Here is a 72089-nt window from a genome sequence, read left to right as displayed (position 1 = left end):
TATAAAGCACAGTGTTGTACATTGTATAGCTGCTGTGCTTATTACGGCTCATCCCCATCCACTTGATTGAGGCTGACCTGCGCCTAGGCCATGTGACCGATGAACATGTCATCACTGGCTTAGGAGAAGCTGCAAGAAGACTGCAGCACTTCTGCGAGTGCTGCTGCCTTCTCAAAAACCTGATCAGCAGGGTTCCCTGGTGTCGGACCCCCACTGATCCGATACTGATGACCTGATTGGGCATCAGTATTAACATCTCAGAAAACCGCTTTATGCATCCACGAATGGGGGTGAAGTGCTTTTCTTTATACACTTCAACAATGGGGCAGGCCCCAACGTCAGTCTAAGCGGTGTACTTTTTTTTTCCTGGTTGCTGTGGACTACGGTTTTTCCTATAGGGGATGTAGGTCCTTTTCTATAACTATTTCTAGCAAGCTTGTTTATAAAGTATGCCTGGTAGCCTGAGGCTTATTTCTCCTAGACATGTGGCTATGGAGCCTCAAAGGTTCTATTTAGATAGCTCTTCTCCAAAGAACTTCTACTTGCACCTCCTGTTATACCTCTGGCATACTCCTTAGTATATTATTGTTCCTTTTCTCTGCTTGTTTGCAGCTTTGCTCATCTGTGGCTGACTTAATCCAGAGTAGGGTTCAGCTATGTCTGCTTTTCTGACTGTCTTACTCTAGGCTACATTTGTTCTAGCCCGCTGCAATCAAACCCATGATGCGTTTCTCCTTTCTCTGCAACACATCTGGCACCATCCCTAACAACACTCACCTAGTTTATAGCCCCTTCCACCCAGCCAGTTACATAGACGCTACCCCATAAACATAGAAACATAGAAACATAGAATGTGTCGGCAGATAAGAACCATTTGGCCCATCTAGTCTGCCCAATATATCTGAATCCTATGAATAGCCCCGGCCCTATCTTATATGAAGGATGGCCTTATGCCTATCCCATGCATGCTTAAACTCCTTCACTGTATTTGCAGCTACCACTTCTGCAGGAAGGCTATTCCATGCATCCACTACCCTCTCAGTAAAGTAATACTTCCTTATATTACTTTTAAACCTTTGCCCCTCTAATTTAAAACTGTGTCCTCTTGTGGTAGTTTTTCTTCTTTTAAATATGCTCTCCTCCTTTACCGAGTTGATTCCCTTTATGTATTTAAAAGTTTCTATCATATCCCCTCGGTCTCTTCTTTCTTCCAAGCTATACATATTAAGGTCTTTTAACCTTTCCTGGTAAGTTTTATCCTGCAATCCATGGACCAGTTTAGTAGCTCTTCTCTGAACTCTCTCTAGAGTATCTATATCCTTCTGGAGATATGGCCTCCAGTACTGCGCACAATACTCCAAGTGAGGTCTCACTAGTGATCTGTACAGCGGCATAAGCACTTCACTCTTTCTACTGCTTATACCTCTCCCTATACATCCAAGCATTCTGCTTGCATTTCGTGCTGCTTTATTACATTGTCTTCCCACCTTTAAGTCTTCTGAAATAATTACTCCTAAATCCCTTTCCTCAGATACTGAGGTCAGGACTGTGTCGAATATTCTATATTCTGCCCTTGGGTTTTTACGCCCCAGGTGCATTATCTTGCACTTATCCACATTAAATTTCAGTTGCCAGAGTTCTGACCATTCTTCTAGTTTTCCTAAGTCCTTTTCCATCCAACATCACAGGCAAAAAGAAAAAGAGCTGCATGGACTTGGTCAGGTGACCACAGCTCTGAACGGAAGATAGGAGTCATAAAAGAAAAATTACAAAACCACAGCTACGTTCATAAATGAGTATTTTAAACAATGTTAATGCAAAACGGGAAAACCCCTTATACATACCATTTTTGTGCTTAATGGTAAGGAAAAGCAAAGCATAATTATTCTCTTCTCAGAGCTGCATTATGTTCTGAAGAGTGGCCACCCCGTTGGAAGGTAGTAATTTATTATGTTGTTTACACAATATTTTAAGCTGTTGTACTGAAGAAGCTGTCATTGTATTTGGAACGAGAGAAGAAGGAATCGCTCTCTAATAATAGCTTTGGTTGTTTCCAAATGAATTTTGCTATAAAGTATGCCAATCATATTCCATCCCATATTTTTAAATAATTTGGCTGAGAGATATCTTTCCCAACTCCCCAATACACATGCATGCTTGGCCAGGCATACATGTGTGCTAAATAGGGGAGAAAGGAGAAAGCCTCTGCAGGATACCTGTTGAAAGCCAACAGTCCAATCCATCTCTCTCCCGAATCTGCCAATGTGGAGAGCCACGTGGCACCAATACACATTACATGGTTGGCAAATCACTCCAAAACCAGTGATTTCAACCAACGTGAATCTAGTCTGTATGGATAACTTTACTCTAACAAACCATTTCTTATTTTCATTTGAATGTTTTGCTAGAGATTTTTGTTATTGTTGCTTGGACTTTCTGAGGTTACTGTGGTTTTTAACAGGTATGCTCATATAGTTGGTTACCTCGTGTACATCTTACCCAAATATTTTTCAATTTGAACTCTCCTGACTTGTTTTTACCATGTATATAAATCCCTCTGGTTAGTTTGTATGTAGCGATTCCTGTTGCTGTATCCAACCAAACCCATAATGCATTTCTCCCTCCTCTGCTACAACTCCAGCACCGTCCCTAAAATCATCCACCTAGTTTGTAGCTCCTCCCACATAACATCACAGGAAATAACAAAGAGCTGCATGGACATGGTCATGTGTCTACAGCCCAGATCAGAACATAGGAGCAGGAAAGGTAAAATAACTACATTACATAATTACAGCTACCTACATAAATGATTGTTTTAAAGAATGTTCATGTTTTTTTCAGGACCATGTTAAGTTATCATTAACCCATTATTTATATTTGATGGGCAAAATCTGTGGGCCACTGATGGAAGATAAGATATAATAAGATCTCAAAGCACGTTTTTTTTAACCCCTTACTGCTTTCTTACATACATGTATGTCAGGGAATGTAGTCTGTTGCTGGATCCCCAAATATTTGTACGACACAGTGATCGAGCGGGCACAGAAGCTGTGCTTACTTGATCACTGGCAGAAAATTGGCTTTTACTTTAAAACAAGTTTTAAAGGGGAAAAAAAACACCCCTTTCCCCTCATCAAACCATTTATGAATCCAAAAAATAGGAAAAAAAAGATATATTAGGTATCATCGCCATGTCCATAATACCCGGCTCTATAAAAATATCACAATTGAGCACCATAAAAATAAAAACTATACCAGAATGATAAAAAAGTCGCATATACCCCAAAATGGTACCAGTGAAAATGTCACCTCAACCCACAACAAATGAGCCATGATAGGACCATCACCAGAATATACAAATATTTGCACTTTCCCCTGCTCTGCAAAATATCTATACTGTGAAAAAAAGGTCACTTTACCCCTTGATAAATAACTTGAGGAGTGTAGCTTCCAAAATGGGGACACTAATTAGGGGTTTGCACTGTACAGGTACCTCAGGGTCTCTGCAAATGTAATGTAATGTGCACAAACCATTCCAGCAAAATCCATGCTCCAAAAACCAAATGGTGCTCCTTCTGAGCAGGCTCCAGCTATATACTTGGAGAAGTGGCTGTCTCCATTAGTCAGGCACTTCTAATTAACCTGTCTCTCCCACAGCCTGATTTTAATAATGCAAGTATAAAGCTGTAGCCTGCGCTCCCTGTATTCAATGAAGGCCATTTGGAACCAGGTAAAATATAGGGAGATAATTGCCCATAGCAACGAATCGGATTCCACCTTTCATTTTTCACAGCTCCTTTGCAAAATGAAAGGTGGAATCTGATTGGTTGCTATGGGTAACTAGGCCATTTCTGTCTTTACACCAGTTTGATAAATCTCTCTCATAGTGTGGGCTCAGCATACATGTAGAGGTAGCATGCACCAAAAGAGGTAGCATTTAGCATAGGTTCCTGTCCTAAAGTGATCACCTTGCCAAGGCGGACAGGCACAAATGATTTTGTACAAAATGTATTTGCCAAGGATCTTACATTTACATAATGAGAATAGCATTAGCACTATTGTATTTTTTATAGTGAATATAGCATTGTTTTAGATATTTTGGTATTTCTGTTTGCAGAGTCCTGTTGCATTTTGTTTGCTTTTGCCTAGCGATATGCCAACAATGCCTAGGATGAGGCAACGTCTTTAAGATGGACATTTATCAAAACTGGTGCAAAGGAAAACTGGCTTAGTTGGCTATAGCAACTAATCAGCTTCTACTTTTCATTTTTCAGAGCTCATTTGGAAAGTTAAAGGATCGATCTGATTGGTTGCTATGTGCAACTACACCAGTTTTCCTTTGCACCTGTTTTGATAAATCTCCCTTTAAATATTTAGATGTACCAAATGTGTCATACAGCCTGAGTCTCTGAAAAATCTGGTGCATCTTTAGACTGCATTGTCTCCATTTACACTGTCTAAGTATTAGAAAGCACATTATTCCACATAATATTCAGCTGGAATTCAGCTGAGATATGGATGCTCGTCCAATGATACCAGGGCTCAATTTTTAACTCATTAGTCTTGGGCTGCTCACTACATTATCATCTGTAGTGCCTTCATGGCATCCCTGACAGATATGGAAATATATATGAATTTTCATCAATATATTTCAAAAATGTAATTCTTGTTATATTTGGTACCAGTTCTGATATTATTGAAACTACTAACTCAGGATTGCATATTTGGTAAATAGTATGGTTTCAATATAATGAACACGCTAAATAAATATATGGCTTCATGCGTTATAGTCAAACAGAGGGGAAATGAGCATTCATATATATGTTAGTGTAAAAAGTAATGTACTGTATATTTGATTTCCAGTGTAATGTTTTCGGTCCATTGCACACCACAATCATATGGGTTCATTGAAAGGCTATGTGCAATTTTGCAACAAAGGGAGCTGCATACCCAAATATCTTTAACTAAGACTATTTGCAAAATTGCTTCATTTTTACTATTTTAGAAGAATCTGAATAACTCTGTGTTTGCAGAAAGTGCATTCCCTTTAAAAATTGAAAAGGAAATTATCATGAGTTCAGTATTTTTACATTTATTTATATAATGAAATAACCATAGGTCAGTTTTTTACACTAAGTACAGTGCCAGGCTGTTATGGCCTGGGAGAAATGGCAGCGAGTCATACACATATGAAGTGTCCCGCTAGACACTGCTAGCGGCTGGAATGCAGGGGCTCACGGCCGTAGACCCTACAGGGGGTCAGAGGACCTGGCCAAACCCTCTTCATGAGTACATTAATTAATTAATGCTGGGAACATCATGTACTGGCCAACGGCTACAGGTGCCCTCCTGAACTCAACTGTATCACAATCCTGAGGATGGTGATACAGTTGAATACTGTGGCAAGGATGACAATATTTTGTTCTTCACTGTGGTATTTGGTTCTGCTGGGGCAGTATTTTGTGGTGCAGTATAGTATTGTAGGCCCTGCCTACCTGTGTTGCCCCATCTTCTGTCAATTTGGAACCGCATACTGTACAACATAGATCCACTTTTACTTTTTTTTTCCAGGGCAACTTTAATTTCCCAGTCTGCCCAGCTGGAAAGTGGATATTGGATCGGGATTTGTGTGCCTTAGCCTATTTCTGATGTTTCTGACCTGTTTTATAGTGTTTTGCACTTATTTATGCCAATGGTATGGAAAATATTGGCCTAGATTTACTAATCCTGTAGAGGACATACGCTTAGACTATACCTGTGCTGGATTTATCACAGTGGCTCAGGCTGCATGATCTATACCAATGTCATGTCCAGTAGAGGGAAGCGCAACATTGCCCCTCCTAAATGGCGGCCCCAAACTGGATGGTGTTTCCTTTTTAAGTGAAGCGGACCTAAGTACTCTTAACTAAATTAAGAATATGCAGCAAAATAAATAACAAAAGTCCCAAGCGACAAGCCAAGGTCACACACAGAGACAAAATCAGAAACAAGGGATGTAGTCACAATACCAAACCAGAAGTTAAATATCAGGAGGTCAAAGTCCTAAAACGTCAGAGTATCCAAAGTCCAGAATAGCAATAAGAGGCTAGTGTGGCACAGAAGACCAAATCATATGCAACAAACAAATGGGCCGCTGCATAGGCTTGAGACACCGGCACAGAGATGCATTGTCCGGGTATGTCACACGTACGGAAGAGACCTCAGCACACATGGGACGCCGACGCTGAAGCTGATTGGCTGGCAGCACCTGATAAGCCCGTCCCGGCTGCCATGACAATACAACACTGGAGCTGTTGCTAGGAGGACATTGGGACCAACATATGAGCACGGACAGATGAGTATGTGATAACTACTGGTTGGCTTATTCTGAGGCAGATTTTTAGACTATAATTGTGATGCAATTTTGACACAAAATGGCATATCTTAGGTCCATACCCTTTCCTATTAAGCCACACCCCTTGTGGAACATGTAAGAAAAGTGTAGAAACCCTAGATGTGCCAAATTACACCACTTTCAAGGCACATTTTTTGCGCAGACACATTAATAAATATGCCCCACTTTGTTGTAGCCTAAAATATAAGCTAATGGCTAAACCATTGATTGATCTAAGATGGTTTCTAGAAGGAAGGCAGAGTTTAGAACCTAGGCATGCCTCTCCTTGATCACTAGTTCAGTGAGTGTGTTGAACCTAGGCTTCTGAAGGAGCAACTATGAGTCCTGTCAGTTAGCATCAGTCAGGGTACTGTAGTGAACTCCTAAGGCCTCTTTCACACAAGCATGACGGATTGGCTCCGGATGTGTTCAGGGTGCATTCAGTGAAACTCCCACCGTTTTGCAAGCAAGTTCAGTCATTTTTGTCTGCGATTGCGTTCAGTTGTTCAGTTTTTTTCGCGTGAGTCCAATGCGTTTTGATGCGTTTTTCACGCGCGTAATAAAAAATTAAAGGTTTACAAACAACATCTCTTAGCAACCATCAATGAAAAAAATACATTGCATCCGCACTTGCTTGCGAATGCAATGCGTTTTTCACTGAAGCCCCATTCACTTCTATGGGGCCAGGGCCGCGTGAAAAATTCAGAATATAGAACATGCTGCGTTTTTCACACAACGCAGAACTCATGTACACAGACAACTTGAAATGAATGGGTCAGGATTCAGTGCGGGTGCTATGCGTTCACGTCACGCATTGCACCTGTGCGGAAAACTAGCTCGTGTGAAAGGGGCCTAAGACTTTACAGCTGAAAAAGGAAATGCAGGATTTTCCTCTGTGGGGTAGTGCATCAGTTTCTAGACCAAGCTGTTTGCAGCTTGCCTCCCTGCATTGTGGAATCTGCACCTCACACTGATGACACTGTCTGTGAGCAGTGGCGTACCTACCATATAGGCAGACCACGCAGCTGCTATGGGGCCCGTGAGGAAGAGGGGCCCGCAGTGGAGGAGAGGCCCCGCCCCCGTCTATCTTCCTGTCTCCCGTCCGCTAGCCCCGCCTCCTAGCCCCGCCTCCCGTCGGCTAGCTCCGCCTCCCGCCTGTTAGCTCCATTATGCCTGATTCCTCTCTGGATTGCCACTACCCCACCAGTAATGAAGTAAGTGACCACTCAGCTTTCCCAGGCTATTCCTCTGCACATATGTCATTCAGAACAGGAGGAAAGCTGGGTGCTATTATGTAATGTTCAGCTTTCCTGATGTCCTGCATGGCACAAGTGCAGAGGCATGAGAAGATATGGGGGTAGGTGGGAGTTGTGTCACCCAGCTTTCTCAGACTATTCTCATGTCTCTCCACATGTGCCTTGCAGGACAGCAGAAAAGCTGGATGCTATTACATCATGCAATGTCCCTCAGATTTCCTGCTATCCTGCAAGGCATAAATGCAGATAAGAACACGGAAAGGCAGGGGGGAGGGGTTCACCCAGCTTTCCCAGAGACTCCTGTCTGCACATGTGTCCTGCAGGATAGCGAGTAATGACAGTGTCTCCCAGCTGTCCTGCATGACACAGAGGATATGGGAAGGGGGGCACTCACTTCCTCAAACTTTTCTCATGTCTATGCGCATGTGCATGTGCCATGCTGGACAGCAGGAAAGTTGGGTGGTATTACATCATGTAACGCCCCAGATTCTTGTCAATATATGCTGAACACCTGACCTATCAGATCCCATTCTCTATAAGGCGACTTTCACACTTGCGGCAGGACGGATCCGACAGGCTGTTCACCATGTCGGATCCGTCCTGTGGCTATTTCGCGCGACCGCCGCTCCGTCCCCATTGACTATAACGGGGGCGGAGGTCTGGCGCAGCATGGCGGTGCACGCGAAACCCGCCGGACTAAAAGGTACTGCATGTCTGACTTTTTAGTCCGGCGACTTTCGCCGTGCACCATATAGTCAATGGGGACGGAGCGGCGGGACTACCGTAGGAACGGGCATGGGGGCCCAATCTAAATTCTTGCTATGGGGCCCAATGATTTCTGTGTACGCCCCTGTCTGTGAGGAATTGCTATGTAAGGAATATGACCTTAGAGAAGTGTGGACGTAACCTATACTTCAGCTACAGCTTTGTTGGAACTGAGCCTCCATCTTGTTTGGAAGTGTTTTCTTATCCTTGCTCAACTGCATTCTGGTCTCCTGTCCATCATTTTGCACCTCATCAAGAGCACCCCACCTTCCATCTGCTAGGAGACCACATTTCCTTGGAGGAAACTACTACTACTACTCCTAACATACTTCAGCTCCCCTCATCACTGTGACAGTCCTGGGAGTGAGGGAGAAGAATTGGACACCGTTAGTACCTTAGTTATTACTACCAATACCCCTAATACATTTCTGCGCACCTCCCCCTGTGTTGCTACACGTAAAAGGCTTCAATGCATGTAGGGTTGTGGTCCTGGTCAAGACAATCTCCTGAAACTGAATGTCAGAATGGGAAAGAAAGGTGGGCTACAACAGCAGAAGACCCCACCGGGTACCACTTATCTCCACTACAAATAGGAAAAAGAGGCTACAATTTGCACGAGCTCACCAAAATTGGACTGTTGAAGACTGGAAAAATGTTGCCTGGTCTGATGAGTCTCAATTTCTGTTGAGACATTCAAATGGTAGTGTCATAATTTGGAGTAAACAGAATGAGAACATGTATCCATCATGCCTTGTTACCACTGTGCAGGCTGGTGGTGGTGGTGTAATGGTGTGGGGGATGTTTTCTGGGCACACTTTAGGCCCCTTAGTGCCAATTGGCCATTGTTTAAATGCCACGGGCTACTTGAGCATTGTTTCTGACCATGTCCATCCCTTCATGACCACCATGTACCCATCCTCTGATGGCTACTTCCAGCAAGATAATGCACCATGTCACAAAGCTTGAATCATTTCAAATTGGTTTCTTGAACATGACAATGAGTTCACTGTACTAAAATGGCCCCCACAGTCACCAGATCGCAACCCAATAGAGCATCTTTGGGATGTGGTGGAACGGGGAGCTTCGTGCCCTGGATGTGCATCCCTCAAATCTCCATCAACTACAAGATGCTATCCTATCAATATGGGCCAACATTTCTAAAGAATGCTATCAGCACCTTGTTGAATCAATGCCACGTAGAATTAAGGCAGTTCTAAAGGCAAAAGGAGGTTCAACACCGTATTAGTATGGTGTTCCTAATAATTCTTTAGGTGAGTGTAGATGTCCATATTCCCTTACAGGGTACATGACCTTAGGCTAAGGGTGCACTCACACAATGTGTGTATTTTGCTGTCCACGAAATAGAAATCTGCAAAAGAAAAATACAGATGATGTCTGTGTTGCATCCGTTTTTTGTTTTTTTTTGTAACAATGCCTATACTTGTCTGAAAAAATATGACATGTTCTATGCTTTTTGTGGGACTGTGGAACGGATTTACAGATGCGCAGAGATGCTTAGGGCCCAAATTTAATGGTGTTAGAAAGTTAAGCAGTTTATATTTTAATAGAATATTTTAAGAGTCAGAACATGGGTATAGTTATGGATAGACTTGCTACAACACACAATGGTAATAACAATAAAGCTCCTTTTACTCAGACTGATGATTGGCTGATCAAACGTTTATACAAACCTTTGTACCATATTATATCCCAGTGCAAATTAATGTTTGTCGTTGAACACATTATTTATGGGGGCATAAAAATCATCATCTGTCTGCAGCATATACAGTATTCCCGTGTTCACAGGCACGGGGATGAACGATCATAGTAACGAGCATCCGTTCCCATACAGTGCAATGATTGCTCCATTTAATTGAAGTGATCGACATGCTGTATTGGCAATTGATGCTCCTTGTAGGCAGATTATCTGTAGAACTTTTAATTACCTGAGCTTGTACTAGGAAAGATAGTTTCTGGTATTAGTAGTGTCATCCATAGATATCTCACAAATTGTTCATTTCCCAACTCAGCACTTTGCTTTCATTGCTCTTTAGAACGGCAATAAAACATGGCTTGTGAACATCTGCACTGGTGCACGCTGTCAGTAGAGTGGAGGCAATTAAGCATTATTAGGAAGAATGAAAATAAGTTGCTTCAAAAAAACAAGAACAATCTGTCCTTGCTGGTTTCTATGATGGGTGGTTTAATGGAAACCCATATGGAGAAGAAACATACACTACAGATGGGTCCAGCCTTAAATGATCTTCAATATTTCCTTACAAATGTATACAGACCACTTAAAGTTTAACCACCTTTGCTTTAAAATGCAACAAACTATTTCTGATATGAATAAAGTGTAACACAATTCTGGTCAGCTGCAGAGTGAAATAGAGGTCTTTTAGAAAATGACATCCCTGGAGATTATTTTCAATATCCTCTAAAACATCTGGCCTCCCAAGATGTCTGTCTAGTTTTATAAATACTAAGATACCATATCTATACTAGATCTACACGTTAGCAGTTATTTTTTATTTTGTGTTTTATTTATTACACTTGTAACACAGAAACCTCCAAAAGCTGAAACCCATCTCATATTCACTTCAATGTTACTGAGCTGCACCTAGAACCATGTGTCCGATGAACATGACATCACATGGCCTAGGCAAAGCTGCGAGAAGGCTGTGGCGCTACTGTGAGCGCCGATGCCTTCTCAAGCAGCTGATCAGATACTGATGACCTACCGTGTCCAGAGGATAGATCATCAGTTAAAATATCTCAGAGAAGTCCTTAAAAGAGCCTTGAATCATTACTAGAGATATTACCTATGCTTCAAGCCTCTTTTATCCTTAAAGTGAATGTTTAGAATTTTTGGTGAAGTTTATGGCCAGTTTTCAATTTTGTGTTTGTTTTTTTCTCCAGACCTTCCAAGTGAGCTATAACTTTTATTTTTTATTTTTTTACATTTTCCCTTAACATAGCCATATGAGGGCCTATTTTTATGGGACTAGTTGTGTTTTTTTTAATTGTGCCATTTAGTTTACCATGGTTTGTATCAGAAAATTGTGAAAAACAATTTGTGGGATGAAATAAAAAAAAATTGTGCTTTGTGTTTACGGCATTCACAGTGCGCTAAAAATGACATGATGATCTTATGATGCAGGTCCGTATGATTACGGTAATACCATATGTATATAATTTCTATTATTTTTACTAATTAAAAAAATGAAAACAATTTTTTTTTTCCCATCACCATATTCTGACAGCCATAACTTTTAAATTTTTCCATCTCCAGTTTTTGCAGGACAAGCTCAAGACTTAATTGGTACAATTTTGGGGTACATACAACTTTTTGACCACTTTATTAAAAAAAATTTAGTGTTCAGTTCACACGATAAATATTATATTTTAATAGTTTTGACATTTTCTCATGCAACAATAACTATTATGTTTATGTTTTGTATTTTTATATGTAAAATTGGAAAAGGGGGGTGATTAGAATAATTTTTATTTTTGCTTTTTATTTTTTTAACTTAAATTTTTTTTGTACTTTTTAGTTTCCTTAGGGGACTTCAACATTGCTTGTCCCATAGACTGCAATAGAATGCTATTGCAGCTTAAGGGATTTTCACTAGCTGCCTCAGGCATGGCTTGTCAGGCAGGCAGCCCGCTCTACAAGGGCCCAGGTTGTCACAGCAACCGACCGAAAACCCTTTATTCCCCCTCTTACTAGAGCCACCTCCCTCTATCTAACCCCACAGATGCCACAGTTTCTTGGTTAATTTATGGGACCATGAAATCTCTTTCACTGCCGGCGGGTGCCTACTGTATTATACGTATGTATGGAGCGAGCTCTGCATGTGATCCTGCTGTATACAACCCCTTAACCCTATTGTTACATGGGTATGACATGGTAGGTGAAAGGGTAACTTTTTCTTGTTACCATCTATATTTAAAAAAAATACCTAAAATCATGCAGTTTTCACAATTCCCATCAGGCCAATATGTTGAGATTTCCTGTTCTGTATAAGTAATTTTTCAGCAGCCATTGCATTATCTTCATAGGCAGAATTAGGCTACATGCACACAACATTTTTTGAACGGCCATCACATGTCTGTTTTAAGACTAATGGCAGTCTATGGGGTTGACAGTTTTTCTGACTGTCAGTGAAAATCCGGCGTAAAAAAAAATAGAACATGTTCTATCTTGTCCGTTTTTCACTGCCAGACTGCCCCATACAATTAAATGGGTCAATTTTTACGTCCGTTTCTTAGAAAGGCATCAGTGAAATAAACATCCATTAAAAATGTAGCTTTACAGTGACAGATATAACCTTTGTATAAGATAAATAATTACAACACAATAAACATCTCTTAAAACAGTAAAATATTAAAAACAGTCATTAGAGCCACAAGTTTGGTAATATTCCCCACTCCCACACATCAGACACCTTCCTGTATACAGTAAAAACACAACAACCTAGTATAAAAAGTACGGTAATAACCACAGGCAAAAAGGACTTCCTATAGCGATCAGTGCCGCACCTCATCTGGAGATATCTAGCACTAAAGTTACCCGATGTCTCTCCATTAACACATTTAGACAACTCAAGATCCACTATTCACAATAGGTGATATCACAGCCTATCTACCCTTTCCTTACCTCTGCATAGTTCAGAGGTCAGTGTGAAAACAATGATTTTGGGATTTAAAAAATAAAATAAAATAAAATAGATAGGGACAAAGAAAATCTAATAAAACATCGCCACAAATTTAAAAAAATCAATGTTTAGCATACAAATTTGATTTAGTAGTTCATTTTCCTATGACACATTCCCTCTAAGGATGCAGCCTAGTTTTGGCCTTCAGGACACAGCTCCATATTTCAAATCTGACACGTTACTTTATGTGCTAATAACTTTGGAATACTTTTACTTACCAGTAAAAAAAATTTTGATTTTTTTTTGTGACACACTGTAATTTATGTTAGTGGTAAATTTGGTCAATAAGTTTTGATAAACTTTCACATTTTTTTATTTCAATATCTATTATATGTCTACTATGGTTTGGCATAATTTTTCAATGTCCCTTTATTTTTTGGGATGCTAGAAACCCCAGTAAGTTTAGCAGGAATTTTTTAAATGTTCAAGAAAATTACAGATACTAAATTAGTTCTAGTGTGGCATTAAGGTACCTGTATACAGTGTCAGACTGGAATGCCTAGGGCTCACTAGTAAAATTTATTTTGGGGGCCAACCGTACAAATACATTCAAATATAATAAATAATCTAACAAGTTTTTTTATATGAACATAGGCTGGCTGAAGTGCTGTACATTAAATATATATATTTAGTGCAGTAAATCTACTATGTTATGTGCCACTTGTGCAGGGGGTGGGACACTAGGGGCCCACCTTGCTTAGGGGCCCACCAGGGGGATTCCCCTGTACCCCTGTGGGCCAGTCCGAGCCTGCCTGTATATTAGAAAACCTTAGTAAATCTTAAATAATCTTAAAAACTACACCACTCAAAGTATTCAACATTTTTTTTTTTCTGCAGAATTTCAACTGTTACGGTACAGTTTCACTGCGACACTGTCTTACCTTGTTATAATTAAGTTGCTACTGGCAGGTGTGTATGCAGATCTTATAGAGCCCCATAACAAACGTTAGTATTGGACACCCCCCGCTCAACCCATAATCCCAGGCACCTTGTCATGCGAAGTGACATTCCCCAGATTGGTGGAAGAAATAGTTTAGTAAAAAAAAAAAAAAAAAAAAAAAAAAAAGCTGAAATACAAAAGTTGCCCTCCGTCTCGCTCTATTTTTTATGTTGGAAAAAGTAGAACAGGTCCTTCATACATATGGTGTTCAAATGCATCGATAAATTGTCTGCTTCCCTTCACACAGTATATTATAAAATTGTCTGCCAGCAGCCACCACTAGGGGGAGCTCAGTGGATAGGAATTTATACAGATCCCGTTTGATTTCAATGGAAGACAAAACTCTTTGCACTGTGCTCCCCCTAGTGGCAGCTTGTAGAAAATGCAGAGAATATATGTCAGAAACAAGAGAAGCAGTTCAGCACCAGGCCCCACTCCCCCTTCGTTCCAGGCGCCATAGCAGTTCCTTTGTCTGCCTCTATGGTCGGTATGCCACTGGCTATTGGCAGTAATACATTTTCAATTCTGCTGGCCTTCCAAGTACAGTAAATACAATTCATATTTTGTTCATTTAGGAAAAGTTGACAGAGAAACAGAAAGACAAGTAGTGGTTTTCATTTTACTGTTACTCTCACATAATAATGATAATTTCTGCTGGTGAGTATACAGATGTCTTTTTATTGCCCCAATAGACATAGTCAATCCAATCTGCAATTCTCATGTACTGTATACGGGATTCAGAGATACAGATTTTTAATCAGTAACATCCGTATTTTGAAAGTACAAAAAGACTTATAACCGTATTTTCAAGTTGATCCTAAATTTCGATTTTCAAATATTTCACATTACCGTGTTAAACAGAAATGATTTTTTAGTGTCTTTTTAAAACCAGGTTAGTTTATGAGCATGTCCTTTTGAAATTTATTGTCTACCAGCTGTTGGCTGCACAAACATTTTATTACACACTTTATAATGCTCACAAAACACAAAATAAAAAAAAAAACGGAAAAAAATACTTAACAATTATTGCTGCTTAAATGTACAGTATATTTATGGGCCATTATTTGGTGGGACAGCGCCATCTGCTGTCCATTGACTAAACTTGCCAGGAATCTTGTTGCATTAAAAATGTTGCTCGTACTAAAATCCGTGGAATTTGGAGAGTTTTTCTGAGGCTTCATGCATGCTGCTGTTTAATGGGACCATTTTGCATAACTCTATATTAGGGTATGTTCATCCTATGTTTTGCTGTGGAATTTTGGTGCGGACACACAGCGGTGGCTTAAAGAAAATAAATATGGTGTGCGCCAATGCATGCAATTCTACTGAGAAATTCACAGAAACACTCTATAGAATACCTGGCATATGGAATACCTGTGCAGAGGTGGACTGGCCATAGACCCTACAGGGAAATTTCCTGGTGGGCTGATGCCCAGGGGGGCACCTGAGCCCTTCTCGCAGCCACTGGCCAGGTACATAATGATCTGATGCTCACAGCATTAATGAATCATAGGAGCATCAGATACTTATGCATCTGGCCATCAGCCAGGTGCCCTCCTGAATTCAACTGTATCACAGTATGGTGATAAGGCGGTATTTTATTCAGCACTGTGGTATTTGGTTTTGCTGGGGCGGTATTTTGTGCTTCACTACAGTATTTCTAGCGTCACCTACTTCTGTTGTGGCTTGTATTGGTCCTGCCTACTTGTTTTGCCCCGCCTTCTTTCAGTCTGGACTTGCCTACAACATGGGGCCACTTTTTTTTTTTTTTCAGGACCACCATAGGTTTTCAGTCATCCCCTGTCTGTATAACTCTGTGTACCACCGTACAAGCAGCAATGCACCTTGATACCTGGTATGATAGTGAAGCACTGCATCTTTTATCCTCATGGAGAACTGTAATTACATTTACATTCCTTCCTGACAAGCACCTGCTCGTCAGTGGAGGAGACCGCTGAATTTATATGTAGCGATCTTCTCCATAGTACGGGGAGGAACGATCACTAATGCCATCGTTCATCCCCATACAGACTCGTTGTTTGCTGGCAGCAGAGTGCTGTTCAGACACCACGATCTGCTGCAGACAAATGGTGACTTAGATGCCTACACAAACGATTACATTAAATGCCGAACAAGCGTTTTGCTTGTTCATCGGGTGGTCGGCGGCACCTTTACACTGCCAGATAATGCTAACGAGGCAGATAATCTGCTATCTGGTAGATTCTCAGCCTGTGTAAAGGGGCCATAAAAGGGTTTACTGATCAGTAAGGGTCCGACACCCAGGACCCCCCACTGATCAGCTGTTTGTGAAGGCACCAGGGCTCCTGCGAGCCTGCGGCCTTATCTCAGCTTACAGAGTACAGTGCCATACATTGTATAGCGGCTGTGCTTGGTATCGTGCTCAGCCCCATTAATTTCTATTGGCTTTAGCTGCGTCTAGGCCACGTGACCGATGAACATGTCGTCACTGCGAGCGCCGCTGACTTTTCTGAGCGCTGGTCGGTGGGGGGTCCCGGGTGTCAGACCCCCAATGATCAGGTACTGAGGACATATTCAGAGGGTAGGTTGTCAGTTATAGGGGTTGTCTCACTTCAGCAAGTGGCATCATGAAGAGAAAGGTAATACAATGCACTTACTAATGTATTGTGATTGTCCATATTGCCTCGTTTGCTGGCTTGATTAATTTTTCCATCACACTATACACTGCTTGTTTCCATGGTTATGACCACCCTGGAATTCAGCACGATGGTCGTGCTTGCACACTACAATAAATGTGCTGGACTATGGGCACTCTCTCAGTCCCGACCACCAGAGAGACCTGAGCTTTTTCCTATAGTGTGCCAGCACGGCCACCGCGGCTGGATTGCAGGGTGCTCGTAACCATGGAAACGAGCAGTGTATAATGTGATGGAAAAATTAGTCTAGCCAGCAAAGTACCTTAGTAAGTGCCTAGTATGAACGTTCTCTACATTATAATTGTGGTAGGGGCTGAGGTGTATATTGGCGTGGAGTCAGGAGGGATGCCTATCACCCTCCAAGAACTATCTGGCTGAACTGTGCCTGGAGCCAGTGCGGGGTAGGCCTGGATAAGTGGGCCACCCAAGAGAGTGGAATGAAAGAAAGAAGGGTCGGGAGGGTGGGGCATGAAGCAGACGTCCTCCAGGTGAGGACGCGTGGGGAACATATAGTCAGCAGCCCCTCCCACAAATGCAGGCTGTAACCAGCCTTAATACTTGTGGTAGGGGCTGAGGTGTATATTGGCGTGGAGTCAGGAGGGATGCCTATCACCCTCCAAGAACTATCTGGCTGAACTGTGCCTGGAGCCAGTGCGGGGTAGGCCTGGATAAGTGGGCAAGAAGACTACCCCCGCTGTAGGAGGGAAATAGTTAATTGAACCGACCGCCACGGGAGGTAACAAGGGCACGAGTGATTCAGGCCGGAGCTGGGTTGTTAAATGACCTGAGTGAACCGGGAAGGCAGTGGGTAGTTAGTGACGTGACGGTCCAGGTGACGGCAGAAGAGTAAGCTGGGCGATCCAGGATGTGAGAGGCAACATGGGCCTGGGCGACCCAGGATGAGAGAGGCAACGTGGGCCTGGGCGACCCAGGAAGACCGAGGTAGAGCGGGCCTGGGTGATCCAGAATGACAGAGACAGAGCGAGCCTGGGCGATCCAGCATGACCGAGGTAGGGCGAGCCTGGGGGAGCAGAGCGAGCCTGGGCGATCCAGGGAGACCGGAGCAGAGCGAACCTGGGCGGCCCAGGACGACAGGAGCAGAGCGCGCCTGGGCGATCCAGGACGACAGGAGCAGAGCGAGCCTGGGCGATCCAGGACGACAGGAGCAGAGCGAGCCTGGGCGATCCAGGATGACAGGAGCGGAGCGAGCCTGGGCGATCCAGGATGACAGGAGCGGAGCGAGCCTGGGCGATCCAGGATGACAGGAGCGGAGCGAGCCTGGGCGATCCAGGACGACAGGAGCAGAGCGAGCCTGGGCGATCCAGGACGACAGGAGCAGAGCGAGCCTGGGCGATCCAGGACGACAGGAGCAGAGCGAGCCTGGGCGACCCAGGACGACAGGAGCAGAGCGAGCCTGGGCGATCCAGGACGACAGGAGCAGAGCGAGCCTGGGCGATCCAGGACGACAGGAGCAGAGCGAGCCTGGGCGATCCAGAACGACCGGAGCAGAGCGAGCCTGGGCGATCCAGGACGACAGGAGCAGAGCGAGCCTGGGCGATCCAGGACGACAGGAGCAGAGCGAGCCTGGGCGATCCAGGACGACAGGAGCAGAGCGAGCCTGGGCGATCCAGGACGACAGGAGCAAAGAGGGCCTGGGCGACCCAGGACGACAGGAGCAGAGCGAGCCTGGGCGATCCAGGACGACCGGAGCAGAGCGAGCCTGGGCGATCCAGGACGACAGGAGCAGAGCGAGCCTGGGCGATCCGGGACAACAGGAGCAGAGCGAGCCTGGGCGATCCGGGACAACAGGAGCAGAGCGAGCCTGGGCGATCCGGGACAACAGGAGCAGAGCGAGCCTGGGCGATCCGGGACAACAGGAGCAGAGCGAGCCTGGGCGATCCAGGACGACAGGAGCAGAGCGAGCCTGGGCGATCCAGGACGATAGGAGCAGAGCGAGCCTGGGCGATCCAGGACGACAGGAGCAGAGCGAGCCTGGGCGATCCAGGACGACAGGAGCAGAGAGAGCCTGGGTGATCCAGGACGACAGGGAAGACAGACAAAAGGCGTATACCTGATACCTGAAGAATTCGGGAAGCTGATGAGCCGCTACTTCAGATCGGGAGGGCTGAATAAACGACAGCACCGCAGCCCTGTTTGTTATAGAAAAGATTGCCCAAAAATGGTACATTAGGAAACCGGAAAAATGGCACAGTAACAGAAACCCCACGACTAAAATGACGTCCATGGAGTTAGCTACCCCGGAGGGGATAACCTGTGTTACATCTGGTAGCAGCGGTGGAAGGTGCAGTTTCTGGTTCCAGTCGAGGAGGCAGAGAGCGATTGTGCCGCGACTAAGGGGCAGTTGTGGGAATGGGGGTCCACTGGAGGTTCGAACTTACTTAACCTGGGCCAGCGGTAGCCTGGACGATGGGAACCAGAATCGCAGTTCCAGAGCCCTGCAGCAGCGTCCGCAAGGCAGCACCTTAATGATCACACCGGCGTCTGGTCTCTCCGCTGTGTTCCTGAAGCTTCTTTTCTCTTTTTTTTTTTTTTTTTTTATCGAAATGGAGAAACAGGCCGGCCAGCCCCGTGCCTGCTAACCACGGCTTCTCGGCTAGGATGTACTGCAAAATAAATGAAAAAATAGAAACAATACATGCAATTGTACCTGATCACATTTGTAGATACCCCCAAGTCCGTTGTACTAAAGAAGAACTTGTACCAGTTGGCTTTGATATTATCATTATTCTTAGACATCGCTTTGGAGAGCAGGGAAGAGAAAGAGGATGCGGGACCGGAGAACCGGATGGGGAGCAAAGGAGGATGGCAGAGGCAGTGTGGGCCTGGGTGATCCAGGATGACCGAGACAGGAACGAGCCTGGATGATCCAGGATGACAGAGACAGGAACGAGCCCGGGCGAACCAGGATGACAGGGGCGAAACGAGCCAGGGCGAACCAGGAAGACTACGGATGATGTGTGCGAGCGAGATAAGAAGCAAGGAAAACAGAGCCCAGGGATAGACAACAAGCAATAATCAGCACCTAGGTGTAACACGGCGGTGCCACACGCAAGCGCCCAGGAGGGCCGCACGGGACAGCCGTGCCAAACCTGAGCATGCAAGGACGGCACTACAATGGTGCCCGATGCATGCGCCCAGGAGGGCGGCAGACACGGCACTAGATACGCACAGGACTCGCACGCTGCCCTAGCTGTGATCACAGGAGAGGATACGTGGCATTGCAGGCTCCGCCAGCATTGTCTGTAAAGGACCGGCAATCGGCTGCTAGAAGTAACATCACATGTGATCGAACAGTGTTTCCAAATTACTATTTAAGTGAAAAATACTAAACACCCCTAAGAGTATGATCACACGCACGGTCACCCGGCGCCCGCGACTCCGCCACGCCGTGGCCGAGCAAACTGCCACACGGGCCGCAGCAGGCCCCAATAAAACCAATGAGACCACACTGTTCCGCACTATCAACAAGCCGCGCAGTATTGACGGTGCCACGCGGCCACTAACAATACGGATCCGCTGGACAGTGAGGCCTCATTAGCCCGAGAACCCGCTATGTCCCGCACGACTGCATGATGCCCAAACACAGCGCAGCCGCATCGAAAGCACCACACGACCCCACCGTGCAGTCATACCCATGTGGCTATACAAGTAGAACAGCATAAAACACATGGGCTAAGTTGTCAAGGCAGAAAGATCCAAATCCACTATGAAGAGAATGCACACACCAAACAGAGGATATCCCCCAAAAAAATAAGTCAATAGGAATATCTTGCATGTTTTTTTTTTTTTTTAAAAATGCATACCAGGCAAATCAAGCATTTTCTATTAATAAGGCAAATAATGTCTCCCTGTACCAGCAACAATATGTAAGAAAGATGAAAACAGAGGACGGAGGTGAGGAAAGAGGGTAGGTTAGGCCCAGTTCACGCCGCGGGCCCGGGCCCGGCCGGATTCCGGCGTGCGCTCCAAGCTGGAACGCACGCTGATCACGTGACCGGAAGCCCAGGCCCGGCCGAGAAGCTCCGGCGCGCGCCCCCCGCCGGAGCGCACGCCGGCCTGGGACGGCGCCCAAGCCAGAGGATGGGAGAGACCCCGAGGAGGGGGTAGCCCGCAGGCCGGACCCTACCCATCCCGCCGACGCGTGGGGGAGACGAAGCGCTTGGGTCCAGAGCGCAAGGAGGACGTGACCGCCGCTCGGAGGAGCCCCGGAAGAGACGCGCTGCGACCGGAAGTGACGGGACGGATCGAGGAAGCTGCATGAAGCAGACGTCCTCCAGGTGAGGACGCGTGGGGAACATATAGTCAGCAGCCCCTCCCACAAATGCAGGCTGTAACCAGCCTTAATACATGCCATTTGCTGAAGTGAGACAACCCCGCTAAGAAGACTTGATAAGTGCCTGTTCTTTTATGCTACATTTGCTGGTGCCAGATCAGACTCAATGAACAGATGAACAACGCAAAAATGGAGACATAGCTTTGCTTGACACCAAGGCATAATCAGTTTGTGATGAAATAGAACTGATTCACAAGATGTGAGATTCTTTTTATTTGTAGGAACAGTTTAAAGATTTTCCTAACTATACACACCTATTACCCAGCTTGAGATTTTCTGTGAATCACAGGGATTTACAGCTTAGAGAATTATTCACCTCTAATGTAGAAAGCAGCAATAGTGGCCTGGGGGATAAGTCAATGTGTAGTCCTAATAACGGATGGTATAGACAGCCTCCATGTCTCATAATCAGAGGTACAGGTACTGTGTGGCTCAGGTTACATTGGCTAACAATTCCTGGTGGTCCAGTGACCTTTTATCCCTGGTGATCTGGGGCCCGCTGTGACCTTTCACCTGGTAAGCTGTTTCCAAAATACGTAAATCATTATAAATCATGAAATTAACTGTAAAACCTTCTTTGAAAAAGGGTGGAATGTTTTTTTTTTTTTTTTTTTTAAAAAGCATTACTCACTGTCCCCGTACCATTGCTTTTCCAGCGCCTCACAGGGCCCCCACTGGTCTTTGCTTTTTGGTCCAGTCCTGACACACGAAAAATAGCGAAAAGATAGTGTTCAGCCAATCACTGGCTGAGGCGGGTCACGGTCGTAGGCATTTCCTACCATTTTCTGTGATGGAAGTTGAGACCAGTGGAGACCCGGTAAGTGTTGGAATGACTTATGAGGTGAGTAAAGCCTTTTTTTAAACTTATTCTGCCCTTTTTCTACTAATTTTATCCCACCAGAAAACCCATTTGATTACAGAGAGAGAGGGAGCGGGAGAGAGACAAAGATAGACAGTCAGGGCTTTGGGTTACCCCAAGGGTGTTATTCCAGTGCTCCCCTGTTAGTCACCCTTTGACCCCTATGCAGGGATCGGGGCATTTCTGCAAGGAAACAACTGGACAGCTACCTCATGGGATAGTCCCAGTGTAATTTGCAACTGACCCATTGAGGTCAGAGATTCTGCTGCAAGCACCAGAAGCTCAAGGTACAGGGAACACATCAAAAATGCAAGAAAACTGCAGGTATAGTCTGAACAGTCAACAAGACTAGAACGCTAGAGATCCACGCGGCCTCCACTGACATTGTGATGCAGCCCTCTCCGCCTGGGGCCAATGAAAGAACACATCAGAGCATTAGGGCGTCAGCTCATTCACTCACAGCCCCGTCCAACATGTAGGGAAACCAGCTGGAGATCATTCCCTGCTGTCCCTATAAGTCTGGCTCATGTGGATGCAGGTGCCAGTGAATTTCTGTTCCTCTGGCTCCCCCTGCTGTTCCTTGGAGGTGTTGTGTTTACTTTGGCTGTGACTTCTGGATCTGGTTTTGTGACTACGTTTCTGGCTTCTGGGGATTTGGTCTTGTATTGCTCTCCTGGTTTCTGGTGTGTCTTGCTCTCTCGTTTGCTTCTCGCGTTCTTGGCACTCTTATTGTGTCTGTTTTTTCCCTATTTGTTTGTCACTCCCTCACATACTTAGTATAGGGACGGTTGACCAGTTGAGGGGTCACCATATAGGGGGACCGTGCAAGTCGGCAGGGATAGTGGGTCTGGGGAGTTTTAGTGCTACACTATCACTGTGTGTGCAGGCTACATTGCCGTCATATCTTGACATCCAGGCAACGAACAGTTATTGAAGACAAGGGAAAGACTAGTGGGTGCAGTAGTGATGAGGCAAACACAAGGCAGGCAGGCTTGAGCACAGACAGGGTAGACAAAATGAGTTAACTTAAACTCAAACAGAACTGAACTTGGACTTGACAGTGCAGGGGCACACAGGCAAGAAGGAGCACACTTGAAAATGGCAGGAATACAGACAGGAGATAATGCAGGATAAACTCAATAGCACTAGACTATCAAACATCTTTGCTGGTCTTCAGGGAACCTAAAGCTGAGAGACACTCCTGATGGAGAGGGTGCCTTAAATACCCAAGGACAATCTGGATAAGAATTTAGGAACATGCAAACTGGCCCTTTAAGAGGCTAAAGATGACTGCGCAAGTGCCCTAAGGGACTATTGGGCAGCAGAATAGTGAGGACATTAGCGACCAGGACGCTGAATGGCATGGTAAGTGGTGCTGCATCCACGCCCACAGTGGACAGCAGGAGGTCAGTGGGCTTAGACCGCAGACCTAACTATAGATAGATATAAATGCCACAGGAAACTAGATAGATAGATATAGATGCCTCAGGGGAGATTTTTAATAAGTAGTCTGAAGTTCCACTATTCTACAATAAGAATTACAAAGCTCAGTCTGTGCTCTGCTCTTCAAAATAAAGGTGAGATGGAAATTCAGTCTTCTAGTTTATTTCTCCCCGGTCAAGTCACAAAACAAATAAAGGCAGGGTCTTCACAATCAAGCTGACAGCCAACTATCGATTTTCACAGCAGGGTGAAGTGGGGCTGAGGCAGGAGTAGAGATCAAGAGAAGAAGAGAGATCCTCAAGAAACTAATTACCACTAGATAATACTGTGGCAACATCTAAAACCTAACTAGGGCACAAATAAACCACAAGCATTACATTCTAAAAAAAGACATAGAACATGAAGGTAAAACTGATAAAGAGAATTAGGATTTTCTTAAAAACAAAGCAAAAAAAACACACACCTAAAATACATATCTATAATGAATGAAGTAACTGTTTACTGTCATTTTTTGCTATGCACGTATTATGTCATGTCCACAATAATTCCAGTTTTAACATTTCATTTTAAATCTACTTAAAGGGGTTCTCTGGGCTTTTAATATTGATGACCTATCCTCAGGATAGGTCATCAACATCAGATCGGCGGGGGTCTGACACCCAGAAACCCCACTGATAATCTGTATGAAGGGAAGGCGCATGCAGTGTGCATATGCCGTCTCCCTTCTCTCTTTCTGCCCTCTTCTGCTTTGCCATAGACATAGCAGCAGGAAGAGAGACGGGAAACGGAGTCCAGATCCGACACCTGGCAACCCCGCTGATCTGATATTGATGACCTATCCTGAGCATTTGTACCTATGAAACTGTCTGACTTGTTGTATGTGCACTTGGCAGCTGAAGGCATCTGTGTTGGTCGCATGTTCATATGTGCCTCATTGCTGAGAAAAATTAAGTTTTAATATATGCAAATGAACCTCTACTAGCAATGGGGGGGGGGGGGGGGGGCTTACCATTGCACCTAGAGGCTCAGCTCTCTCCGCAGCTGCTGTGCCCTCTGCACTTTGAGTGACAGGGCCAGGTGTGATGATGTTTTCACTGCCTGGTCCTGTTAATCAAAGTGCAGAGAGTGCAGCAGTTACAGAGAGAACAGAGCCTCTAGGTGTAATGGCAAAGCCCCCGTTGCTCCTAGAGGCTCATTTTGCATGTATTAAAACATAATTTTTCTTAGCAATGGGACCAACACAGGTGCCTTCAGCTGCCAAGTGCACATGTAACAGGTCTGCCAGTTTCAAAGGGACAAATCTGACAGAGGGCATTTCAAAATTTGATTTAAAAGGGGTTTTCCAAGGTTCCCTGACACCTGTTGATCAGCTGCTTTAAGAAGGCTCCGGCTCTCGCAGTAGTGCTGCAGCGTTCTCTCAGTTCACCAAGCACAGCGCTGTACATTGTATAGTGGCTGTAATTGGTGTCAATCGGGTCCCCGCACTGCTGTGACGGGGACCCGATGGCAGGGAAGGCAGCCTGATGCCTTCCTTAGGCATCGTGGCTGCCATCCCTGTGAGCCTGTGAGATTCAGCCCCCTGGATCTCACAGGTAGGAAGCTGTAAATGTATCACACACAAACAGATGTATTGTAATGCACTGTACAGGGGATCAGAACCCCAAAAGTTGAAGTCTGAGAATGGGACAAAAAATTAAAGTAAAAAAAAGCAAAAAAAAAAGGCTTTACAAAATAAAACAAAATTGTTTCCACAAAAAAGCGTCCTTTTCCCCCAAAAAAGTAAAAAAAATTAAAAAAATAGGGAGAAAGAGAAAAGTTGACATATTAGGTATATCTGTGTCCGTATCTATCGGCTCTATAACAATATTACATGATCCACCCCCAAAAAAGTAAAAAAAATTAAAAAAATAGGGAGAAAGAGAAAAGTTGACATATTAGGTATATCTGTGTCCGTATCTATCGGCTCTATAACAATATTACATGATCCACCCCATCAGGTGAACGCCGTAAAAAAAAAAGAAATAAAAAAGGCGTATTTAGCCCAAAATGGTACCAATCAAACCGTCATCTCATCCCGCAAAAAATGAGACCCTACCTAAGACAATTGAACAATAATTAAAAAAAACTATGGCTCTCAGAAAATGGCAGCACAAAAACAAGATTTTATTCTGTTCAAAAAGGCTTTCACTGCTTAAAAAACAAAAATAAAAATGATAGATATATTATGTATTGCCACGTCTGTAACAACCTGCTCTATAAAAATATCACAATATATGCCCCGTCAGGTGAATGCTGTAAAAAAAAATGAAAAAGAAAAACTATGCGAAAACAGCTATTTTTTTACCTTGCCTCACAAAAAGTGTAATACCAAGTGATCAAAAAGCCTTATGTACCCCAAAATAGTACCAATGAAAACTTCACCTCATCCTACAAAAAGCCCCCATATAAAACAATCACTTATAAAAATAAAAACCAATGGCACCCGTAAGCCAATCCATCTAAATCTGCGCTGCAAATGCCATAATGCGCTCCTTCCGTTCTGAATCGTGCCATGTGCCCCCACAGCAGTTTACCATCACATATGGGGTGTTGCCGTATTCAGGAGAAAGTGGGTAACAAATTATGGGGTGCTTTTTCTCCTGTTACCCCTTGTGAAAATGAAAACATTGGTGCTAAAGTAACATTTTATTGGAAGAAATGAAACTTTTCATTTTCACAGCCAAGTGTTTCCAAATTCCGTAAAATGCTTAGGTGGTCAAAGTGCTCAGTACCCCCCTTAATATATTCTTTAAGGGGTGTAGTTTCCAAAATGGGGTACATTTTTGAGGGTTTCCACTGTAGGGGTACATTTCTTTAAATACAAAATTGTGCCTAAAAACCATTCTAGCAAAATCTGCCTCCAAAATCCATATGGTGCTCTGTTCCTTCTGACCACTGCCACATGCCCATAGAGCAGTTTAATGCCATAAATGGGGTATTTCTGTAAACTGCAGAATCAGAGTAATACATATTGAGGTTTATTTTAACCCTTGCTGTGTTGCAAGAAAAAATTAGTTAACATAAAAAAGCTACCAAAAAAGTAACATTTTGAAATTTCATCTCCATTTTCCTTTAATTCTTGTGGATCACCTCAAGGGTTAACCAAGTTTGTAACATCAGTTTTAAATAATTTGATGGGTGTCGTTTCTAAAATGTGGTCATTTATGGGTGGTTTGCATTACGTAAGCCCAGCAAAATCACCCTATAACTGAATTGGTGCTTAACCACTTCATCCCCGCTAGCTGAAACCCCCTTAATGACCAGGCCACTTTTTACACTTCTGCACTACACTACTTTCACCGTTTATCGCTCGGTCATGCAACTTACCACCCAAAGGAATTTTACCTCCTTTTCTTCTCACTAATAGAGCTTTCATTTGGTGGTATTTCATTGCTGCTGACATTTTTATTTTTTTAGTTATTAATCGAAATGTAACGATTTTTTTGCAAAAAAATGCCATTTTTCACTTTCAGCTGTAAAATTTTGCAAAAAAAACGACATCCATATATACATTTTTCACTAAATTTATTGTTCTACATGTCTTTGATAAAAAAAAAATGTTTGGGCAAAAAAAAAAATGGTTTGGGTAAAAGTTATAGCGTTTACAAACTATGGTACAAAAATGTGAATTTCCGCTTTTTGAAGCAGCTCTGACTTTCTGAGCACCTGCCATGTTTCCTGAGGTTCTACAATGCCCAAACAGTAGAAAACCCCCACAAATGACCCCATTTCGGAAAGTAGACACCCTAAGGTATTCGCTGATGGGCATAGTGAGTTCATCGAACTTTTTATTTTTTGTCACAAGTTAGCGGAAAATGATGATTTTTTTTTTTTTCTTACAAAGTCTCATATTCCACTAACTTGCGACAAAAAATAAAAAATTCTAGTAACTCGCCATGCCCCTCACGGAATACCTTGGGGTGTCTTCTTTCCAAAATGGGGTCACTTGTGGCGTAGTTATACTGCCCTGGCAATTTAGGGGCCCAAATGTGTGAGAAGTACTTTGCAATCAAAATGTGTAAAAAATGGCCTGCGAAATCCGAAAGGTGCACTTTGGAATATGTGCCCCTTTGCCCACCTTGGCTGCAAAAAAGTGTCACACATCTGGTATCGCCGTACTCAGGAGAAGTTGGGGAATGTGTTTTGGGGTGTCATTTTACATATACCCATGCTGGGTGAGAGAAATATCTTGGCAACTTTTCCAATTTTTTTATACAAAGTTGGCATTTGACCAAGATATTTATCTCACCCAGCATGGGTATATGTAAAATGACACCCCAAAACACATTCCCCAGCTTCTCCTGAGTACGGCAATACCACATGTGTGACACTTTTTTGCAGCCAAGGTGGGCAAAGGGGCACATATTCCAAAGTGCACCTTTCGGATTTCGCAGCCCATTTTTTACACATTTTGATTGCAAAGTACTTTTCACACATTTGGGCCCCTAAATTGCCAGGGCAGTATAACTACGCCACAAGTGACCCCATTTTGGAAAGAAGACACCCCAAGTTATTCCGTGAGGGGCATGGGGAGTTCCTAGAATTTTTTTATTTTTTGTCACAAGTTAGTGGAATATGAGACTTTGTAAGAAAAAAAAAATAAAGAAAAAAATCATCATTTTCCGCTAACTTGTGACAGAAAATAAAAAATTCTAGGAACTCGCCATGCCCCTCACGGAATACCTTGGAGTGTCTTCTTTCCAAAATGGGGTCACTTGTGGGGTAGTTATACTGCCCTGGCATTCTAGGGGCCCTAATGTGTGGTAAGTAGTTTGAAATCAAAATGTGTAAAAAATGACCTGTGAAATCCTAAAGGTGCTCTTTGGAATGTGTGCCCCTTTGCCCACCTAGGCGGCAAAAAAGTGTCACACATCTGGTATCGCCGCACTCAGGAGAAGTTGGGCAATGTGTTTTGGGGTGTCATTTTACATATACCCATGCTGTGTGAGATAAATATCTTGGTCAAATGCCAACTTTGTATAAAAAAATGGGAAAAGTTGTCTTTTGCCAAGATATTTCTCTCACCCAGCATGGGTATATGTAAAATGACACCCCAAAACACATTCCCCAACTTCTCCTGAGTACGGCGATACCAGATGTGTGACACTTTTTTGTCGCCTAGGTGGGCAAAGGGGCACACATTCCAAAGAGCACCTTTAGGATTTCACAGGTCATTTTTTACACATTTTGATTTCAAACTACTTACCACACATTAGGGCCCCTAGAATGCCAGGGCAGTATAACTACCCCACAAGTGACCCCATTTTGGAAAGAAGACACCCCAAGGTATTCCGTGAGGGGCATGGCGAGTTCCTAGAATTTTTTATTTTCTGTCACAAGTTAGCGGAAAATGATGATTTTTTTAAAATATTTTTTTCCTTACAAAGTCTCATATTCCACTAACTTGTGACAAAAAATAAAAAATTCTAGGAACTCGCCGTGCCCCTCACGGAATACCTTGGGGTATCTTCTTTCCAAAATGGGGTCACTTGTGGGGTAGTTATACTGCCCTGGCAATTTAGGGGCCCAAATGTGTGAGAAGTACTTTGCAATCAAAATGTGTAAAAAATGGCCTGCAAAATCCGAAAGGTGCACTTTGGAATATGTGCCCCTTTGCCCACCTTGGCAGCAAAAAAGTGTCACACATCTGGTATCGCCGTACTCAGGAGAAGTTGGGGAATGTGTTTTGGGGTGTCATTTTACATATACCCATGCTGGGTGAGAGAAATATCTTGGCAAAAGACAACTTTTCCCATTTTTTTATACAAAGTTGGCATTTGACCAAGATATTTATCTCACCCAGCATGGGTATATGTAAAATGACACCCCAAAACACATTGCCCAACTTCTCCTGAGTACGGCGATACCAGATGTGTGACACTTTTTTGCAGCCTAGATGTGCAAAGCGGCCCAAATTCCTTTTAAGAGGTCATTTTTAGACATTTGGATCCCAGACTTCTTCTCACGCTTTTGGGCCCCTAAAAAGCCAGGGCAGTATAAATACCCCACATGTGACCCCATTTTGGAAAGAAGACACCCCAAGGTATTCAATGAGGGGCATGGCGAGTTCATAGAATTTTTTTTTTTTGGCACAAGTTAGTGGAAATTGATTTATTTATTTTTCTCACAAAGTCTCCCTTTCCGCTAACTTGGGACAAAAATTTAAATCTTTCATGGACTCAATATGCCCCTCACGGAATACCTTGGGGTTTCTTCTTTCCGAAATGGGGTCACATGTGGGGTATTTATACTGCCCTGGCATTTTAGGGGCCCTAAAGCGTGATAAGAAGTCTGGAATATAAATGTCTAAAAAATTTTACGCATTTGGATTCTGTGAGGGGTATGGTGAGTTCATGTGAGATTTCATTTTTTGACACAAGTTAGTGGAATATGAGACTTAGTAAGAAAAAAAAAAAAATGTCTGAATGGAGCCTTACAGGGGGGTGATCAATGACAGGGGGGTGATCAGTGAGTCTATATGGGGTGATCACCACCCTGTCATTGATCACCCCCCTGTAAGGCTCCATTCAGACGTCTGTATGATTTTTACGGATCCACGGATACATGGATCGGATCCGCAAAACGCATACGGACGTCTGAATGGAGCCTTACAGGGGGTGATCAATGACAGGGGGGGTGATCAATGACAGGGGGGTGATCAGGAAGTCTATATGCGTGATCACCTCCTTGTCATTGATCACCCCCCTGTAAGGCTCCATTCAGACGTCCGTATGTGTTTTGCGGATCCGATCCATGTATCCGTGGATCTGTAAAAATCATACGGACATCTGAATGGAGCCTTACAGGGGGGTGATCAATGACAGGGGGGTGATCAATGACAGGGGGTGATCAGGGAATCTATATGGGTGATCACCCGCCTGTCATTGATCACCCCCCTGTAAGGCTCCATTCATACGTCCGTATGTGTTTTGTGGATCCGATCCATGTATCCGTGGATCCGTAAAAATCATACGGACACCTGAATGGAGCCTTACAGGGGGGTGATCAATGACAGGGGGGTGATCAATGACAGGGGGTGATCAGGGAATCTATATGGGTGATCACCCGCCTGTCATTGATCACCCCCCTGTAAGGCTCCATTCAGACGTCCGTATGCGTTTTGCGGATCCGATCCATGTATCCGTAGATCCGTAAAAATCATACGGACGTCTGAACGGAGCCTGACAGGGGGGTGATCAATGACAGGGGGGTGATCAGGGAGTCTATATGGGGTGATCATGGGTAATCAGGGGTTCATAAGGGGTTAATAAGTGACAGGGGGGGGTGTAGTGTAGTGTTTTGTGGTACTTTACACAGCTACCTGTGTCCTCTGGTGGTCGATCCAAACAAAAGGGACTACCAGAGGACCAGGTAGCAGGTATATTATACGCTGTTATCAAAACAGCGTCTAATATACCTGTTAGGGGTTAAAAAAAATCACATCTCCAGCCTGCCAGCGAGCGATCGCCGCTGGCAGGCTGGAGATCCACTCGCTTACCTTCCGTTCCTGTGAGCGCGCGCGCCTGTGTCCCTGCGCTTGGCAGACGCTCCCTCACTCAGCAGACTGGGACAATGCAGAGTTGAAGCAGCGCAGAGCAGGGAAGGGAGATCTGCCGTCTGCTCAGTGTATAAATGAAAGCAACATGTGGTAAGAGGACCCCTTTGTGCTGCAGGAGATTAACCCTTTAGGGGGAGGGCTGTGGTTACTGACACTTTTGGGGGGCTATTGTTACTGGCTAGTGAGGGCAGGCGGGTTTAGCCTCAGGGTGAGGGCAGTGGCGGCCATCTTAACTGAATAGTGAAATTGCTGTTTTATGCAGACTGGTTGCTAAGGGCTGAATATTATTAAATATGGGGTAAGTCAGTCTAATAGTAACTGATTCTAGAATATCATGTTATTAGTAACTACATATATGAAAATTAAAATTAGGGTCGAAGTGTGACAGTTATCCTTTAAGTAATAAATATTTTATGAGGTATCACTTTCTGTTTTAAAAGCAGAGAAATTACGAATTTTTCAAAATGCTTGGTAAATTTAGGATTTTTTCATAAATAAAGGCAAACTATATTGACTAAAATTTATGACTGTCATGAAGTACATTGTGTCATGAGAAAACAGTCTCAGAATGGCTTGGATAAGTAAAAGCGTTTCCAAAGTTATTACCACATAAAGTGACACATGTCAGATTTGCAAAAATCGGCCTGGGAGTTAAGGTGAAAAGTGGCTCGGTACTGAAGGGGTTAATGACAGTGTCCCTACTCATCTGACAATGGGGAAGGTAACACTCAGTCTCCAATTCATTCATGCATTTATTCATTACCAGAAGGAATAACTGAGGGATGGCACAATGCAAACTTCTAAGAAAAGATGATGTAGAATTGCAATTTCATGTGGAGTTCCCATATTTATTACGACAGACGTGTCAGGAGAGCTTTTGTGTCTAAAAGTAGATATAGTATATATATCACTATGATAGAACTCTTTTAATTAGTGCATCATGGTGACAGTGGTGTAACTCCTCATGCACATAAACGTATTTTCTTTCCTTGTCCGTTCCGTTTTTTTTTTGCAGACCGTATGCGTAACCATTCACTTTAATGGGTCTGCAAAAAACGGAAGCTACTGCGTGTGCATTCCGTTTCTGTATGTCCGTATTTCCGTTCCGCAAAAAAATAGAACATGTCCTATTATTGTCTGCATTACGGACAAAGATAGTACAGTTCTATAAAGGGCCAGCTCTTCTGTTCCGCAAAATACGGAATGCACACGGATGTCATCCGTATTTTTTGCGGATATGTTTTTTTCAGACCGCAAAATACATACGGTCGTGTGCATGAGCCCTAATACTGAGTGTTAGGACAAAATGCCCAAGGGGCAGACTTTACCACCATTCCAACCAGGCAAATGCTTGAGTCCCCAGAGATCAGAGGGCTCCCTGCTGGACACAACTAAACACTGACAAACCAGTGGTGGACATGCCACCCGCCCGCCAGTTCAGCTGCACATGGACCCAGTAGGGTAGGCCTTCCCAGCTGTAGAGCAGTAGCAGAAGTGACCAGGCGGCACTGCTAACATGAAAGAGGGGCTTAGCAGAGGGGTAGAGTTTTTGGGGCGACAGGGTGGAGCTTAGCACGTGACAGCAGACCTCAGATATATTGCTTGGGGACCCAGAAAGGCCATATTTTCCCCTGACAACCTGGCTGATTTCTTCTAAAATCGATGCCACACCTGTCCACAGGTTGTGTGTGGTATTATGGCTCAGCCCCATTCACTATAATGACCAAGATGTGGTGATGTTTCTAGAAGACTGCAGCCATGTTTTTCTAATTCTGTACAACTCTGTTAAAAGAAGCAGCCCTCAAAGTGCCAAATACAAGAGGTTAAAAGGAATCCCAAAAGAATGTCCTGGTTCTGTGGAGTCACATGGTGTGTCACATGATCCCTCTCACCCAGTTATCAGAAAAGGGTCATGTGACACTTTACAGCTCCACAGAAACAGGATTCCACCTCACGCTGCCAGAACCAGGCCTAGCTTTCCCTTCAGTCCACGGTTTGGCACTCTGAGGTCTGTTTGGTGGGTGTCATTGTGTCCACAAGTATAACTATTAGGGTACAATGCCATCATGTTCTTATAGTAACACATCTGTCACTGTGAGCGGGTCTCTCATTAAAGGCATTGTCTGAGACCTAGAAAACAACAGGGGGCATAAAGGATGAAAAAGACCCACCTGTCAGAACATCCCACTTTCAAAGTTAAAGGGGTTGGCCACTTTATTTTTACTGTTGACCAATGTGTTTGTAAGATGATTATATGGTACTTAATATAGCCTTTGTTAAAATTCTGCGCCATTTTCTATATTTTATAAGATATGTCCCCTTGTTTGCCAAGTCATTTGTGCTGTCCACACATATGTCTTACCCATAAAATGGCTGCGGATCGGGGTGGTGGTGGGGGACGGGGACGTGAGGGGTGTCATGTGGCCAGGCAAATTGTCTTCATGTGATGTCTCCTCGGTTGAAATACACTGCACCTGCCCTCTGTTCTTAAAATGGTGGGAGTTTAGTGCAGGTGCAGTGTGCTTACATAGAGAAAACATCACATGGAGGTGATTTCCCTGGTCACATGACTCTTCATCAGCAGCCATCTTAAGGACAGGACCTCTATGTGGACAGCACATAGCAAATGGCACTGAATATAAGCAATGGCTATATTAGCAATTGCACTATAGGAAAAAAATAACACATATATTATTTGTCTTCTTCAGGCGTTACAGCACGAATTATTAGTTATAAGTACCCAAAAACTGGCCAACACCTTTAAATTCTGTCTGATGGATCCCATTATAAGGGCTCATGAACTCGACCATATGTATTTTGCGGTCTGCAAAACATGGATCCACAAAAAATACGGAGCTGCAAAAAATATGGAGCAGGGATACTGAGAAGTCTGGACATTTGCCTGTTTCCTGTATGCAAATTTATAAACGTCCTACTTTATTTCACTTTAAAGGGTTAACTTGCAATGACTTATACAGTTTTAGGGCTCGTTCACACAAACGTTTTTTGCATTCCGTATAAAAAAAACGGAATGTACTCCGGATGCATTTCCGTTTTTCCGTTCGATTCAAAGATAGAACATGTCCTATTATTAGCCGCAAATCACGTTCTGTGGCTCCATTCAAGCCAATGGGTCCGCAAAAAAAAAAGGAACACATACGGAATGTACTCCGTATGTCTTCCGTATCCGTTCCGTTTTTGCGCAACCATCTATTGAAAATGTTATGCCCAGACCAATTTTTTCTATGTAATTACTGTATACTATATATGCCATATGGAAAAACAGAACGGAACTGGAAACATTACTGAAACAAAAAACAGAAAAACGGATCCATTAAAAACGGCCCACAAAACACTGAAAAAGTCATACGGTCGCGTGAACGAGCCCTAATACTGCGTAACTGCATTTGATATGTTTGTTGGGATATACAGTATGCCCTGTTCATTTGCACAGCACTGTGGAAAGGGTTACTGGACATTGAGAGACTTTTGGGGCTGGTCATTTTCCACAGCTGCCATAAGTTTTCTCTTTTGGAGAGAAAAAGCCATACTTTGATAACCACCAAAACCAGTCAGCCTGACCTTTTGAATGCCAGATGCTGCCATGTCTGAAAACCTGTTTTTGTCTGAAAAATCTGCTGTGTTATTGCCATTGGGTATAATTGAAACTCTAATGTAAGTCTATGACAGACGGGAGTTGCAAGATTGTATTTGTTGTGCTGAGCTTCTCCACTCCACTCCTCCCACTAGAAGGGTCTAGTTCAGCTAGAAATTGTATATAAGGAGAGGAGTAAGAGCCTCTAGTGTTCTGCAATAGGGAACAGTGCTTGGAGGGGGATACTCTGTCAGTCTACCTGAGTGTCACGATAGGTAAGATAAGGGAAGAAAACATGGCAAAGCAAACAAAACAACTGACTAGGCCCCAAATGCAAGGGAACAAAGGGGCCACCTCCTAGCAATCCCTAAAACACTTTCCCTAAGCTGCTATGCCCATGTGCATATCTCAATGGTAGATATGCACATGCCCACGTACCTAAGACTAAAACACACTGAACCGAACCCTCAGCTGTAGGGAAGAGGGAAAGAAACACCCAGCTCTTTCCACCATCGAAGGAGCTAGCGTCTCCCTAGAGGCCTAGTCAAAACAGACACAGAAGGAAAAAGGGAAAAGGACTTATCTAGAGATGTGTTGGAGCAGACGATCCACCAAACTTCTAGACCTCACACAAGGCAGAACTATAACCCGCAAAAGCTATAGGGAGAAATAAATAGCTTCACCAATTACCTAAAGAACAACACCTGGGAGGAGGTGGGATTCTGCTCAAACCCACAACAAAACAAACTGTCAGATCGAGTCACGTGCAGCAATTCTGACAGATCTCCTCAGATTACCCACAGGGCAGGGTGTGACAGTACCCCCCCTCTACGGGTGACCTCCGGACCCCCAGGCCCAACTTTATCCGGGTATGCCCTGTGAAAGGCATTTACAAGGCGGCTAGCATTAACATCGGTAGCCGGAACCCACATTCTTTCCTCGTGACTGTATCCCCTCCAATGCACTGCAGATACTGAAGGGAACCCCGAAGAACACGCGAGTTGAGAATTCTAGAGATCTGAAACTCCAGATTACCATCAACGAGAACCGGAGGAGGAGGCAAAGGAGATGGTTCCACAGGTTCCACATATTTCTTCAACAAGGACCTGTGAAACACATTATGGATCTTCCAGGCCTGTGGAAGTTCCAGACGAAACGCCACCGGATTGACAATGGCCGAGATTTTGTAAGGGCCAATAAATCTTGGACCCATTTTCCAAGAGGGTACTTTCAGCTTAATGTTCTTAGTGGACAACCACACCAAATCACCCACACACATGTCTGGACCAGTCTCTTGTCAGCCATCCGTTTATATCTTTCACCCATTTTTTTCAAATTCACTTGAATCTTCCACCAGATAGATGACAAAGAGAAACTCTCCTCTTCCGGTATCACAGAAGATTCGGTCCCAGAAAAATTACCAAACTGAGGGTGAAAACCATATGCACCAAAAAATGGTGACTTATAAGTTGACTTCTGCGTATGGTTATTCAAGGCAAACTCAGCTAAAGACAAGAACGAGAACCACTCATTCTGATTCTCAGCGACAAAACTCCTCAAATAGGTCTCCAGGTTTTGGTTATTGCGCTCAGTTTGACCATTTGACCGAGGATGAAAAGCCAAAGAAAAAGACAACTGAATATCCAAACGAGAACAAAACGCCCTCCAAAACCTGGAAACAAATTGCGTCCCCCTATCAGACACCACATCAGAGGGAATGCCATGTGATTTCACATTGTTATCAATAGAAACCTGAGCAAGAGTTTTTACATTGGGCAAACCTGATAAAGGTACAAAGTGAGCCATCTTGCTGAAGCGGTCCACTACCACCAAAATCACAGTTTTCCAGAGGAACTCAGCAAATCAGTAATGAAGTCCATGGACAAATGCGTCCAAGGACGAGATGGGATGGACAAAGGAAGAAGAGATCCTGATGGCCGAGTGTGAGCCACCTTCGCGCGTGCACAGGACTCACAAGCTGCTACATAACCCTCAACACCTTTACGCAACCCTGGCCACCAGAATCTCCGGGAAATAAGATCCACAGTGGATCTACTTCCAGGATGTCTGGCGAGAACAGTATCATGATGTTCCTTGAACACCTTGTATCGCAGTTCAGAAGGAACAAACAACTTGCCTGGAGGAAAAGAATTGGGTGCCTCCTCTTGAGCCCCCAACACTTCCGTCTCCAACTCGGGGTAAAGAGCGGAAACCACCAGCCCATCAGCCAAAATCGGAGCGGGATCCTCCGAATCTCCTCCTCCAGGAAAGCTACGAGACAACACATCCGTTTGACGTTTTCAATCCCAGTGCGATAGGTGACCACAAAATTGAACCTGGTAAAAAACAATGACCATCTAGCCTGCCTAGAATTCAAACGCTTTGCAGATTGCAGATAAACCTAATTCTTATGGTCAGTAATTACCATAATCAGATGAGTAGCCCTTTCTAGCCAATGACGCCACTCTTCAAAGGCCAATTTGATGGCCAACAACTCTCTATTCACAACATCATAATTTCTTTTGGCGGCCGAGAGTTTCTTGGAAAAAAAAGACAAAACTGCTCCGACTCCCACTTCTGATGCGTCAACCTCCACAATGAAGGGTTGAGACACATCAGGTTGCATCAGAATGGGAGCAGAAGCAAAACATTTCTTAATAGCAGAAAAAGCCTGTAAAGCCTCATCCGACCAGACAGAGAAGTCAGCGCCCTTCCTAGTCATATCTGTCAAAGGTTTGACAATGGTGGAATAATTCAAGATTAATTTTCTGTAGTAATTAGTAAATCCTAAAAACCGCATCAGGGCTTTCTGATTCTCTGGCCGGTCCCATTCCAGTACCGCTCAGACCTTTTCGGGATCCATACGAAAACCAGAGGCAGAAAGCAAGTACCCCAAAAACGGCAGCTCCTGAACAGCAAACAGGAGACTTAGATGGTCTAATATGTCCATTTGCCAAACTCTCGGCAATATACTACCGCATAGCTACTCTTTCTGGTTGAGAAAGATTATATAACCGAGATTTTGACAATCATACTCTTGGTGAGGGGGCAACTCCTGAGCTCCACCCTCTGAGAATACGTTCGAAAAATCGGAAAGAAACTGAGGCAACCCCTTAGTGGACACCCCCGAAATAGAGGCACAAAGACAGTTGTTCATACATAATTCGCTCCAATTACTGATTTGTCTTGTTTGCCAATCAATGGTAGGGTTATGTTTTATCAACCAGGGTAAACCCAGAACCATCGGAGCAGGCAAACCTTTAATGACAAAACAAGAAATTAACTCAACATGAGAATCACCCACCCTCAAATGAATATCCTGAACATTATAAGTTAGACATCTTTGCGAGGGGGGGGGGGGCAGAATCTATAGCAAACACTGGAATCTCTTTGCTTAATGCGCTAGTTTTAAAACCATGACTCTGAAGAAATTGAAAATTAATAAGATTAACCCCTGCGCCACTGTCAACAAATACCTTTAACTCAAAATTTTCAGTCTAGCGAAACCATGGCAAACAGGAGGAATAGGGTACTGCAGGTAGGATACGAATATGCCTGCTCTGACTCCCCATTCACACTACCAAGAGTAAGGGAGTTTTTTTTTTCTTTTGAAGGAATCCCCTTCCACTTCGAGGTTTAATAAAAGGGCACAGATTAACTAAATGACCTTCTTTACCACAGAAGTAACACAGTCTATTCAGCCTCCTAAAATTCCTATTACCAGAGCAAGATGTCACCTGACCCAATTGCATAGGCTCCTCTCCAGTCCCTGATTCAAGTGGATCTGAGCCAGCATCACTCCATCTGTGCCCCAGCACCCATCCTTGCCCCCCCCAGGACCCGATCTGTGCCCCAGCACCCCCATCTGATCAGCAGGTAATTAGGGAAAGTCTAGAGAAAGCTTGAGCTAGGCAGGGAAAATAAAGGGAATGTTAGTGTGAAAAAAGTTTTATTGCATCACCCTAAGTAGGTTGTCTGGGGTCTACAGAACAGCTGTGTGACCCTAGATCTCCCAGGGTTGCTGCTGCTTGCCCCCCTGCCCCCCCTCCCCAACTTTTTTGGGGCGCAGGCATTTTTTTAAATTTATTTTTTGTGTGCGTACGCTAACTGTGGCCGGCACTCTTAGCGTCCAGCCACTGTTAGCGCATCGCACACCCCATCGCTGATCAAATTCGGACGGTTGATCAGCGGTTTTGAATTTTCCCCCCCCTTTTTTCCCCTTTTTTTAGTTAGTCTTTTATTTTTTTTGTCTGTTTAGGCTTAGGGTGAGTATGTGAACACCCGTGCCCCACACACACGCACACCAAATAAAGATTTACACGCACGCACATACACACGCAGACACACACTTCCCTATGGCCCACCGAATGTTCTCGGCTGAGGAGGCATACGCCCAGCTTGCCTCCGAGTCTGAGGGTCCCAGTGAGGACGAGGATGACCCCACTTTCCTGTTGTCAGCCACGTCCTCCTCATCATCTAGCGATGATGATGAGCCCCCAAGGCGGTGGAGACACCGACAGGCGGAGCAAGGGGACCGCCATGATAGGGACCCTGTGGCCCACCCTAGTACGAGCAGCTCTGGGGCTCGTACTAGTTTTCCGGCCCACCAGTTAAATCCACCGGAGCCCCCTGCCGGTGTACTTGTCTGGTGTACCCCAGAGCAATTTGAGCCCGTGATTCCTGATTTTGTAGGCCAACCAGGAATCCAGTTTACCACAGTGGGCTTCACTGAATATGACTTTTTTTTGTCATCAACTGGTAAATCTAATAGTGGAGCAGACGAACCTGTACGCCCAACAGTTCGTTGCTCAACACCCGGGCTCCTTTTTGGCTAGGCCCGGTGGCTGGACGCCGGTCAGTGCAGCCGAGATGAGGACATTTTGGGGCCTCGTGCTGCATATGGGCCTAGTCAAGAAACCTAGTGTCAGGCATTACTGGAGTGGGGACGTCCCCTACCAGACCGCACTTTACAGTACGGTCATGACACGCTCCCGATTTGAGGCCATCCGGAAATGCCTGCATTATTCAGATAATGCAGCATGTCCCCCCCGAGGTGATCCTGCCTATGACCGTCTGTATAAGATACGGCCGGTCATCGATCACTTTGGGGCCAAATTTGTACAGGCCTATGTACCTGGAAGGGAGGTCGCGGTTGATGAGTCTCTCATTGCGTTCAAGGGGAGACCCATTTTCCACCAGTATGTTCCCTTAAAGCGGGTGAGGTATGGCGTGAAGCTGTACAAACTTTGTGATAGTACCTCAGGGCGAGATTCCCATATTCAACCCCCAGAATGTCCCCCCACTCTGGGTGTTAGCGGGAAACTTGTGTGGGACCTTTTGCACCCACTGCTAGATAAGGGTTACCACCTTTACGTGGATAACTTTTATACTGGTATCCCCTTGTTCCAGTCCCTCGCTGCCGCCCTTACCACTGGAAACCTGTTGCTGGTCAGATATAAGGACAAGAGGGCTGTCCTTGTACTGTCCACAATTCATGGTAACGGCATCACCCCTGTCCCTGTGCAAGGTACCGCGGCAACGGTCCTCAAGCCCAATTGTATCGTCGACTACAATCGGTATATGGGAGGAGTTGTTCTCTCCGATCAAGTTCTCAAGCCATATAATGCCATGCGCAAAACCCGGGCATGGTACAAAAAAGTTGCGGTCTACTTGGTGCAGGTTGCCATGTACAACTCTTTTGTGCTGTCCTGGAGCGCTGGCAACACAGGGACATTCCTTCAGTTCTATGAGGCAGTCCTCAAGGCCCTGATCTTTTCGGACCGGGAAAGAGCAGGCCGGAGTACCTCGGGAACTGGAGGCGCCCGGATCGTCCCTGGCCAACACTTTCCAGGTGTGGTCCCCCATACTGGAAAGAAGGGACGAACCCAAAAAAGGTGCAGAGTGTGTCACAGGATGGGGATACGGAAGGACACCACTACTCAATGTGACACGTTCCCCGATCATCCGGGCCTCTGCACTATTGGTTGCTTCAGGGAGTACCACACTTCCATGGAGTACTAAATTTTTATCCCAATTTAGCCACTGACATTTGGATAAAAAAACTATGGTTCTCAGACTTGAGATACCCCCAAAAATTGTAAAAACTAAAATAATTTTAAAAAAGTATCAAAATTAGGTATCTCCGCGTCGGTAATAATCTCCTCTATAAAAATACCCCTTGACCTAAGATTTTTTTTTGTCACCTTATATAACAACAAGTTTAATAGAAAGCGATCAAAAAGTCATATAGCCCCAAAATAGTGCCAATAAAACCGTCCTCTCATCCTGCAAAAAATGAGCCCCCACATAAGATAATCAGCTAAAAAACAAAAAAAATGACTCAGACTAAAAAAAATTTGTATCAAAAAGGATAATATAGTCTAAAACCTAAATAATTGTATAGACTTATTAGGTATCGCCGCATCCGTAAGAATCTCATCTATAAAAAAAAAACATGACCTAACCCCCCAGATTAACACGGTCAAAAAACTAATTTTTTAAACGGTTCCAAAACAGCTATTTTTGGCACTTTTCCATTTCAATCAGTTTTTTCCGGTAACAAAGCAAGGGTTAACAACCAAACAAAACTTAATATTTATTACCCTGATACTGCAGTTTACAGAAACGCCACATTTGTGGTCGTAAACTGCTGTATCACTAAAAGGCAGGGCGCAAAAGGAAAGGACCAACATGGTTTCTGGAAGGCCGATTTTGATGGCCTTTTTTATTGACACCATGTCCCTTTTTAGAAGCCCCCCTGATGCACCCCTAGAGTAAAAACTCCCTAAAAGTGACCCCATCTAAGAAACTACACCCCTCAAGGTACTCAAAACTGATTTTACAAACTTTATTAACCATTCCTCAACAGTTAATGGCAAATGGAGATGAAATTTCAGAATTTAAATTTTTGGTAACCTTGCTTCACAAAAATGTAATATAGAGCATCCAAAAATCATCTGTACCCTAAAAATAGTCCCAACAAAACCCCCACCTTATCCCGTAGTTTCCAAAATGGGGTCACTTTGAGGGAGTTTCTACTCCAGGGGTGCATCAGGTGGGTTGAAACAGGACACAGGTGTAAATAAACCGGTCCATAAAAATCACCCCTCCAAAAACCACGCAACGCTCCTTTTCCCTCTACGCCCCGCCGTGTGGCCGTACAGTAGTGTACAACCACATATGGGGTGTTTCTGTAAATGGCAGAGTCAGGGCAATAAAGAAACAATCTTGTTTGGCTGTTAACCCTTGCTTTGTTAGTGGAAAAAATTGGTTAAAATGGAAAATTTGTAAAAAAATGAAATTCGCAAATTTCATCCCCATTTGCCAATAACTCTTGTGCAACACCTAAAGGGTTAACGGCGTTTGTAAAATCAGTTTTGAATACCTTAAGGGGTGTAGTTTCTTAGATGGGGTCACGTTTAGGGAGTTTCTACTCCAGGGGTGCATCAGGAGGATTGAAACAGGACACAATGTAAATAAACAGGTCCATAAAAATCAGCCCTCCAAAAACCACACGGCGGTCCTTTCCCTCTACACCCCGCCGTGTGGCCGTACAGTAGTGTATGACCACATTTGGGGTATTTCTGTAAAAGGCAGAGTCAGGGCAATAAAGATACAGTCTTGTTTGGCTGTTAACCCTTGCTTTGTTAATGGAAAAAATTGGTAAAAATTGAAAATTTGGCAAAAAAATGAAATTCTCAAATTTCATACCCATTTGCCAATAACTCTTGTGCAACACCTAAAGGGTTAACGACGCTTGTAAAATCAGTTTTGAATACTTTGAGGGGTGTAGTTTCTTAGCTGGGGTCACTTTTAGGGAGTTTCTACTCTAGGGGTGCATCAGGGTGGCTTCAAATCCGACATGTTGTAAATAATCCAGTCCAGCAAAATCTGCCTTCCAAATACCATATGGCGCACCTTTCCTTCTACGCCCTACTGTGTGGCCGTACAACCACATATGGGGTGTTTCTGTAAACGGCAGAGTCAGGGCAATAAAGACACAGTCTTGTTTGGCTGTTAACCCTTGCTTTGTTAGTGGAAAAAAATGGGTTAAAATGGAAAATTTGGCAAAAAAATGAAATTCTCAAATTTCATCCCAATTTGCCAATAACTCTTGTGCAACACCTAAAGGGTTAACAACGTTTGTAAAATCAGTTTTGAATACCTTGAGGGGTGTAGTTTCTAGAATGGGGTTTTGGGTGGTTTCTATTATGTAAGCCTTGCAAAGTGACTTCAGACCTGAAATTTTTGCCAATTTCAGAAAAATTTCAAGATTTGCTTCTAAACTTCTGAGCCTTGTAACATCCCAAAAAAATAAAATATAATTCCAAAAATGATCAAAATATAAAGTAGACATATGGGGAATGTAAAGTAATAACTATTTTTGGAGGTATTACTATGTATTATAGAAGTAGAGAAATTGAAACTTGGAAATATTTTATTAAAAAAATTATACTTTTTTTTTGTTCATGTTACCAGTGTCATGAAGTACAATATGTGACGAAAAAACAATCTCATAATGGCCTAGATAAGTCAAAGTGTTTTAAAGTTATCACCACTTAAAGTGACACTGGTCAGATTTGCAAAAAATGGCCTGGTCCTTAAGGTGAAATAAGGCTGTGTCCTAAAGGGGTTAATCTCTCAGATAGCCCCTGACAGAATTGACTACGGAGTGCAGGATCATTCCGCTCCCAGTCAGTCGCCCATCTTCTAAATTCCGTATAATTCGACTCAGCAGTACGTTCTCCCTGGCACAAGATGCACAACTTAGATTCAGCCATAGAGACCCGGTCTGGATCATCATAAATCAGGCCCAGGGCTCTGAAAAATTCATCCAATGACCGGAGGGGCTGTGAACCGGTCGGCAGAGAAACAGCCCAAGACTGAGCGTCACCTTTTAGCAGAGAAATAATAATCCCTACTCTTTTGTTTTTGTCTCCAGATGAAATAGGACGCAGACGAAAATACAACTTACAGGACTCCTTGAACCGAACAAAGTTATCACTTCCCCCGGAAAACCTATCAGGGAGAACGACCTTGGGTTCCAGGCAGACCTGGTTTTCCCCAGACGCCAAAGTACTCTAACACCGTGCAACCGAATTGCGGAGGTCAGCAACCTCCAAAGACAATCCCTGCATGAGATCAATCAAAGCATCAATTGCTTCAATTTTGCAAACAGCAAGGGAAAAATTACGGTATGGTGAGTTATAATGTCACGGTAGGTAAGATAAGGGAAGTAAACAGAACATGGCAAAGCAAACAAAACAACTGACTAGGCCCCAAATGCAAGGGAACAAAGGGGTCACCCCCTAGCAATCCCTAAAACACTTTCCCTAAGCTGCTATGCCCATGTGCATATCTCGATGGTGGATATGCACATGCCCACGTACCCAAGACTAAAACACACTAAACCGAACCTTCAGCTGTAGGGAAGAGGGAAAGAGACACCCAGCTCCTTCCACCACCTTAAGGAGCTAGCGTCTCCCTAGAGGCCTAGTCAAAACAGACAGAGAAGGGAAAAGGACTTATCTAGAGATATGTTGGAGCAGATAATCCACCAAACTTCCAGAGCCCACACAAGGCAGAACTATAACTCGCAAAGGCTATAGGGAGAGGGAGGAATAAATAGCCTCACCAATTACCTAAAGAACAACACCTGGGAGGAGGTGGGATTCTGCTCAAACCCACAACAAAACAATCTGTCAGATCGAGTCACAAGCAGCAATTCTGACAGATCTCCTCAGAACACCCACAGGGCAGGGCGTGACACTAAGTGACCAGAAGAAGACGCTAAGACGAGGATACTCTGCCACAGACCCTGGGCCTCCAGCCTTTCGCCAGTGTACCAGCCTTCTGAAGAGAGAGAGGGACAGCTAGCTCAGGCCTTTCCTCAGCATCAAACTGTCACGGATGGTGTAACAGAAAACAAGAAGTTACAAATAAGGATCTGACTGGCTTGTTCCGAAACTAAGGAACAAAAGGGTGACCCCTATTTAAGCCCTGAAACTCTCCCTGTCTTCTCAGCCCATGCAAAGATCTCTATGATAGAAAATTGCATGCCCTCTTGCCTCGATTGTATGACACCTGAACACCCTATAATAGTGAGGGGACACGACCACCGGCTACCTACACTTAATACGGAGGGAGTCAGGGTCACTTAGGATCAAGCAAACAGGAAAACACAAACAAATGAACAGACTTATCTGTAGAAGCATCAGTTGTAGCATCCAGCATGTACACACTCCAGGAAGTTGTATAAACTGCAAAGTGATGCAGTATGGGAGGGGATTTAAAGGGATGCAATCAGTGCAACTAGATGACAGCTGAGAGAGGGAAACGAGATGACAAAACGAAAGCAAAGCAAAAGAACCTCAAGCAGGAGGTTCTGAAGAACGTCTGTCAAAGCTTCTCAGATGTCTGGCAGTGACACAAACCCTTCTTTTGCCAGTGAAGAGACTCGAGAAGCCAGTCCTATCCCTCATCTGTATTGTTTTAAACCTGAATTCCCACAGTAATGTTTACTGCAGACCCTGACTCTCTGGACGTATTTCCCATTGGGGTGCATCATGCCTTACCAACCCTTGCAGAGAGTAGCAACACGTGGTGACACCTCAACTGTGTCCAGGGGGCTCAGCATAGCGTTTTGGCCACCTCAAACCTGGTTTTCTTCTATAGAGAAGGTGCTGTGAAAACGCCTGTAAAAAACAGCAAGAGCTACAGCATGCTGTGTTTTTGAGGAAAAAAAGAAGACAAAAATGCCAAATTAACAAAAGCGCCAGAAACAAAAAATGCTTAGGCTATGGCCACACGGTGTCGTTGTGAGCAGTTTAGGGTGGCCATTTGCAGTCCAGAACTGCACGGCCAATTAGGCTGCAGCTGCCTTTCATTTAAGCCCTTCACCCCTGGAGGGTGGGGGGGGGGGGGGTCATTTTTCACTCCCTGCCTTTCAGGGGCCATAAATGTTTTTTATTTTTCCATTCGTGTAGCTATATGACAGCTAATTTGTTTGCAGGACAAGTTGTATTTTCTAATGGCACCACTTAATATTGCATATGATAATGTGGGAAGCTGGAAAAATGTGTGTTGCTGGGCAGGAAGGTGTTAAAGAGGACCTTTCACCTTGAAAAACATTGTGAACGAAGTATGCTGCCATTATGCCAAATGGCTACTGGTAGGTGCTATATAAGCAGACTCAGTTTTATACTGACTTTAAAACCAGCCTCCAGGGCAGTCTAACTGGTCAGGTGTGCATGACTGCATGGAGATCGCCTCGCCTCCAATATATACTACAAAGAAAAAAATGTGGGCGGTTCAGTCAGCAACAGCCCTGTATGCAGGTGCACATTGCTATGGCGAAATACAGATACAAACGCAAAAACACAAATGCAATCGCACTCTGCAACCAGCACTCTGCCCTGCCTCTATGCTGGATGTTGAATGAGGCATTGGTGTACATTTTCAGGAGAAGTATATGGCAGAGAAGTATATAGTGGGCTCAGCATGCATGTTGGTACTTATCTCCTACGGCGAACGCTGTAAAAAAAATAATGGAATTTCTAATTTATTCTTAGTTGCTACCGTAAAACGGAATAACAAGCGATAAAAAAGCGCCATTTACTCCAAAATGAAACCAACGAAAAATACAAGTCATCCCCCAAAAATCAAGCCCTCACACAACTCCATATAAAGAAAAATAAAAAAGGGATTTTATTGCAAAAAAGTTGTAAAACGTTAAAAATCTATATGTATTTGGTGTCACTGTGATCGTACTGACCCAGAGAATAAAGATATTATGTTATTTATACAGAAAAATTAACGCAGTAAAATTTATAACGTAAAAACACAGTGGCAGTGGCAGTGCTGTTTTTCCCATCTCTGTCCCAGAAAGTTAATAAAAGTTAATCAGAAAGTTATGTGTACCCCAAAATGGCGCCATTAAAAACTACAACTTGTACCGCAAAAACAAGCCCTCATAAAGCTATATAGATTGAAAAATAAAAAAGTTATGGCTCTTGGAACGCGATGATAAAAAAGGAAGAAAAACACTTGGTCAGTAAGGCCCAAAACAGGCTTGTCACTAAGGTTAAATTAGATGTGTCATAGTGATTTAAAATTCTTCTCTTTTCAAGAAATGGCAGATGCAGCGTCTTCTTTAACGGAAGTAGTAAGGCAAGTGGCTCAGCAACAACAAAGCCAGGCTTCTGAAATACAGAGAAGCAGACAAGCACTCTGCGAATTTCAAGTGAGTAATTACAGTAATATGTAATACATGTGATAAAATAGAAAAAAGAACACAACTGTGTCTGGGGGCCTCTCCCCACTGAAATGTCGCATACTTTTATTGGTGCAAGCAGAAATATTTATTGGCAGTGATGGCCAGTTCGCCGTGTTCGCCCGCGAACACATGCGGGCTACCATCTTAACTCACAAGCCTGATGTAGGCCCCCGGCGGCTTTTCTTGGAACTCTGCATTTGTTTCAGACCGGCTCCCGGCACAGGCACAGGTAAGGACTTACCTGTGCATCGCCGGACTTGTGAGTTAAGATGGCTGCCCGCATGTGTTTGCCGAACACGGCGAACTGGCCATTACTGTTTATTGGTCTTAGGTTTGTTTCACAGAGGCGTGAAACAGATCCGGGCAGGCTGTTAACAGCTTGCCGGATCTGTCCCTGTCTGGTGCAACAGCGCGCTGCCGGGATGCCATCTAGACCTGGTGTGTGCAGTGGTATTTGTCCAGCCACTCCTCATCATATTTGCAGGGTTGCGGCCGGATCTCCATTGTCCCCTGTTATAGTAAATGGGCTGGACGGAATTCCGGCAGAGCACAGTTGCGCCCAGCAGGGATGCATCTGACAGGCTGTTCCCGCCGGACCAGCCTGCTGGATCAGTTTCACACATATGTGCAGAGTTACAGAACTCAGTATCAGAGGTAAAGAGGAGTAATGGTTACAGACTCTTGAAGAGGTACAATAGCCTGGCTAGCCTGACTGTGCGCTAGAAGTCATTTCAGCCACCTGATACATCGATAATAAAAAACTGGGTACTTTCTTAAATAATCTACCCAGTTTTTTAAATGATCACATAGGCTGGTTGACATGCTGTACACTGTCTTTCTGTATGTAGTGCAGTTGGTGATCGGTGCCATGCGCCACTTGTGCTGGCGGTGGGGGATTAGGGGCCCACCTTGCTCAGCGGCCCACCAGAGGATTCACCTGTTCCCCTGTGGGCCAGTTCGATCCTGTAGCCTCTTGTATAACAATGCCCTTGTGCCTCCAGGGGTCTCTGCGACTTCCAGACCACTACCTATTTCTGGAATCACTCTTGACCACTCATGGCTGTGCACATACAGTGTGTATGCCATTCACGCTTGGGTTAATTAGAGAACAGTCCCTAGTAATGCAATTGCAGCAGAAGGATAACTACAGACAGGGGCATAGCTATAGGGGGTACAGAGGTAGTAGTTGCTACCAGGTCCAGGAGCCTGAGGGGGGCCCCAAATACCCTTGTGTAACATAAGAAGACACCGGTATTATAGAAAGCGTATGCTGGTCAATTTACACCTCTGGCTGGAGGAAAGGGGTTAGGTCAAGAATTTGGCATGGGGGGGTTGCCATTGAAAGTTTTGCCTCTGGCAGCAGGAAGGCTATGTGCTTCCCTGCCCCTGGCCACAAAGCACCGACGGAAAGGGGCCCAGGATGAACTCTTGCACCAGGGCCCATGATCTTTTAGCTACTCCCCTGACTACAGATGATGGTACCATTACAGTGACTTGTTACAGTACACTTTCCCTGGCTTTTCCAATCACAGCACATGCTCTCTCACAGTCTGAGTTTCTATGCGAGCCTTTATCCAGGCGATGGCGAAATCAGTGCTATTTAAATGCTGACATTTTTGTGGCTTTAAAGCGATTTAAAGCAGCACCAATATCAGTGGCGTACATACCAGGGTCGCAGGGGTCGCAGTTGCGACCGGGCCCGGCACTCCAGGGGGCCCGGCCGCCTGTGGACCCCACCCCCCAGGCCGCTGGCAGGGCTCCCGCTGTACTCACATGTAATGGAGCGCTCTGGTGGGGCCCGGCATGAAGTACAGTGGCAATTTTGGGCCCCATCAGAGCGCTCCATGCCACCATTACATGTATAATATGGGGGGGAGCACGCACTCACTCACACACGGCCGGCATATTCCGTTTCTATAGTGAAGCAGGGAAACCTCTCTGCTCCCTGCTTCACTGATCTTCAGAGCTCAGGAGCTCCCCCTGCTGGCCCCAGATCGCGCTGCTGCCTGTCACTGTGGGAGGAGACCTAAAAACCCGGCAAGCTGCCTACTCTCATCAGGGAAGAAGGTAAGTATGTAAGATTTATTTTTTCTAATGCTGCAGACTGGGGGCAGGGGGGCAAAGGGGCAGAGAGGCAGGGGGCAGAGGGGCAGAGGGGGGGGGGGGGGGGATTGATGGGAACAACTAGAGTGAGGGGGCACAAAAGTTGGCATCTCTACTGAGGGGCACCTAATCTGCCATAACTAATTTGAGGGGGCACCTAATGTGGCATAACTACTGTGAGGGGGCACATATAAAGGCATAACTATGAGGGGGCACATATGAAGGCATAACTACTGTGACGGGGCATGTAAGGCTACTTTCACACTAGCGTTCGATCGGATCCGTTCTGAACGGATCCGATCATATTAATGCAGACGGAGGCTCCGTTCAGTACGGATCCGTCTGCATTAATAACTTAGAAAAATTTCGCAAGTGCGCAAGTAGCCTGAGCGGATCCGTTCAGACTTTCAATGTAAAGTCAATGGGGGACGGATCCGCTTGAAGATTGAGCCATATGGGCTCATCTTCAAGCGGATTCGTTCCCATTGACTTACATTGTAAGTCTGAACGGATTCGCTCGCCTCCGCACGGCCAGGCGGACAGCTGAACGCTGCAAGCAGCGTTCAGCTGTCCGCCTGTCCGTGCGGAGGCGAGCGGAGCGGAGGCTGAACGCCGCCAGACTGATGCAGTCTGAGCGGATCCGCTCCATTCAGACTGCATCAGGGCTGGACGGAGGCGTTCGGGTCCGCTCGTGAGCTCCTTCAAATGGAGCTCACGAGCGGACCGACGAACGCTAGTGTGAAAGGAGCCTAATCTGGCATAACCAATGTGAGGGGCACATATGTGAGCATATCTAATGTGAGGGGCACATAATCTAGCATAACCACTCTGAGGGGACACATATCTGGGCAAATTTACTTTGAGGGGGCACATAACCGGGCATAAATACTGTGAAGGGGCACATAATCTGGCATTATTACTGTGAGAGGACACGTAATCTGGCATAACCACTCTGAGGGGGCACATATGTGGGCATATTTACTTTGAGGGGGCACATAACTGGGCATAAATACTGTGAGGGGCACATAATCTGGCATTACTACTGTAAGGTGCATATAATCTGGCGTTACTAGGTGAGGGGCACATAGTCTGGCATTAATACTGTGAGGGGGCACATAATCTGGCATTACTACTGTAAGGGGACACATATTTGGCATAACTACTATGAGGGGGCACATATCTGGGCATAATTACTGTGACGGGAACAAAGGTGGGCATAACTACTGTGAGGGGCCACAAGGTGGGCATTAGTACCGTGTGGTTGCACTTAGGGGAAATGTCCTAGATTACCCTGCTACACATTGGCATGGCAGTCTTACAGGCCAGCTGGTGATTTCACAGGGGCAGTCACCATCCCTTCCTTATGTGATTATTCTTTTTTTCTCACCACAGGGACCTTGTTCTGGATCCAGCGGACATCACGCCGACGCCAGCGACACCCTGGATGAGGTAGGACCAGATTTTATTAGGACTAGGTGAGTGTAGCCATGCATTGGGCTTAGGGCTCTTTAACACAAGCGGATCCCGTGCGAGGAATCCGCTGCGTAAATGAGAGCCAAGCCCCGTTCCGGACAGCAGAGACACAGAGCATTAACATGACTGATTATGCTCCGTGCCTCTCTGTGATCTCTTTACTACAAAATCACAGAGACATAAAGTTGTCACCGTGATTTTGTAGTAAAAAGATCACAGTCAATCATGTCACTGCTCCGTGTCTCTGCTGTCTAGAATGGGGCTTGGCACTCAGTCACGCCGCGGATTAGCCGCACGGAAAGAGCCCTTAGTAAAAAAATCTGCCGGTTCTTTGAAAAAATGTTTGCACTGTGGCCCATAACACTATAGTTACACCACTGGTAGGGGAGGTAGTGGGGGGGGGGGGCTAGGAGGCAGGTTGGGGGGGGGGGGGCGACGGGGAGGGGGCCCCATAGATCAGTTTTGCACCGGGGCCCCATGGATTGTGTGTACGCCACTGACCAATATCCTTCAAGATCTCCACAGGAATGCACTTCCGACTATCAGCTAGATCCAAAACAGCCACTCAAATTCAATAATGTGAAAACGAAGAAGTCGGCAGATTCACCTCACGCATTGCACCCGCACTGAATTCTCGCCCGTGTGAAAGGGGCCTAAGGGGCCATAGACTGGGCCGCCGCCTTTTTATGGGTGTCCTGTGCTGCTTTCCTGCTGCAACTGCCCAGACAAATACCGATCCAGGCCATTTAACACATTACATCACATGCTGGTGAATGTCAATATAGCACTAATAGTAAAATACATTGCACTACATAAATAGTGCAATGTATTTTATAAGTGATCAAAAGATCACGTATTATAGTTCCCTTGTGAGACTATTAAAGGCATTGTCAGCTTTATTTATATTGATGATGTACCCTAAAGATAGGTCATCAATATCAGATCGATGGTGTCCGACACCCATCACCCCCGCAAATCAGCTATATGAAGAGAAGGCAGTGCTGTGGAACGGGATGATGAATGCCACACAACTCCAGGCACATTTAAGGGAGGTGAGAGGCACCCAAGTGTCACGTCAGACCATTCTAAACTATTTACATCAGTGAGGTCTGCGCGCTAGATGACTTGCAAGGGTACCTGGCCACACCACCAAGCACAGGCGTCATCGTCTTGCATGGGGTCAGGGAGCATCTATGCTGGATGAGGGACCAGTGGGTCTTCGTGTTGTTCACTGATGAAAGTCGATTCACGCTGAGCAGAAATGATGGCCACCAAGGATGCAGGAGATGTCAAGGAGAGAGCTATGCATCAGACACTGTTGTCACCAGATGAGCCTTTGGTGGTGGTGGTGTTAGTGTGCGCAGGTGTGTCTAGTCAATACAGAACTGCCCTACACTTTGGTACAGTGACAAGCCCATACTACTTGAACAACATGATTAATCCAGTCATTGTGCCTCTACATGAACAACACAGGCCTAATTTCATCTTCATGGACGACAATGCGCCAGCTCATCGACATCATTAGGGAACGGCTGCTGGAGACTGGAGTATCTCAAATGGAGTGGCCTGCACTTTCTCCAGACCTGGAAAACCTATGAGATCACCTGAAAAAGGTTTTTATTGTGCAAAAGAACTAAAATGGAAAACAAAAGTTGATGTATTTGGTATCTCTGTAATCATACTGACCCAGAGAATAAAGCTATCATATTACTTATGTCCACAAATGAATGCATCTGTGAAGGTTCTCATTTATCCAGGTCATGGTATATATCTGTAAAGAATAAATCAAGGCAACTGGAAGTACTGTAGATTTCTTGAAAACGTTTCACTCGTTCTTCCAACGAGCTTTCTCAATTCTGAGTGATTGTACAAAAAAAAATTAAAAATTCTGGGAATAAATATGTAACTGAATCCACATCTGGTAATTAGACCCAGCTGGGTCTAATTACCAGATGTGAATTCAGTTACATATTTATTCCCAGAATTAAAAAAAAAAAATTTGAAATGTTTTCAAGAAATCTACAGTACGTCCAGTTGCCTTGATTTATTCTTTACAGATATATACAAATAAATGCAGCTAAATTTATAACGTAAAAACTCAGTAGGGGTATTGCTAATTTTTTATATTCCCCTCTGAGAAAGAGTTAATAAAAGTCAATCAGTAAATTATGTGTACCCCACACTGGCACCATTAAAGACTACAACGGGTCCCTAAAAAAACAAAAACCCATAAGACTACATTGAATGAAAAAAAATCACTTGTTTATAAAGGCCCAAAACAGGCTGGTCACTAATGAATTAATAGGATGATTTATTTATTGCAATGGTGCGTTCATTGCAGTGTTGTCATCTACCTGTGGTCTTGTGACTAGTAATTAGAGAAACTTATAGTGAACTAAAACATTTTATGTACTTACCGAACCCATCTCCATGCATATTCTCACACACAGCAATTCTCCATCTCCCCTGCTGGTCATCTTGTGCAGTGACATGCTATGAATGATCTGCTAGCCATCAACCTTTTATATAGATCTGTGAAATATAAACTTAATATATGCCTTCAAAGGTGAAGATGCACTTTCTAGTTTAAGCAGATTTGAAGTTTGGTAATACAATCTGTAGAATTTTAACTTTCATAGCGGGTAATTGAAATCATGATACAATAAAAGAAGCGTGGATAAAACTTTAATACCATAAAACATATGGTGGAAATCTTTTTTTTCTGCATGAAAATTAAGCTGTCCAGTGAAGAAGAAAAAACCCAGATGGATAAGTGGGAGCAGCAATCTGTGCTGCCTGCTTCTTAATTATTGCTATTCATGCATCACCAGAGAGTACCTGGGAAAAGATTTGTGATCTCTCAATTTGCATGTCCTAATTTCTGTCATTACATCATTGCTTGACTTGAGTTCATATTAAAATGTTTTGTATGCGTATTATTTATTCTATTAATGAACATTCAGAAAATACATATATACTGCACATTCATAAATGATATTTGTGTACAGGGGTGCACCTAGCCTTTCTGCTGCCCTAACCTCCCGTGCTTTCATCCTTGCTATGGGGCCCTTACTTCTCTATGTACGCCACTGCTGCCCTCAATAGTAATAGTGCCTCCTGCAGTACCCCCAAAAGCAAGAATGTTCTCCAAGTGCCTCAATAGTAGTAGTGCCCTCCATATTGTGCCCAATAATAATGCTTCCACTGTACCCCAGAAGTAACAATACCCCTCTATAAGGCTCACTGTGTGCTGTCTGTATTCATATGTACGTTCTGCAGTCCCGCATAAAGGATAGAACATGTCCTATTCTCCGTTTTGCAGATATTAGGCATTGTTACAATGGTTCCACAAAAAAACGGATGCAACACAAACGTCACGTCATTAGTCCCCTTTGGCTGGGTTATCACCGCTGCTTCTAAAAACCATGACATAATAATACAATTCAGACAAAGGATTCTGGTGCATTTTTTTTTGTAAATAAGGACATGTAAATAAGGACAATTTCTCTCTATAGATATTCAAAAAGAAAAAAACTTTATACCTGCCTCTATAATCCTGTGATTTTCACCTGTGAGATTTTTTAAACTACCATTTAATATTCATTATTTTTATTGATTTTCATCATAATAGTAAGTGTCTTAGATGCAACCCATGCTGATGCTATGGAAACCCTTGTAAGAAATTGACATAATGGTAATAATAATAATAATTACACTGTAAGGACAAAACGCAGAGTTATCAAACCTCAGCCCCCATGTTTTATATATACTAGCTATTGCTTGAATTTTAGGTATCCAAACATTTCATTTATGTATTGCCCATGGTAACCATTCAGATTTAAACATTATTTTGTGTGATCTAATAAGACAATGATGCTGTAACCTGTCAGTGAGTGAGTGACATGAGGGGGCGGCAAAATGGATCTTTGCCTAGGGCGGCAAAAATCCTTGCACCGACCCTGAATGAATGCTTCTATCAATACAGATAGAAGCGCTCATTGCTAGAGTGCTGGGGAGCTGGTGTTACTTTCACTTAGTGACTGCTCAGCTCCCCGTGCTTCTTCCCCCCTCTAGGCCCATGCACTGAATGGTGACTCAGGGACAGATCACGCTGCTGGACTGTGCAGGAGAAGTGTGCAGGCCCAGGAATCTGCCTGTGCACTCCTCCCTTGCAGAGTGATCTGTGCTTGCAGGGGGGTGCTGGATCTGATCATCAGAAATGGGACACCGTGAGTTGTAATACACAGAGTGGGCATTACTACTGTGAGGGGGGCACAGTGACGGCAAAACTACTCTGAAGGGGGCACAATGAGGACATAACTACTGTGAGGGGGTACAATGACAGCATAACTACTGTGAAGGGGCATGGGGAGGCCCTCACTTCTGTGAGGGCAGCACAATGAGGGCATAATTACTGTGGGGGGCATAATGAGGGCATAACTACTATGAAGGGGCACAGAGAGGGCATAACTACTATGAGGGGGGAATAATGACGACATAACTACTATGTGGGGCCCAGTGAGGCCATAACTACAGTTAAGAAGCACATTGTGGGCATAACTACTGTGACAGGGGCACAATGAAGGGTAAACTACTGTAACTACTTTGAAGGAGGCAACGAGGGCATAACTACTGTTGGGGGCACAGTGTGGGCATAACTACCATGAGGGGGCACAGTGTGGGCATAACTACTATGAAGGCTCACAACGAGGGCATAAATAATGTAAAGGGGTGCAATGAGGATATTACTACTGTGAGAGGGGCACAATGTTTTAAAGTATGGGGATACCAGAAAAAGGCCACTGATTAACCCAACCTTGTTTAGGAATTCTCTTTTCAGGGGCTCTGTAGCAATAGCATTGGCTGAGGAGACATGATACATATGACCTTGCTATAATGAAATGACCTATGGTCTATATCGGCTCTTGAATGCCGCAGATCATTATACACCAATGTTTCTGTTGTCAAATTAAAAATTATCTAAACATCTCATCAAACTACTGTCCTCATTTTAGACACAGCTTTATGAACTTGAAAAAGAGCTCAGGTCTGTACTACTGGAAACAAAAGAAGTTGAAAGAAAGATTATTCAAGAAGAAGACTTAATAGAAAATATAACACATCAATGTGAAATCCTGGAGACCCAAAACCACTCAATTTATGCTGAGAATGTGAAGCTTAAACTGGAGTTGGAAACTCAGAGAGAAGATTTTGAATCCATTGTGTCCAAAAATAATGGATACCGTAAAAGAATTGCGGAGAGTATTAATAGGTTTTCAGTGGCAGAAAATAAACTGCCATTTATGATTGAGCTTAATAAGAAACGAGCTGTGGTTCAACAATTAAAGAAGCAGAAGGAGGAAATGATTCTTGACTTGCATAATCCAGGGAGCGCTGCTGTAAAACAACTGCAGGTTGGTAATGTAATTGTGGTGGGAGGGATATAATATATGGGATAATATAATATATAGCAAATGAGCAACAATGATATTCTAGTAGGGTGGGCAACCTGCGGCACTCCAGCTGTTGTGAAACTTTAATTCCTAATATGATCCACTTATTTTTATGAAAATTCTGAGAAATGCAGAGCAAGTATGCATGCTGGGAGTTGTAGTTTCACAACAGCTGGAGTGCCGCAGGTTGCCCACCCTAGTCCAACACACTGACTATGAGAAAGAAGTACACACACATACTCTGATGAGCAAAGGGGTTACAATTAGAGTTGAGCGGACACCTGAATGTTCGGGTTTGACGGGTTCGGCCGAACTTCACAAAAAAGTTCTAGTTCGGGACCCGAACTTGACCCCGAACCCTAACCCCATTGAAGTCAATGGGAACCCGAAATTTTGAGCACTAAAATGGCTGTAAAAAAGTCATGGAAAGGGCTAGAGGGCTGAAAATGGCAGCAAGATGTGATTAAGAGCATGGCAAGTGCCCTGCAAACAAATGTGGATAGGTAAATGACTTAAAATAACATAATACGCAAAAAATAAAAAATAATAATCTTGATCTTGGAGGACGAGGTGTAGAGGTTGAGGAGGCGGTGGATGTGTTGGTGTAGGTGGAAACGGCGGTGTAGGATGAGGAGGTAGCCTACACTGCTTTTTGGTTTTATTTAGTATTTGTTTTGTTTAAATTAGGGTACACCTCAAAACATTGGGAAATATAACCTGTTATAACCCCCTCCAGCCGTGCTAAACAAACGTTCAGACAGTACACTGGCTGCAGGGCAGGCCAGCACCTCCAAGGTGTAAAGGGCAAGCTCAAGCCATGTGCCCAATTTGTAGACCCAGAAGTTAAAGGGGGCAGACCCATCAGTCAGTATGTGTAGGCGTGTGCATGCATACTGCTCCACCATGTTGCATGTCCCAGTGATGTCCACGATCCAATTGGATATCTTCTCTATCAACTTTCGATGTTCTTTTCTGCACCTACCCTGTTGATCACGGTTAGCGGCGATTCAGGGTTCCACGCTGGAGAGGGAGCGTGAGAAAGGGGGACCACATCCAAGGGAGGTCAATGGCTGCAATGTCATCAAGCTGAAATGTGGGACAAATTATTGAAGCTGAAGCTTCCAAGTAAAGGTGGGGGAGCATGGCAATTACCTACTCCCGACTCGGGGAGGTAGTGACAATAAATAACAATACAGAACTCTTAAGATGCCCTGTTATTGGAATGATAAAAAATTATAGGGAATGTCACTGCGGTATTTTGGATTTGGAAACGTTAGAAAAGGTGAGGCCATGCTGCCTCTTTGTTAAGTCTAGATAACTTCTGCCTAATCGCAGGTGCCCGTGACGTCCACAATCTAATTGGATATCTTCTCTATCAACTTTCGATGTTCTTTTCTGAGCCTACCATGTTGATCACGGTTATCAGCGAATCAGGGTTCCATGCCGAAGAGGGACCGTGAGAAAGGGATACCACATCCAAGGGAGGTCAATGGCTGCAATGTGATCGAGCTGAAATGTGGGACAAGTTATTAAAGCGGAAGGATCGAAAAAAAGGGCCAATTAAAGACAAATTTTATTCCCTGTCACCTATGCAGAGCAGGGGGTTTACATCGCCAGAAATGGGTTAATGTCACCCACCAATGGAACAGATGATTTTTAAAAATGTCGGTCCCTGTCACCTATGCAGAGCAGAGGTTTATTCATGGCAAAAATGTCACCCAAGAATGTAACAGAAAAATTTGTGAAATTTATTAACCTGTCTACTAGGTAGAGCAGGGGTATATCACAGCCAAAAATTGGTAAATGTCACCCAACTATGTAACAGGAAAATTTGTGAAATTTATTAACCTGTCCACTAGGTAGAGCAGGAGTATATCACAGCCAAAAATTGGTGAATGTCACCTGACAATGTAAGAGAAAAATTTGTGAAATTTATTAACCTGTCTACTAGGTAGAGTAGGGGTATATCACAGCCAAAAATTGGTGAATGTCACCCAACTATGTAACAGGAAAATTTGTGAAATTTATTAACCTGTCCACTAGGTAGAGCAGGGGTATATCACAGCCAAAAATTGGTGAATGTCACCTGACAATGTAACAGAAAAATTTGTGAAATTTATTAACCTGTCTACTAAGTAGAGCAGGGGTATATCACAACCAAAAATTTGTGAATTGCACCCGAAAATGTAACAGACAAATTTGGGAAATGACATAAAATAAAACAAAATACGTACAAATTAAATAAATAATCTTGATGTATGAGGTGGAGGTCCATATGGAGTAGGAGGTTCAGGAGGCGGTGAACGTAGCGGTGTAGGTGGAAGCGGTGGTGGAGGATGACGAGGTAGCCAACACTGGTTTTTCATTTTAATTTTATTTATTTTTTAAATTAGGGTGCACCCCAAAAGAGTGGGAAATATCAAAAATACAACAATGAGCAATTACGCTGCAGTATAACAATGGCTGGGTAAGGCCGGTATACATGTCTATTCTGCAAAAGGTAGGGACAAGTCCTGTAGGATCCATGCCTGGTTCATTTTAATGAACGTGAGCTTGTCCACACTGGCTGTGGACAGGCGGCTGCGCATGTCTGTGATGACGCCCCCTGCCGTGCTAAACACACTCTCAGATAATACACTGGCTGCAGGGCAGGCCAGCACCTCCAAGGCGTAAAGGGCAAGCTCAGGCCATGTGCCCAATTTGGAGACCCAGAAGTTGAAGGGGGCAGACCCGTCATTCAGTACGTGTAGGCGTGTGCACACATACTGCTCCACCATGTTGGTGAAATGCTGCCTCCTGCTAAGACGTTCCATATCAGCTGGTTGTGCTGGTTGTTGTGGCGTGCTGACAAAGCTTTTACACATTTCGGCCATACTAACCCTGCCTTCTGAGGTGCTGGTGGTGCCCCAGCTGCGTTTGCGACCTCTTCCTTCTCCTCTGCCTTTGCCTTGTGCTTCCACTGTGCCCCCGCTGTCAGGTGGAAATGCCACCAGCAGCGCCTTTACCAGCGTGCGCTTGTATTCGCGCATCTTACGATCACGCTCAAGTGAATTAGGGACAGTATGTTGTCCTTGTAGCGGGGATCCAGCAGCGTGGCCACCCAGTAATCAGCACAAGATAGAATGTGGGCAACTAGGCGGTTGTTGCGCAGACACTGCAGCATGTAATCGCTCATGTGTGCCAGGCTGCCCAGAGGCAACAACAAGCTGTCCTCTGTGGGAGATGTATCGTCTGTGTCCTCTGTATCTCCATCTCCTCCTCCTCATTCTCCACCTCATCATCCTCCAGAACTGTGCCCTGGCTGGACAATTGTGTCCCTGGCGTTTGTGGATGCAGGAACCTACACTCGGACCCACTTGTGAATGACTGGCTGGAATCCCTATGAAATGATCCCTCTTCCTCGTCCTCCTCCTGTGCCACATCTTCTTCCATCATTGCCAGAAGCGTTTTTTTCAAGGAGACATAGAAGTGGGATAGTAACGCTGAGAATGGCGTTATTGGCACTGGTCATGTTGGTGGAGTACTCGAAACAGCGCAACAAGGCACACAGGTCTCGCATGGAGGCCCAGTCATTGATATTGAAATGGTGCTGTTCCGCAAAGCGACTCACCCGTGTGTGCTGCAGCTGAAACTCCACTATGGCCTGCTGCTGCTCGCATAGTCTGCCAGCATGTGAAATGGAGTTCCACCTTGTGGGCACATCGCATATGAGGCGGTGATCGGGAAGTCCGAAATTACGCTGCAGAGCTGAGAGGTGAGCAGCAGCAGGGTGAGAACGCAGAAAGGGCGCACAGACGGCCGGCACTTTATGTAGCAGCTTTGACATATCGGGTAATTTTTAAGGAACCTCTGCACCACCAAATTCAGCACATGCGCCAGACAAGGGATGTGCATCAAACCGGCTAGTCCCAGAGCTGCTACGAGATTTCGCCCATTATCACACACCACCAGGCCGGGCTTGAGGCTCACTGGCACCAACCACTCATCGGTCTGTTGTTCCGTGCCCGTCCACAGCTCCTGCGCAGTGTGGGGTTTGTCCGCCAAACAGATATGTTTTAAAACTGCCTGCTGTCGGTTACCCCTGGCTGTGCTGAAGTTGGTGGTGAAGGTCTTACGCTGACCGGATGAGGAGCCGGTAGAGGATGAGGAATCGGAGTAGGAGGAGGAAGCAACAGGAGGCAAACTGAAGCGCCCTGCAATCCTCGGTGGTGGAAGGACACGTCCCTGACTGTGCTTATGTCATGGAACCATGAACCAGACGTACAACAGAGATAGGTGGAATAAGAAGGCTTTATTGAAAATCAAGCCGTAGCTAAAGTCCAAACGGATGGCTAAACTGAAGCAGGGTCTTGCGTAGACGGAGGTCAGGAACCAGGAGGGTAGTCAGACGTAGCCAGGATCAGGAACCAACGGGGTAGTCAGACGAAGCCAGGATCGGGAACCAACGGGGTAGTCAGACGAGGCCAGGATCAGGAACCAGAAGCAGCAGCAGTCTTTGAAGCATGTGCACACAGGAGGACCAAGCAAGGAACTGAAGCCACAGACCTTCTATATATATGAGCTAGGCATCCAGCTCCTCCCAGTGGGAAGGAGGAGCCGCAGGGTGGGAGGCTACAAGAAACCCAGAAACCAAGATGGCCGCCAGCACATGTCAAACGAAGGAGAACAGTGAGAAGGTAAGACCATGACAGTACCTCCCCCTCAAGGGCCCCTCCTCCGCGGAGTAAGGAACGGTTTCAGAGGGAAGCGTGCGTGGAAGGCTCGGAGCAACGCAGGAGCATGGACATCTGTGGAGGGAACCCAGGAACGCTCCTCTGGACCATAACCACGCCAATGGACCAAAAACTGCAACCGACCGCGGACCAGGCGTGAGTCCAGGATATTGCTCACCTCATATTCCTTACGATTGCCCACTTGGACCGGACGGGGCCGAGGAACCGAGGAAGTGAAACGATTACACACCAATGGCTTCAACAGGGAGACATGAAACACGTTGGAGATCCGCATGCCAGGAGGAAGCGCAAGGGCATAGGCTACCGGGTTTACCCTGTGAAGCACTCGGAAGGGACCAACAAAGCGAGGCGCCAGCTTGGGAGTGGGCACTCGAAGGTTGAGGTTGCGGGTGGACAACCATACACGGTCTCCGACCTGGTAGGAAGGAGCGGGCGCTCGTCTGCGATTAGCCTGGAGTCTCTGGCGTTGCGCAGAGACCTCAAGGGACCTCTGGATCTGTACCCAAGAAGTACGTAGGACGGAAAGGTGATCCTCCACAGCCGGAGTATCCTGGGGAGAGAATACCTCCGGTAACACGGCAGGTTGGAACCCATAATTGGCCATGAAGGGAGACGTCCCAGAGGAAGAGTTCACCGCCGTGTTCCTGGCAAACTCAGCCCAAGGCAGGAGGTCAACCCAATTGTCTTGGTGATCGGAGACATAGCAACGAAGGAATTGCTCCAAGGCCTGATTGGATCGTTCTGCGGCCCCATTGGACTGAGGGTGGTAGGCCGAGGAGAAAGAGAGATGAATCCCCAACTGGGAGCAAAAGGCGCGCCAGAACCTGGACACAAACTGACTCCCCCGATCCGACACAATCTCCTTGGGCAAACCGTGCAACCGGAAGACCTCCCTGGCAAAAATCGAGGCCAACTCTTGTGCAGAGGGTAACTTCTTGAGAGGAACACAGTGGCACATTTTGGAAAACCGATCCACAATCATGAGAATGACCGTATGGCCTCGGGATGCAGGAAGGTCCACAATGAAATCCATCCCCAGGTGTGACCATGGACGCTCCCCGGTGGCTATGGGTTGCAAAAGGCCCAACGAAAGGTGCCGAGGGGACTTACTCTGGGCACAAACGGAGCATGCCGCTACATATGCGGCGATGTCGGAACGTAGAGAAGGCCACCAGAACAGACGTGAAACCGCCCAGGACAGCTGATTCTTTCCAGGGTGCCCCGCGGCCTTGGAGTTATGGTAGGTTCGCAACAACCGAGTGCGCAACTCCTCAGGCACAAAACATCTGCCGTTGGGTCTCCCAGAGGGAGCACCAGATTGAGCCGCCAAAATCTGCTCACCCAGAGGAGAGGTCAGGCTGGTGCGAATAGCAGCCAGGATCTGATTCGGGGGTATGACCGTAGTCGGAATCGACTCCTCCCCGGACAGCTCGGAGTACTGCCGTGATAAGGCATCCGCTCTGATGTTCTTGGAGCCGGGTAGGTAGGAGACCACGTAATTAAAACGTGACAAGAACAGAGCCCATCTGGCCTGACGTGGTGTCAATCTCTTGGCCTCAGAGAGGTAGGTCAGATTCTTGTGGTCCGTCAGGATGAGAACCGGAACCACCGAGCCCTCGAGCAAGTGCCTCCATTCTTTAAGGGCCTGCACGATGGCCAATAACTCCCTGTCACCAATCTGATAGTTGCACTCCGCGGAAGACAGTTTCCGGGAGTAAAACCCACAAGGAAGCAGAGGACCCTCTGGTGTTCTACGCTGAGACAGGAGGGCGCCTACTCCCGTCTCAGACGCGTCCACCTCGAGGACAAAAGGCAACCCAGGGTTGGGATGCGACAGAATCGGAGCCGACACAAAGGCGGACTTTAGAGCCTCAAAAGCTCGGATGGCCTCGAGCGGCCAGACCTGAGGATTACTGCCCTTCCTGGTCAGATCCGTGAGAGGCTTGGCTAGCATGGAAAAGTCCCTGATGAACTTCCGATAATAATTGGCGAAGCCCAAAAAGCGCTGCAGGGCACGAAGCCCACTGGGCTGGGGCCACTGTAAGACAGCCGAAACCTTCTCAGGATCCATGGAGAACCCCTCAGCGGAAATGATGTAACCTAAGAAGGTTACCTGGGATCGGTGAAATTCGCATTTCTCAAGCTTACCGAACAGCTTGTTCTCTCGTAAGCGTTGCAACACTCGTCTGACATCCAGAATGTGGGCCTCCATGGATGCAGAATATACCAAGATGTCATCCAAATAGACCACCACACACTGCTGCAACAGGTCACGGAAAACATCGTTGATGAATTCCTGGAAGACTGCGGGCGCATTGCACAACCCAAAGGGCATAACCAAGGATTCATAATGACCGGTCCTGGTGTTAAACGCGGTCTTCCACTCATCGCCCGCCTTGATCCTTACCAGGTTATATGCCGCCCTCAGGTCGAGTTTGGTAAAGACCGTGGCCCCTTTGAGGCGATCGAACAGCTCGGAAATCAAGGGTATCGGGTAAGCGTTCTTGATCGTGATGCGATTGAGACCCCTGTAGTCGATGCAAGGCCTCAACTCACCGCCCTTCTTTTTCACAAAGAAAAATCCAGCCCCTGCCGGGGACGAGGATTTGCGAATGTGTCCGCGTGAAAGCGCCTCCCTCACGTACTCCTCCATGGCCTCATTCTCCGCTACCGACAGTGGATAGACTTTGCCACGAGGAGGAACGGCACCAGATTGTAACTCTATGGCACAATCGTATGGGCGGTGCGGAGGTAGGGCAACCGCACGCACCTTATCGAATACATCCCGGTACTCTTCGTATTCAGGAGGCAACAGAGAGTCCGAGGAAGTACACAGCAACTTGACAGGCCCATGGATGCAACTAGCCCCACACTGCGGTGACCACGAGAGGATCTCGGCCGATCTCCAATCGAAAGTCGGATTATGCTTCTGGAGCCAGGGGTACCCCAAGACCACCGAGTAGTGTGGAGACGAAATAACCTGGAGACAGACCGACTCTCTGTGAACGGCACCAATGGCCATCCCCACTGGAAGGGTCTCCTGGGTCACGTGTGGCGGCAGAAGAGGTCTGCCGTCTATCGCCTCAAGAGCCAGTGGGGAACCTCGAGGCTGCAGAGGAATGGAATTGGCGGCGGCGAACACACTATCAATGAACAAGCCACCAGCACCAGAGTCCACCAACGCCTGGGTCGTCACCGAGCCCCCGACCCAGGAGAGGACAACAGTAATCAGTGGTTTGTCAACACGGGAAACCGGGGACGAGGAGACTCCACCCAAGATCTGCCCCCGACAGGATCTCAGGTGCGAGCGTTTCCCGGACGGTTCGGGCATGCCAACCGAAAATGCCCACCGAGACCACAGTACATGCATCGGCCCTCGCGTCTCCGGAGTACCCTCTCCCCCTCGGACAGGCGAGCAACCCCCAGCTGCATGGGTTGACCCCCAGACCAGTCATCCCCAGGAGGCGTGGGAGGAGAGGGAGGCACGGGTGGGACAGCAAACGTAGGCGCCAATCTGTTAGAAGGCCTCCGCAGGCTCTCCTTAAAGGAAGGTCTCTCCCTGAGTCTGGTGTCAATCAAAATCAGGAAAGAAATAAGGGACTCGAGCTCCACTGGTAGGTCCTTGGCTGCAATCTCATCCTTCAAGGCATCCGAGAGACCATGAGAGAAAGCAGCGACCAGAGCCTCATTATTCCAGCCCACCTCTGCTGCCAGGGTACGAAACTCAATGGCGTATTCAGCTACGGATCGTGAACCCTGTCTGATGGACATAAGGAGCTTCGCAGCAGAGGCAGCACGAGCCGGCACATCGAATACCTTCCGAAGAGAAGCAACAAAACCGGAAAACTCGGCAACCACCGGATTGTTGTTCTCCCATAAAGGGCTGGCCCAGGCCAAGGCCTTGTCCGAGAGCAGCGAGATCAAGAAGCCCACCTTTGATCTCTCAGTAGGAAAGGCATGTGGCAGCAACTCGAAATAAATGGCCACCTGGTTAAGGAAACCTCGGCACTGAGTTGGCTCTCCCCCAAAGCGCTGTGGAAGGGGGGCAGAACCGGTCATACCCCGAAACACCGCAGGTGCAGCAACAGGTGTCGGGGTAGACTCTGGCGCAACAACCGGAGCGGCAGTAGGAGCGGGCCCAGGAGCGACAACCGACCCATCGGCAACGGAAGCTAAATGAGCCGTGCGTTCAAGCAGGGTTTGTAACGCCACAGCGAACCGACCCAACAGGTGATCCTGCTGATCAAGTCTGGCAACCAGCGTAGGTAGCGAGGATGGCCCTGTACCGTCAGAATTCATGGCTTGGTCCTAATGTCATGGAACCATGAACCAGACGTACAACAGAGATAGGTGGAATAAGAAGGCTTTATTGAAAATCAAGCCGTAGCTAAAGTCCAAACGGATGGCTAAACTGAAGCAGGGTCTTGCGTAGACGGAGGTCAGGAACCAGGAGGGTAGTCAGACGTAGCCAGGATCAGGAACCAACGGGGTAGTCAGACGAAGCCAGGATCGGGAACCAACGGGGTAGTCAGACGAGGCCAGGATCAGGAACCAGAAGCAGCAGCAGTCTTTGAAGCATGTGCACACAGGAGGACCAAGCAAGGAACTGAAGCCACAGACCTTCTATATATATGAGCTAGGCATCCAGCTCCTCCCAGTGGGAAGGAGGAGCCGCAGGGTGGGAGGCTACAAGAAACCCAGAAACCAAGATGGCCGCCAGCACATGTCAAACGAAGGAGAACAGTGAGAAGGTAAGACCATGACAGCTTACTGGTCCACGTATCCATAGTTAGGTGGACCTTGCCTCAGATGGCGTTGCGCAGTGCACACCTGATTTTGTCCCCCACTTGGTTGTGCAGGGAAGGGATGGCTCACCTGGAAAAGTAGTGGCGGCTGGGCACGACGTACTGTGGGACAGCCACCGCCATAAGGCTTTTAAAACTCTCCGTCTCCACCAGACAGAATGACAGCATTTCAAAAGCCAGTAATTTTGAAATGCTGGCATTCAGGGCCAGGGATCGCGGGTGGGTAGGGGGGTACTTCCTCTTTTGCTCCAGTGTTTAGGAGATGGAGAGCTGAACGCTTCCGTGGGACATTGTGGAGATGCTTGGTGACCCAGGTGGTGGTGTTGCTGGCAGATCCTCGGTTTGCGGGGTGGCAGATGCCACTGTCACTCCAGAGGTGGAAGTAGAGGCCGAGACTGCAGCAGAAGAGGAACCAGGAGGAGCCAGAGACCTTTCTTTGTTTTTGAGGTGTCTACTCCACTGCAGCTTATGCTTTGCACTTAGATGCCTGGTCATGCAGGTTGTGCTTAGGTTGAGAACATTTATGCCTTGCTTCAGGCTCTGATTGCACAGTGTGCAAACCACTTGTGTCTTGTCAGCACATTGTCTGAAGAACTGCTACGCCAGGGAACTCCTTAGAGCTGGCTTTGGTGTGCTCGATCCCTTGCTGCATTGGGCAGTAGCAGACATACTGTCTAGGGGACGGCCGCTCCACTTTTGCACCCTGCTCCCTCTTCTGCTGTGTTGGTGGCTCTGTGCAACTACCGCCTCTTCATCCGAATTACACAGGTCACTCGCATGACCTTAATTCCATGTGGGATCGAGGACCTCATCGTCCTCCACATCATTCCTCTTCCAAGCACTGTTCCCTAACTGCAGCACACTAGGGGCTTTGACTGCTCTCCTTATATACAGTTTTTGCTAGAATAGTACCTTCTACTGGGAGGTGTGGAGTGGAGAAACTGAGCATAAACAGATACATTGTTTCAGCTCCCGTCTGTTATAAACTTACGTTAAGGCTTCAATGATACTCAATGGCAATGACACAGCAGGTTTTCCAGACAAAAACACGTTTCCAGAAATAACAACATAGCTAAAACCAGACATTTGAAATGTCAGCCTGTCTGCTTTTGGGTAACACAGTAATAAACAGTATAAGTCAACCCTTTCAATAGAAATAAAGTAAGAAGTTTTAACTTTGCATAGGGGATATAGGCAAATGTCCAAATGTCAAAATACTCCCTGCTCTAGGGCACTACACTAGCAGCCTGGTGGCTGCCCTGTGGTGAAGGCCAGATCCCTGTACAGGGGTTAAAGAGTTAAAACCGGGGACTGCCAGGATAAGGCCATCAGGACAAATGGGTTGGTTGGCACAGTGGGTCCACAACCACTGCCCATAACATTTAGCAAATGTAGATGTGAGGGAGGTAAGAATTAACATTTAGATGAGGATTTTCCAACAATAAATAAAGATCATTATTGGTATGGCAGATGAGGTTTCCTGTTTTTTGCTCTCCAAAGGCTCTGCATGTATTGTAAATTAATAGACGTTATGGAAGCCATCTAATGAGAGCACTAGGTAGTTATTGCTGTTTCCTAAAGGCCCTTTTACATGGGCTGATACACAAGCAATTAGTGGCAACTGGACATACTGTAGATTTCTTGAAAACGTTTCACTCGTTCTTCCAACGAGCTTTCTCAATTCTGAGTGACTGTACAAAAATTCTGGGAATAAATATGTAACTGAATCCACATCTGGTAATTATACCCAGCATTGGGTCAAAGGTGTTGATTCCATTATCCTAATTGGAGTCAGAAGGTGATAAAGACTTCCCAGAAAAAGGTATCAAGACAGCATTGTATGTGGCAGACAATAGATGTCTAACCCCCCCACCTCTATTCAAGCTTGGCTTCTCCATTTTTACGTAGATGGCCTCCTTCATGCCTCATTTGTACCAATCGGCCTCCTTATCCAAAACACGTACTTGACTGTCTTCAAAGGTGTGACCTGTTCCTTTTAGATGTAAGTACACGGCTGAATCTTGACCAGAGGTTTTGGCAATTCTATGTCTGCCACATACAATGCTGTCTTGACACCTTTTTCTGGGAAGTCTTTATCACCTACTGACTCCAATTAGGATAATGGAATCAACACCTTTGACCCAATGCTGGGTATAATTACCAGATGTAGATTAAGTTACATATTTATTCCCAGAATTTTTGTACAGTCACTCAGAATTGAGAAAGCTTGTTGGAAGAACGAGTGAAACGGTTTCAAGAAATCTACAGTACGTCCAGTTGCCTTCATTTATTCTTTACACATATGTATGACCTGGATAAATGAGAACCTTCACAGACAAACCATTTGCTTGTTGAATTGAGCTATTATTTCCTCTATGGGAACAAGTGCTCGCTTTTGATCGTTCATCCCAATGCAGGTTCATTGTTTGTCGGCAGCAGTCCCCTGTTTACACAGGACGATCTGCTGCCCACAAATGATGATTTTATATGCTGCATAAAAGAGGAGATTGAGCGTTTTTGCTCATTTGTCATGTAATTGGCCGCACTGTTTATGCAGTCAATTATCATACGAACACTCATTCCCAATAATTGCCTCAATCTTTGGCCTGCATAAAAGGGACTTAAAGGGGTTATCCAAACCCTATAATGCCCCATCTAATGCCCGGGCCCCTCACACAGGTTGTACTTATCTTGCTTCCCGGCACCCGCGTTGCTTATGATGCCTGCACAGCCGCTACTGCATCTCCCATTGCATTAGCCAATAGCAGGCCGTGACAGGGACGAGCCTTCCTAGCATCACCCACGATTTTAGGAAGGCACGTCCCTGTCGTGGCCTGCTATTAGCTGCCTCCGTCGGATGTTTTGATGTAGTGGCAGCCGTACGGGCATTAGAAGCGGAGCAGGTGCCGGGGATCAAGGTAAGTACAAACTGTATGAGGGGCCCTGGCATTAGAGGGGGCATTATAGGATTTGGATAACCGCTTTAAGATCTGTTTTTGGTCCAACAATTACATTGATTCACATTCTCTACCTACAGGAGGAAATACTGTGTATAAGTGAGCAAATCAAAGCAATAATGGAGTGTATCAATGCAAAACAGAAGATACATAAAGAGGAATTGGAAAAACATGCTATGCTTAGAAAAGACATAGAGGCAAGTAATGTCACTTCCCACTAGAAGTAATTATATACAAGTGTTAAACATTTTAGTTGATTTAATTAAAGAGTATTCACAAACTAGAAAGTCATGGGTCACCTCACCGTCTGAATGGTTACTTTTTTTTTTGGGGGGGGGGGGGGGGGGAACCGTCCAGTCCTTTTCGATTATTAAAGTTCTGAAACCTTTGGAGCATTATTATTTATATATTTTATTATTGCATACTTCATATTTTGGGCTGCAAATCATTTTATGAATTTGTTTTGTGGGATGTTCTTGATATGCTGTGGTTAACACCTATCAAAAGTAAGGGTCGTCTATACTCTGACTCATTGATGTGCTTGGGCTTTAAAGACTAGACCTATGGTCCGATCTCCCAGAAGAACTATTGTAGTACAAAATATGATGAAAATGGTCAATCCTGGCTATGATAGAAAGATAGCATGGCACAGTACATCACAGCTTTCTGCATCTCTGACTAGGAACAGTAGCTGCAGATTGGTCAGACTGCCCATGCTGACCCCTGGCAACCCCCAGTGGCATGTGAACATCCAAACTGGACTGTAGGTTAATGGAAGAAGGTGGCCTGGTCTGATGAATCATGTTTTCTTTTACATCCTGTGGACAGTTACCTGGAGAGGAGATGGAACCAGGATTCAATATAGGAAGAAGACAAGCTGCCGGAGGCAGTGTGATGGTCTGGGCAATGTTCAGCTGAATAACCTTGAGTCCTGGCATTCGTGTGGTTGTTAGTTTGACATGTACCACTTACCTAAACATTGTTGGAGAACAAGTCCACCACTTCATGGCAATAGTATTTTCTAATAAAAGTGGTTTCTTTCTGTAGATTTATACCACAACAAGTGTTTAAAAATGAATTGGGGAACCTGATAAACAGTCCAAGGTGTTGACTCCAAATGCTCCAGATCTTAGCCTCATTGATCATAAGTTGGATTTTCTGGAGAAAAAAAACATGTCCAAACCATGAACCCACACTTCACAACTTACTGTTAAAATTGGAAAAACCCTCCCAAAAATGTCCCTTTTTTATTATAAATCCTGAATTTATGTCTCATGTATGTAAAATTAGTACATAACTCAAGTGTCTTGCTTATTTAACCCCTTAATGACCCAGCTATTTTTATACTTAAGGACCATAAAAATGTTGTTCCTTTCTGTGGTCCAGGGGTCATAACTTTAAATTTCTTCATCAATATAGCTGTATGACACCTTTTATTTTGTGAAGTAGTAATTTTCTGAGGAAATATTCTGGAGTACATATATTTAGCATTGCATGTAAAGTGTCTATAAAATATAGAATTTTGGGTTGAAAAAGTAGATTTCTGTTATTGAATAGAAAGGCAGGGGGCATGGAAAGAATGTGAGAAGGCACAGAAACTGGAGCACAGAAGACAAATTTTATTATTGAAGGGAGAGGATTGGGTCAAGGAGAGGTTACAGAGGCTGGTGCACACTTCAGTATGAAAGGAAACAGAGAGGAGGCTTGGAGAAGGACCACGATATACTGCACTGTATTCCTTAGGAATTCTTTGCCCAAACTCTCCCTATCAGTATCTCTTTGGAGTGTAGGAGGAAACCGGGGTACCCGGGGGAAACCCATGTAAACACAAGGAAAACATACAAACTCCATGCAGATGTTGTCCATGGTTGTATTCAAACCTAGGACTCCAGCGCTACAATATACCAGTGCTAACCACTGAGCCACTGAGCCACTGAGCCACTGTGCTGCCCGCTGCATATGTACACTGTACTGCATAAATGAATATATTACATCTATCTCAAGAAAAAACTGTGTTATAAAGGTGGAAATTATTTTCTACCGCAAGATCTATAGCATACACTTGTTTCATGAATCATATACAAAAGCATACTATGAATACAAGTGTTACTGATAATTGAAGATATCATATGCTAGGGGAACATCTATGTGTAATGGTAATTAAAATTGTGTGCCACTATAGACTGTAGAATCTATTCCTTCCTAATAATTTACTGAAACTGTACATGGTTTATATTACTTCCATGGCAGGTGCAGAAGAAACGGTACAATGCAATACTAAAACGTCTGCAGTCTCAGTTAAACAAGGCACAGCTGAGCAGAAGACAGTATCAGTGGAATATTCAAGAGATGAGAAAAACGGCATCTACTCTACGGCAGAGTCTTGGAATGAGCCAATGAAATTTTCAGCTTTTATGAAAGTTTATGGGTTACTGAGACTCTTCAGACTTCATTTCCTTGTTTGTTAAAGTGAAGCTACATTGTAATTATAATAAGTCTTTATTGCCCTTCTCTTGTTTTACATTAAATTTCTTCTGTGTGGCACAGAAAAAAAAAAATATCTTTGCTTGTGGAAACTTTAAAAATGGTGACAGATCTATTATGTGTCCTCCTAAGAATGACCTATGGCTCTGTCTGAGGTCCAAACATCTTTACTTATCTTCTCCATCACCCAACGTTAGTTTTAGGAATTCATATTGAAGCGGGAGTATTTGGATGATCACGTGTTGCAAGTATTCCTCTATTATGAGACCTGGCCCTTGTGCACTGTACAAACTAAATGGTTTAGAATGGTTGAATTGCAGTTGAAAACTGCATCAAAACTACATCTGCATATAATCTTTTGTCGCCATTATGCAATATGGTAATTGACTGCACAGTTTTTACAAGTGAAACATGCAAAATAAATGCAGTCAGGTCCATAAATATCGGGACATCGACACAATTCTAAAATGCTTGGCTTTATACACCACCACAATGGATTTGAAATGAAACAAACAAGATGTGCTTTAATTGCAGACTGTCAGCCTCAATTTGAGGGTATTTACATCCAAATCAGGTGAACGGTGTAGGAATTACAACAGTTTGCATATGTGCCTCCCACTTGTTAAGGGACCAAAAGTAATATGACAATTGGCTTCTCAGCTGTTCCATGGCCAGGTGTGTGTTATTCCCTCCTTATCAAAATTACAATGAGCAGATAAAAGGTCCAGAGTTCATTTCAAGTGTGCTATTTGCCTTTGGAATCTGCATGTGTCAACTCTCAAGATGAGATCCAAAGAGCTGTCACTATCAGTGAAGCAAGCCATCATTAGGCTCAGCAACACCAAAAGACCAGGAAGACCATGGAAAACAACTGTGGTGGATGACCGAAGAATTCTTTCCCTGGTGAAGAAAGCACCCTTCACAACAGTTGGCCAGATCAAGAACACTCTCCAGGAAGTATGTGTGTCAAAGTCAACAATCAAGAGAAGACTTCACCAGAGTGAATACAGAGGGTTCACCACAAGATGTAAACAATTGGTGAGCCTCAAAAACAGGAAGGCCAGATTAGAGTTTGCAAAACAAGATCAACTTGTACCAGAGTGATGGGAAGAGAAGAGTATGGAGAAGGAAAGGAACTGCTCATGATCCTAAGCATACAGTATCACGTCAGTGAAGCATGATGGTGGTGGTGTCATGGCGTGGGCATGTATGGCTGCCAATGGAACTGGCAT

General features: G+C 45.1%; 1 protein-coding gene across 1 annotated transcript; it reads left to right on the top strand.

The window, feature by feature from the left end:
- The first annotated feature begins 46705 nt into the window (after window positions 1-46705).
- Window positions 46706-70773, top strand: CCDC122 (coiled-coil domain containing 122). Its single transcript, XM_044284568.1, has 4 exons — window positions 46706-46816; window positions 55441-55839; window positions 68454-68570; window positions 70624-70773. Exons 1-4 carry the CDS (start codon window positions 46706-46708, stop codon window positions 70771-70773), a joined length of 777 nt encoding a protein of 258 aa, XP_044140503.1.
- Window positions 70774-72089: the final 1316 nt, after the last annotated feature.

This window comes from Bufo gargarizans, chromosome 3 (assembly GCF_014858855.1).
Source record: "Bufo gargarizans isolate SCDJY-AF-19 chromosome 3, ASM1485885v1, whole genome shotgun sequence".
Taxonomy (NCBI): domain Eukaryota; kingdom Metazoa; phylum Chordata; class Amphibia; order Anura; family Bufonidae; genus Bufo; species Bufo gargarizans.
This window is presented reverse-complemented; position numbering and strand designations above follow the sequence as displayed.

Coding starts and splice junctions, on each gene's coding strand:
- CCDC122 (XM_044284568.1), top strand. CDS start 46,706: ATGGCAGATGCAGCGTCTTCTTTAACGGAAGTAGTAAGGCAAGTGGCT. Junction 46,817..55,440: donor AAGCACTCTGCGAATTTCAA/GTGAGTAATTAC, acceptor TCCTCATTTTAG/ACACAGCTTTATGAACTTGA. Junction 68,571..70,623: donor TGCTTAGAAAAGACATAGAG/GCAAGTAATGTC, acceptor CTTCCATGGCAG/GTGCAGAAGAAACGGTACAA.